The sequence below is a fragment of the Dipteris shenzhenensis genome, chromosome 7, assembly GCF_047967505.1.
Source record: "Dipteris shenzhenensis isolate YYH24624 ecotype China chromosome 7, Dip_SZ_1.0, whole genome shotgun sequence".
Lineage (NCBI taxonomy): Eukaryota > Viridiplantae > Streptophyta > Polypodiopsida > Gleicheniales > Dipteridaceae > Dipteris > Dipteris shenzhenensis.
In genome coordinates, this window is record NC_141602.1 from 44,649,158 (window position 1) to 44,721,246 (window position 72,089).

Consider the following 72,089-nt stretch of genomic DNA (forward strand, 5'->3'; position numbering starts at 1 on the left):
GCTCCTCGCAATTGGCAACACAGCATAGGATAACATATTGTATGCCTTGTTCCAAATAAATGGCGTATATTATGTGATCACATAAGAAACATGATGTATCTTATGCGGCATCCACATAAAAGTCATGTGCATCTACAGTATATTATGCAATCAAATGGTGTATCTATACACCACTTACATGTTTAATTCAACAAACACTTTCCAATCAAATCATATATCTATACACCACCTATTAGGCCATATTTATGTGGAGGTAACCATTTTGTTGAAAATGTACCCATCATGATGTATTGAGTGGGGGTCACCACTTACAACTTTGGGGAATTTTCAGCTTTATTAGGCCATATTTGTGTCGAAGTGACCCATTTAGTGCTCCAAAAAACCTGATTTCAGAGTTCACCAAGTGATACTGAGTCATGGAAATTGCTTTTAACAAAAAAGTCCAAACGAAGAGATAAATCCAAAATTTTTAAATAGTGTATTAATAGGAAAAAAGACAAGAAAAGGAGAGAAAAGGAGAAGGAAAAAAAGAAGAGGGAATGAATAAAAGAGAAGGGAAAAGAGAGGAAATGAGAAGAGAAATGTAGGAAAAGGGAGGGAACGAGGGAGGAAGGAAAGGGGAAATTCTATGCCCATCTCATTTGCATATGCTTAAGGCATTGCAAATGCCCAATATAAAATAGAACATGAACAAAAGATAGACAAAGACAAGATTTCCTTACCTAGAGCTTGGATGCCGAGAAAAAAAGAGAGATTAGGGTTTTCAATGGATGCCTACATAAGTCTAAGATCTTTCATTTAGAACTCTGCAACAAATAAGTCTTGTTTTAGCTTTTTTATGAAGTTATCATTACTTTCGATCACAATCAGATCATCTATGTACAAAAGTGCAATAGTAATGTCTTCCCCTTGAACTTTATAGTAGAGAGTATGATCTGCATTGGACTTTATGTATCCCAGATTAGCAAAATATTTGTTGATTTTGCTATACCAACTTTTGGGTGCTTGCTTTAAGCCATAGAGACTTTTCTTGAGATGGCAAACCTGATTCTTTTTCCCTGGTTTAACATAACATGCTAGTTGTTGCATGTAGACTTCCTCATCTAGGTAACCATTGAGAAATGCATTCTTGACATCTAGCTGGTACACATTCCATTTGCTGAGTGTCGCTAGCGATATCAAGAACCATATAGAATCCATCTTTGCTACTAGAGCATAAGTCTCATCATAGTTCTAACCATATTGCTGTGCAAATCCTTTTGCAACTTGTATGTTTCGATGCTTCCATCTGGATTGTACTTCACTTTGTAAACCCATTTGTTTGCTATAGCCTTCTTTCTTGGTGGAAGGTCACATAATTCCCAAGTATTATTATTGTACAAAGCTTCCATTTCTTCATTCATAGTAGTCTGCCATTTTGGCTTGCCAACTGCATCTTTGAAGCACACTAGCTCTTATGTAGCCATGATGGTAGTCATAAGAGCATAGTTGGTGGTTTCAACGTGAATCGCTTTGCCTTTCTGAGCGTATGTCAATCTGGCTAGTGGTCTACTTTCCCTAGTTGACCATTGGAGTTGCTGTCGCTCTCCTTGGGGTGTCTCTGGCAATTCTTGCTCTTCTTCATCAACCAAGTGATTGAGTAATCGGTGTCTCTATCTCCTGCGTATTTGAGGTTTTCTATTCTGATTCCTCATCAAAGATTACATTTCTAGAGATAATGACCTTGTAGTTGATGGGATCATATAGCTTGTATGCTTTGCTTTCTTCACTATACCAACCATGATGCATTTATGTGACTTCGCATCCGATTTTCCACAATGATCATCATATATATGGGCATACGCTATGCAACTAAATATGCAAAGATGTCCAATGTGTGGCTTGTGTCCAGTAAATGCTTCATAAGGTGTCATACCTTGAATCGGTTTGGTTGGAAGCTAATTAAGCAAATAGTTTGCAGTGGTGGCTATTGCTTCTTCCCAATACTAATTCAAAAGATGCTTCTCACTAAGCATTGCTCTAGCACTATCTACTAAAGTGCCATTCTTCCTTTCAGCTCTTGCATTCTGCAGAGGAGTATCTGCACATATTAATTGTCTTTGAATGCAATTACTTCTGCAAATGTTCATGAATGTTGAAGACATGTATTTACCTCCTCTGTTTGATCTCATGACTTCGATCTTTCTACCTATTTGTTCTTGACCATGACTTTGAATTCTTGAAACCTGGAAAATACTTTAGATTTCTCTTTCAAAAACTAGACCCAACAATATCTACTGTAGTCATCGATGAAAGTCAAGTAGTAAAGTGAACCATTGATGCTGTGGGTTTGGGCATAACCCCATACATCTGTATGAATCAAATCAAGAATACCTCTTGCTCGAGAGGTGCTTCTGCCAAAATTGGTTCGCTTTTGTTTACCAAAGCAGCATGCTTCACAAACTTTTCCAAGAAATTGAAGCTTAGGAATTCCAATTCCCATATTCTAATTTCTGAGCTTTATCAAGCTTTTGAAATTGACATGTCCATATCTCTTGTGCCATTTTGTGAAAAGTGGCATTTGTTACGGTTGAGCTAACATGGCATGCAAATCAGGTACTAAATCTGGCATTTTGAACAAGCATCCTTCCTTGACTGATTTTCCTACTAGTTGATATCCTTTAGATTTGTCTCTGATCATGTATTCATCTCCATAGAAGATGACTCAATAGTTGTGTTCCATTATTTGCCCAACTGACAAGAGATTCTTGCTAAGTTTTGAAACATAGAGTACATCTTGCACCAATCCTTTCATACTAGTGAAATTGTTTGTAGGGACAATGCCTTTCCCTTGAACTGGATTTAGTGTATTATCTACCGTGATGACATTCTTCTGTCCCTCGAATGGTTTCATCTTTGTGAACCATTCTTGATGCTTTGTCATATGAGATGATGCACTGCTATCGGTGTACCAAGAATCCTGATCTGCTCGATTGACTCGATAATTGCATTTCCCTTTTGAATTACAATCTATGTCAATATACATTGTTTCAGTCTTTTGCATGTCCTCGCTTGCAAGAAACATGTTCTTAGGTTCATTTACATAATGACTATGACTTGAATGTCCACCGCAATGATTTCCTCTTCCTAGGAAATTCCTTCCATTGTTGCTGGATTGACCGCCTTGGTCGTACTACTTCTTGCGCCGATCTCTTTCATAGTGTCCAAATTTATGACAGTAGTTGCACTAAATATTTAACACATTGGTGGATGCATTCCCTGGTCCTTGGAATCTTCCTTAATTGGAATGATTTCCTCTTTGCTAATGCTAATGTTGATGCTGATTCTGACTTTGATGCTAGCTTTGTTGATGATGATGGCCACTTCCCTGGAATGATCTACCTCTACCCCTACCTCTGAATCTACTTCTATATGAAGTGGTGAATGCTCATTGGAATGACCTTTGCATGCATGAATCGCTTGAGTCCTAAGTTCTTCGCCAAGTAAAGCTGACTATTGTTCTTGAAGTGCTGAAATTTGCCATTGAATGGAGATACTCTGGACTAGATTCTCGTATCCCTCTCTTAGTCCATTCAAGATTACTTGAATCATGGGTTTAACATATCCATTGGTTCAGTTAGTCCAAGCTTACCCACCATCATGTTGGAAAAGGCTTCCCTTAATCTACCTACTATAGAAGGGATAGGAGAATGGGGATCATTAAAGCTGGAGTTTAGAGCTAGTGCGGCCCTAACATTGGAGGGTTCTCCCATGTCTCCATTTACTCTTCTAAGCCATACAAGTCACCTTTTGGTGGTTCGTGCAAGGTGCAAGAACTGACTTTTGAGCTTGTTGACCTAGGTGTGTAGGTTGACAAGAGGGTATTTGAGGCACTATCCTTTGGCTCAGGGTCAACTCCTAGGACTCTTCCTAATCTCAAGTGCATGTGTTGGTTGACATAGTTAAGGACTCAATTCTAGGTTGATTCTTCCTCGATGCAAGATCAAGGGCGGCAGCCCCTTGGGGTTTATTTCAATGCAATTTGCATGCAAATTGTATCATTTTTGTCTAAGTCTTCAGCTGGCCAACTTCCAATTCAAAGGCTATGTCAGCATGGCATTGAACTAAGGCTAAATCAATGCTTTTAGACTAATTCAACGTTTTGGCTAATTTAGCACTTTGGCTAAGTCAGCATTTTGGCTAATTTTATGCTTTGGCTAATTCAACATTGACTTTTATCCAAGGGTAGACTTTTACATCAACTATTTCAATGCACTAAATGAAAGCTATCCCTATGTGTTTACTTAAGGGTTGACTTTTACTAATTCAGTGTTGACCAAGTGCTGACATGCCAGCTATTAGCATTTGGTGTCCAACTGGTAGTTAGGTTAAACTTATCAAAGTTAGGTGGGGTTGGTTAATTTAGCACACTAAAATGTAATTAAGCATTTTTTTAAAAACCCAGCATTGACTTTCATTGATTTGGTATTGACTTTTGAACTCGGCATGACTTTTGCAAAATCAGCGCACTAAATTAGGAGTTAATCCTATGTGGTGGTGTCTTCATAGTCTATCGATAGTTTTGATGGATTCTGTGTAGGGTTTTTAGGGGCTAGGGGGATGCTACACTACTTATTCTACCTAGGAAAGCAAAGAAACAACTAAAAAGAACAAGATTTCAACACAAATGAAGACTTTCAAAATTTAGACTGCACTTGCCTTGACAAACCACTTCAAAATTTTCTCAAAATTTATCATTTTCTACTAATTATCTTGTGATCTGACAACACTAAGGCCTTAGCAATCACAACACCTATCTACATCAATATCAACTCATTCTGCTTCAAAAACACACCAAATCACTAAAAAATGCCTCACAACTTTTCATTTTGCTCACAAACCACCTATACCTCCAAAAACAATAGCTTTTCATTATTGTCATTAGCATGGGGCAATGGGAAGATGAGGGGAGAGACAATGCAAGCAAAAGTGTACCTGGTTCCCTCCCTAGTAGCGGTGCTAAAAATGTATGATCTCTGGCAGTCACTCATGTGTCGTGGAGATTTGGCCAATACACATATGAGGTACTCCTTCCAAGCAACCCTGGGTGAAGAATAATGTATGCAAATCTCTTTTGATAGTGTCACTCTAGCGAGTCCCAAGTTGTTGCAATCATGAACCATACAAGAAGAAAGGGAGAGGGGAGAGGGGAGGGGAGAAGGGAGAGGAAGTGTGCAAGGTGAGAGGACCCTACCTATTCTCTCTCTACCACTCTCTTAATCTTCCACATGTCGCACCTCCAATGATCAAAATTCACTTTGTATCTTGTTTCATATATCGTATCTTCAATTGAATAGGAAAGGAATGAAGAGGTACATTTTGCTTGACAATATTTTAAACAAATCCATTTGGTCATGCCATGTGCTTGTTTACTAATGCCATTCTAAGGATATACTATGATATTAGTGATCAAATTTGAGCGAATAGGAGTCGTGATATTGCTCAAGCCTATAAAATTTTGTGTCCTTACTTATAATTTGCATATCTCTACACCCTTTCTAGAGATTCTTTTCAAAATATAAGAGCTATTACTAGGAAGGATTTGGTATATATTTACTTGTTATTGGCAAATGGAGTACTTTTAGAAGATCAAGAAGTTACCATGTTCATCATACAATAATGATTATGCTATGGCATACAAGACATTGGATATGTTCTATTAGATTTATTTTTGCATTCCTATAGAGGTTAAGGGACATGGATATAATAAAATTTGCTAAGAATGGAAAAGTCTATAGAAGACTATTGGTTATCATGTTGGGTAAAAGTGCTTTTGATATGTGAAATCTTCATGGAGGGAATTCCAAAAGGATATGGTGGTGGGGTAAGGAATGCCTTTCATGATTGCCATTACCTAAAATGTTGAGACTCTAACAAAGTTATGGGTCTTATTTGGATGATCAAATAAGAGACTATGATGTACCCCAAAAATTAAGGTTTTTATTTGGGATGATTGAACAAAGAAATACATAGATATGCCCGTGTGTGTGTGTGTGTGTGTAGAAGATGCGGGACTTAATTCAGCCATTCCTCCCAATTCCTCGTCTTCAAGTGCTAGTGTCACTTGAGGATCGAAAACTTGAAAGAAGAGAAACTAGTTGCTGAAACCTTCTGATGATGAAATTGACTACTGCGAGAGCTTATCGGCGGCTACTACTGATCCCTCTACCATGGATACAACATCATGCCAATGAGCTTTCGCGATTGAATAAACATCTCAAGTGATGGACAAGATGCATGTGTACCATATAGAAGAATGGGCTTCCTCTCAAGCAAAAGGTTTTCATGTGGTGGTGTCTATTGGGGGTTCTACTAGTGGGGACCACACTGGCACACCACCGCATTGCACTTGCACATTGTTTGCATTGCTCTTCTCTTAGAGAAACACCCCCATATCTTTTGGATGTGTTCAAGATTTCCTCGCGAGACTATCCAATGGCCTTCAGATCCACTTCCCCTCACATAATTTTTCCAAGTAGTCTTGGATTTTTGGGAGATTCCATTCCTCTCTAGCTGACTAGAGCCTTTTCTTCTTGTGGGTTGGATTTATTGCCTGTTGGACCATCTGGCATATAGAAATGCATTCTTCTGATGCTCTTGCATACATCCCTATATGATGCTTATCATATTGGTGGCATTTCTATGCATCTTTTAGACCACTGCTTCACACCTAGTGGTGGTGATTCCTAAATTCCATTAACTAATTGAATAATTGGTTTGACCAAATAAAAAAGTGAGAGAGAGAGAGAGAGAGAGAGAGAGAGAGAGAGAGAGAGAGAGAGAGAGAGGAGGGAGGGAGGGAGGGAGGGAGGGAGAGAGTCCTTTAGTAAAAGTGTCTTCCTTCTTCTTTTCTCTTAAAGCATGAGAGGGGGTCCACTTCATAAAAATGCATTCCTTCTTCCTATCGTTCAAAGTGTGGTGGGCATCCTTTGGTTAAAATATCACATCCTTTAAAAGTGACCTATGCCTCTAGTTGACAAGGGTGCATCAATTGGTGAGAAGCTAAATCTGCAAACTCATACACTTATCAAATCAAATTACTGATAGGCTCCACATTTTGTTGGCACATTAAGATGCTTTTTAACTTGCATTCCATGTCTTAAGCTAACATAAACTATTAAACAATTCATATTTTATTAAGGAAGCCATACATGCATTAGGGACAACAATGCTCTTGACTAGGAACTACAATTCATTCTTTGAATAATAAGCTCTCCTAAGGAATGATAAAAGCCAATGACTCAAAGACTTAGAGCACCACTAATGGGTTGAAAAAGGGACTTGTGGTTAAGGACATAGATTAGAACGAATCCTTGTACGTGGTGATGCATGAAGAAATGCTATTTAATGTGTAGATATATGGGCATAGAAAGTGAGAAAAACCAAGCTAAGCTTTAGTTGAGCCCGTAAGGATGAGTGTTGCATGTTCAAGAGTGGTGGAACTTAGAATAGTTCTATTGAAATTCCATGTAAGCAAGGATCTTCTCTTGAATGTGTGTGGGAAATGCTGATGTGACAAGCAAATGGTCACGAAAAGTGACTCAAGAACACTCGTGATAGGACACATTTAAGGGTAGAAAGAGGTGGGGCCAGGCTTTATATAAAAAGAACAATAAAAGGTCTTTGTGCATGCCAACTTGAATGGAGTGGCTGGTCCTCGTGCCTTGTGCGTGATATTGGTTTTAATGAAAGAATAACAATAGTATATACTTTAAATATTCAAGCTAAAGATACACTTTTTGAAACTCTATGATTTGGTGGGACATACGTCACCACAATATGGCCTTGGAAATACACTTAAGTGTAATGAAAAGTGCAACAAGTTATATGTTTCTTTTGTGAGGGGATCTAAAAGAGTAGCTTGTCACACAAAATAGCTAGGGAAATACAAGTAAATGGTGATATCATCTACGAGCAAGAACAATTATTTGTTTCATGTGTGAGGTGATGTAAAAGAGCAACTTGTCAAATGTTTCTTGTGTGAGTAAAGTTTGGCATTTAAAACGGGGAGAGGGGAATCTTGCCTTGCAACTTGTGGAAGAACTCGATGTGTTGAAAATGAAAGTCATCAAGAGGTTGAGATTCTATGCGCGGAGTGAGTGGTTTGCTTTGGTCAAGGCACCAACCTTTTGTGCACGTGGGGTGGAGAGGATGAAGAGAGGAGGGGTTGAGGATGTGTGTTGAGATTCTATGGATGGAGCTTCCTTGTCTCTCGTTAAGGCACCTACCTTTAGTGATGTGGGGTGGACGGTGCACATTTGGGATGGGGAGAGGAGGGGAGGAGGATGTGTGTTATCTATGAGAGAAACCAAGTTGGCTCGATGGATAATGGGCTGTTTCTAGCGAGAAGGGTCAGGGGAGGGTAAGCGAGGATTTATTGGAGGGTCCATATGTTTCGACTTCCACATATTTTTGAATAAAATAGTCATTTTTGGAAAATAAGCAAAGGTTTTGTTCTCATCATCTGAGGCGAACTAATTTTAATGTATTTCATAATTAGTAAGGTATGATAGGTTATAGATGTACACTAACAAACTTAATTATGACTTTGGGTACTCCATTCTCCCTAGTTCTTGGAGTCATTGTAGTGGGGTTTCAAACACATGGGCTTCATTTCTTCACGTTCTCATTACGAAAGTTGTTGTTAGCATCTTTGTGAGTACTTCCGAAGGTAATTCTTGAAGGGATTGGTGGACGAGGAGTCAAAGAGGGTGTAAAGCGGGATAAGGACAAAGGGTTGGAAAGGGGTGGGAGGACGAAGGGGGTTACTACACAAAAGAGGAAAGGCAAGTATAAGGGGCCCAAGAAGGGGGCGGGTTCTATGGAGAGCGGGAGGGGAGGACACCCGCGGGCGAAAAGGGCAAAGCGGCCAAAGCGACGAGGGGGCGCCACGTAGGCGCCAACGAGGCGAGCGATGTGGGAGCGGCGATTAATACGGAGCCACTGGTGGGCTGCCAAGTGGACGGTGCCTGGGGCAAGCGGCCGCGAATAACGGGAGCGGGACCCACAAAAGGGGGTCTAGGGAAGAGCGAAAGCCACGGTACCGCACAGTCTGAGCTGACGGTCAGCGGTTGTCCATGTGGCAGGCCACGGTGTCACGTTAGCATTTAATATTTAAATTCTGAGGGTGTATAATACTAAATGCTTGGACAGTCTGTAACATTTACTGTTTTGGCATGTGGCTAATGAAGGCTTTTTTCCTGCTGCTTCGTTGTGCCCTGTTTCTACAGAGCTAGCCGTAAGCTACCAAGCTTTTCCCATCGCCATAGCCCAGCCCTGAAATTTGAAGGCAAGCCCTCACCTTCACTAAGAAGGTGGACAAATTCTGCTGTGGCCTTCTATGAGCTTCCATTATAGCCAAAATACATATATTTATATGTAAATTTTGAAGCCCAAATTTTCTTTATGCCTTATATTGAAGGTTTGAAGGCCTCTGAAGCCTATGTAGCCATAGCCTTAATTGCATCAAATTTCTAATGATTTATAATATTAAATGCTTGGACTGTCCGTAGCATTTCCGGTTCGCAGGGGCCATGGCATGTGGCGGATGACAAGCATTGAATGCTGGGGGGTTCCTTCTTCTTTTTAAGACCATCAGGTCTGCAATGAATGCTTTTCCCTTCTTCCCCTGCTATTGCATTTCTGAAGCATTGCTCTGTTTCCTCAGAGCTGTAAGCCATAGCCATAACCATAGCCTTAAGCTTCCAAGCTTTCTCCTTCCTGCTCCCCTGCCATAGCCATTGCCATAGCCATAGCTCCCAAGCTTTCTCCTTCTCCTCCCCACTTTTCTCCTACCGTTTTGCCCTTCCCCCTTCCACCTCTCCACCTTCCTCTCTCCAAATTCTGCCCAAACCTTCTGCATCCCCCTCTTCTTTTTTCTCAAAATCCCCAATTTTGGGTTCCCTCTTCTTTCTCAAATCCCCACCTGCCTCTTGGGTTTCTTCTGTTTTGCCAAAACCTTCTCATTCTCCTCTTGGGTGCCTTCCCGTTTGGCCATCGGGTGCCTTCTTGTTTTGCCTTTGCTTTCCCCAATTCTTCCCCTCCTGATTTGATATCTCTCTTTCTGTTTCTTCCTTGCCTGCTTTCAAGCTCTCCCATCATCGACTTCCAATTAGCCAATTAGGTGACGGGCGAGGCCTTGCCCACAGCTCAGCCGAACGTTCGTGTGCATGCTGCATTTTCTTTTTTGTTACTCAACCGAGTGACCCAAGTTTGGTAGCAACTGTTTGAGCTTCCAACCACCTCGCTAAATACTATCAGTCCCCTGCGAACGATCATTGTATTCGACTCTGTCTTGTTTGCATGAATCGAGCGAGGCTTTCAAGGATCAACCTCAGGTTGAAGACTGTGGCGCTCGATATCCGGGAATGTAGTGCATCTGGTGCTTTCTTTTGCTAGGAAGGATTTAAAGGGTAGGGACGTTAGTGCTTGCACTGCATGCAGCGAACGGTTTCTACTGCAAGTACTTAAGAAGTTCAATACGTGCACTTTTTTTTGGGATATCCGACGATATAATTGCTGTCCGAAACAAGGGCCGCATTACTGTGAGATCCATAATTGTAGGGAATTAGCGGCAGTGAACCCACAGCGTCTATCGAGCGTGAGCTTTGATAGACATGCCTTCTGGCCTGCGTACTCTCAGATCATCCTCCGAGGGACCTATGGAATCAATTTTGACGTACGCAGATTCCAATGGAACTGAAAACGGGACTTTGGAAGCCTCAAAAATCGTCGAGGCAAAGCCAAGGCCTCTACATCTTAACACGCTCAAATCCTGTGAAGAGAGGAGTCTCAACGATCTTATTGCAACCGTCTTGTCTCCTCGTCTCCGAACAATGGAGACCGTCAGAAGTTCGGATTGTTTGGAGGGTATGGTGCCGGGGACTATTTCTCCGAATTTTAAATCGGCAGCAAACACCCCGAGGTCATTCCACCAGTCCAGCTTTGAACATCATCCAATGTTGGCGGATGCCTGGGAAGCTCTAAGGCGATCTTTGGTTTATTTTCGAGGGAGACCTGTCGGAACTATTGCTGCATTGGATCCAACTGAGGATTCTCTCAACTATAATCAGGTCAGCTGCTAAGTGATCTAATTTTTGCAGTGCAGATCATACTGTCAGAAGAGGGGGATAGAAGTCCTTACGTCGTATATTTAACTTGGTTGTGGAGGTAGTAATATACCCAGCACCCAATTTGCTGTGTTGTTTGATGTTAAAGGAATGTTCGATTCAGAAGATGCACCTTGGAAGCGATAAAGAGGACTCTTTCATTAGTTCACCTTTGTTTTGATCTGCTGCGCATCCGTAGCAATTTTTACGCATTCATACAGTTTTTAATCTGTTGTCTTTGTATGAACTAAGCGACTCTGAAGCTTACTGTTTACTTCTTGGATCCATTGTTTTTCTTTTTTACAAGATACTACTCGTTGGTATTCTAGGTCACTCGGACTTGCTTAATATCCTATTTTTTGAGGGTGTGCTTTCATAATTTTTATGTGGATTAGCCTTTGCCTTAAGTGCTAGCCTTTATCTCCCCTTCATGTTCAGAGAACTCTGTTTGAAGACCTATGTATAACTAGATGCGCATATATGTGTATGCATACGTGTGCGTGTGTAGATATGTTTATGCACTTGTGAGACCGTTGGTTAGGCAAGTATATTATAGCGTTTATGGGTGCAAGCTACTAGGTGAGGATCATGAGGTAAACCCTTGCTTGTTCGTTCTGCTTTTGGATGATGAGCTTGGGCGTGTTCCTGAATTCCTTTGGTTAGATATTAAGCTGCAGGAGTTTGTCCCTTTAAACCGTCATGCTTCCTGGTTTTGTGAAGCATGGCCCAATTGCGATTCCCTACGGTGGTAGATAGATTTACAGACCCAAGGAGTGTGGTGATATTTTTTCCAGCTGCAAATTCCTCCCTTCTTTGTGTTTCCGAGGCTTTCTTTAGGAAAAAGATGGGAGAGCATATGCCCTTCAACTCCGGAATGCCAACAGAAATTCAGTACAAAAACTTTATATAAATGGATGCTCTAGTATGTGTGGGTGTGTGGATTTGTGTGTGTGAGAGCATATGTTTATACTATGGTCTACACCCGCTGTTGGGCGCTGATGATGTCAGTGGGGATATCGTAGTAGCTAGTCCTTGCTATGCTTGATGGAGTTTATGGTTTCAACCTTATGAGTGACTATCATGAGATTGAAACTGCACCATGTGTTGTGTTTTTAGAGGATGAGTTTGGGCATATTAATGGTATTTGATTCCTGAGTGCCTCGCTACCTCTGGATATTTTGAAGCCAGGGTATCTAGTTAGTGGCCACGATCTGGCTCTTCTTGTATTGTCATGTTGCTTTAAGCTCTGATGGTATGAAATGTTTATGCTTTGTTGCAGGTGTTTGTGAGGGATTTCGTCCCGAGTGCATTGGCCTTCCTCATGAATGGAGAGCCTGAGATTGTAAAGAACTTCTTGATGAAGACCCTCCGTCTCCAGGCCTTAACAAAACGGATTGATAATTACACACTTGGAGAAGGAGTTATGCCAGCTAGCTTCAAAGTCCTTCATGATGCAAATCGCAAAACTGACACTATGATGGCTGATTTTGGGGAGAGCGCAATTGGAAGAGTTGCGCCAGTTGACTCAGGATTTTGGTGGATCATTCTGCTCCGTGCTTACACCAAATCGACCGGGGATCATTCCCTTGCAGATATGCCAGACTTTCAGCGTGGGATGCGTCTCATACTAACTTTGTGCCTTTCGGAGGGTTTTGACACATTCCCAACTCTACTTTGTGCGGATGGTTGCTGTATGGTTGATCGCAGAATGGTAAGGACCTTGAATTATCTATTCCCAAAGTATGACGTTGCAGAAGCTCTACTCTTGTGGTCTCAGATCTGTTCACGGGCTAGTGCCTGAATTCTCATGGACAATTGATTTAAAATACGAGATGTGTTTTAATGCAGGGAATCTATGGTTATCCAATTGAAATACAAGCTCTCTTTTTTATGGCACTTAGATGTGCTAGGGTTCTTTTGAAACCAGAAGGGGGAGGAAAAGAGTTTATAGAGCGGATTGATAAACGCTTGCATGCCTTGAGCTATCATATGCGGGAATATTTTTGGCTTGATTTTGAGCAACTTAATAACATCTACAGATACAAGACAGAGGAGTACTCTCATACTGCTGTAAACAAGTTCAATGTTATCCCTGATTCCATTCCCGATTGGGTTTTTGACTTTATGCCTATGAAGGGTGGTTATTTTATTGGAAATGTCAGCCCAGCCCGTATGGACTTCAGGTGGTTTTGCATTGGTAATTGCATAGCTATATTATCATCTTTGGCAACCCCAGAGCAAGAGGCTGCAATTATGGACCTCATTGAGGAACGCTGGCAGGATCTGATTGGAGATATGCCAATAAAGGTCGCCTACCCAGCATTGGAAAATCATGAATGGCGAATTGTAACAGGTTCTGATCCAAAAAATACCAGATGGAGTTATCATAATGGAGGGTCTTGGCCAGGTGAGATGGTGACATATTTAAGATGGGTTAAAATCATGCAATGTGTGTGTGTGTGTGTGTGTGTTTTCGAGTGGTGTAAGTCTTGTTTACTCTCTCTCTCTCTCTCTCTCTCTCTCTCTCTCTCTTTCTCTCTCTCCACAGGCACATGCACATGCACAATATATGTATTTAGGGGAACATACATACCCAAATATAGATACAATATTTCTCTCTATTTCCCTTGTTCTGTCCCTCACTTCTAAGAGCCACATGCATGACGGTATAGAGGTTGAACAGCGAACGAATGTTGGAAGGCACAACCACATGCAGGGTCTCAACAGTGGTAGCTCCGCATTTCCCCTCTCCGTAAGCCACTTTGTGCTCTCGGGCATTGGCACATCATCTGACAAGCTTCCACTCGTTCGGCTGCAAGTTCCTTTGTTCCAGATACATGAGCCTCATCCAGGAGGTCCCTATTCAAAGTTGCACTCTCGATGTCCAATTGTGAATATGCCATCCATAAAATGCAGCCATGGCAACCACACCTCTAATGGTAGTCATATGAGAAGTGGGAGCAAAGGTCTCATCATAATCTATACCCTTTTTCTAGCATGGGCCTTGTAACAACATTGGATTTGTTCCTATGAATAGATTGAAGGGCCTGAAGGGGGAAGAAGAGAAAGAGGGAGAGAGTGTGAGAGAGAGAAGACACAAGTGTGCGGATGTGAAGTGATGAGCCACACCACAAACTCATTAGTTTTATTAGGATTAGGTTTTACCCTATGACTGTCTTAAGACAGTCATAGATGTCTTATCTTTAATAAAGGGGTGGCAATGTGCCTTTACCCCAACAACCTCCCACCTAAAGGCCAATGTGCCTAAAGGGGAGAAAAGAATAAAAATTACAGCAATATACAGTTACTGTATACAAGACCATAAAATAAGAATGGTCTCATCCTAATCCCATGATGTGGCGGCAATGTGCAAACCGCTCAGTAGGCAAGCTCTTAGTGAGCAAATCTGCAGGATTATCATCAGTATGCACCTTCACAAGCTCAAGTCGCTTGTCTTCCAGTACCTCCCTGATGAAATGATATTTCACATCTATGTGCTTGGTCTTTTGATGAAAGACCGGATTCTTTGCCAACATGATAGCACTCTGACTATCACAATGCAAAACTGGCATATCTCCTGTAATGCCCAAGTCTCCCACCAGCCGAGTAAGCCATATTGCTTCCTTGCAAGCCTCAGTGGCTGCAACATATTCAGCTTCAGTAGTTGACAGTGCAATGCATTTCTGCAACCGAGACACCCATGATATAGCACCTCCTGCAAATGTGAAAATATAACCGGTAGTAGACTTCCGGTTATCTGCATTCCCTGCATAGTCTGAATCTGTAAAACCATGCACCAATGCATCCTGCCTACCATAGCAGATGCACAAGTCTTTGGTACCCTTGAGATACCTCAAGACACCTTTCACTGCTTCCCAGTGCCGCTTGCCTGGATTTGCCATATACCTGCTGATGACTCCCACCGCAAAAGCAATATCCGGACGAGTGGCAACCATGGCATACATCAAAGAACCAACTGCAGATGCATACGGAACCTTGGCCATTTCAGCTTTATCATCATCTGATCTGGGGCTGTCCTTACTGCTGAGTTTTAGATGTGGAGGCAACGGGGTACTAATAGACTTCCCCCCCTCCATTTTAAAGCGTTGCAGTACTTTGTCAATGTACTCTTTCTGTGACAGAAACAAAAGTCCCTTGGACCTGTCACGAGTAATCCGCATGCCAAGAATATGATTTGCATCACCCAAGTCTTTCATGTCAAAAGACTTATGCAGTTGTTTCTTCAAAGCACTAATCTCATGCTGAGATTTACTGGCAATAAGCATGTCATCCACATATAGAATGAGTAGCATCAAATTGCCATCCTTTGCCCGTTTGGTGTACAAGCAATGATCGGCGGTCTCACACCTATGATACCCTAGGGACTGCATGAAGGCATCAAACTTCTTGTACCATTCTCTTGGCGCCTGCTTGAGTCCATACAAGCTCCTTTTGAGCTTACACACAAGCTGCTCTTTCCCTTTAACAGCATATCCTCTGGCTGATTCATATAGATCTCATCATGGAGATCTCCGTGAAGAAAAGCTGTCTTCACATCCATCTGACATAAATCCATGTCGTCATGAGCAACAAGAGCTAACACTGCTCTCAAAGTAGTCAGCTTGACTACAGGGGAAAAGATCTCATCAAAGTCAATGCCCTTCTCCTGCTTAAATCCCTTGGCAACCAATCTGGCTTTATACCTCGGTAAAGCATTTGAATCCACTTTGACTTTGTAAACCCACTTGCATGGCAAAACCTTTCTGCCTGCAGGTAGCTGCACCAAGTCCCATGTATCATTTTGAAGTAGGGAGTCCATTTCTGACTGCATGGCTTTCTCCCACTTCTTTTTCTCTGTTCTTCCCATAGCTTCCTTGAAGCTGGAAGGCTCACCACAATCTGTCAGCATGATAAAATCAGCCACATTATTGGCTCCTGGAACAAACCTGGCAGGAGGCCGTTGTACACGGGTGCTCCTACTAACAAAATGTTCCGGATTAGGCTGCTGTTCAGCCTGTTCGTCATGCATGACGGGTGGCTGTACCACCATATCTGGCTGTTCTACAGCCCCATCTGCTGGCATATCCAGTGGTGCATCATTGGCAAAATTATCTGGCTGATTTTCAGCCTGTATACCCTCTTGAACAGGGTTATCTGCAGCAGCCTGCTGCTGCATATAAATGGGCATTCTTTGCTGTCCAACATCATCATAAATAACCCTCCTGTATTCCACAGGTTGCACGGGTTCCTTGTGTACACTATCCTCTTTAAAGATGACATCATTGCTGCGTATAATCTTCCGTTTAACGGGATCCCATAACCTGTACCCCATTTCACCTTCGTCACCATAACCCATAAAGATGCATCTGATAGACTTTGGATCCAGTTTGGTGCGCAGTTCTTTGCGTACATGAGCAAAGCACTCGCAGCCAAATACACGTAAGTGCTTATATGAAGGTGGCTTGCCAGACCACACCTCCTCTGGCACTTTCAACTCCAAAGTCTTGTTTGGCGACCTGTTAATAATGTGAACTGCTGTTTGCACGGCTTCTGCCCAAAAGCCATGGGGTAATGCAGCATAAGACAACATACATCGAACCTTCTCCTGAATAGTTCGATTCATACGCTCACTTGCACCATTTTGAGATGCATTATGAGGGGCTGTGAGTTCCTGTTTGATGCCCTTAGCTTGGCAAAACTGCACAAAAGCATGTGACACATACTTCACCCCCATTATCGGATCTGAGGCATTTCAGCCTGCGACCTGTCCGATTCTCAACCTGAGCGACAAACTTCTTGAAAGCATCTAAGGCATCGCCCTTATGCTTCAAGAAATAGACCCACACTTTGCGTGTGGCATCATCAATGAAAGTAATAAAATATTTTGCACCCCCTAGTGATAACTGTGGCATCTCACACAAATCAGTGTGCACTAGATCAAGTGGTGCTCTATTCTGGGGAGTTCTCCTCTTATGAGGAGTCGCAGAATGCTTGCCAAATATACAATGATCACAAGTAGGCAAATCTGAAAAAGAAAGAGACGGCAGATAACCCAAACGTGACAGTTCTTGCATTCCTTTAACAGACATGTGTCCCAACCGGCTATGCCACAATGAAACCTTTGGCAGCTCGGTTATGGCAACAACATGATTACCCACACTGGAAACATAAAGAGGGTCTCTACATCAGCATAAATAAGAGTGACATTCGAATTTGACAGGGTGGTCTTGAAAGTGTCCCAACTCTCAGGGAGGGTACACAGCAAGAAAGTAGCCTTGAACTCCTCATCAAGATTCAATCCCTGTGCAATCAGCTGTGTAAAGATGGCATTGAACTCACTCAAGTGTGAGGTCATAGCTGTGCCTTCCTTCATGCGAAGATCAACCAGCTTCTTCAACCAATAAACCTTACTGGCTGAGCTCTTTTGGGCATACAATTCTTCTAGCCTTTGCCATAGACCATAAGAGGTCTTTTCAGCCTGAACATTGAACACAAGAGTGTCAGAAATAGTGAGCATGATAGCTGCCCTTGCGGACAAATCAAGCTCTTCCCAGTCATCAGCTGCCATGTCAGATGGCTTGACACCCTTCACCCTTATGGGCTTAGAAATCTTCTTTAACAGAAGTACATTCAAGCACTGTTCTGCCCATAATGCATAATTGTGTGCTCCTTCCAGTTTCTTTATGTTCAGAATTGAAGATTCACTTCCCCCTGATGCCATATCAGATAAGGAAAGTATCTGATTCCCTGGAAGTAAAAAAGACTGAATAAAAAATTCTGATTTCTCAGAAAAAACCTGCTCTATCAAGAGCCAGGAGCACTCACAATAGTGCTGTTTTTTTTACTGTCAGGAAATCTGCAGCAAAACAGAAAATTCTCCCAGTTACTGTACCTTCTGAAACACTGTACCGTGCTCAAATAGGCATAAAAACAGTAATTTCAGACTGCTGCAGCTGCTCAACAAGTGCTTAACAGTGCATAATCAGCTGACAAAGCACAAACACTGCTGTAAACACTGCTGTACTGGCTGTACTGATCACTTCTCCCACCTCAGATGAGGTATTGTACTGAGTTAATATGCATAAACCACTTGGCAAACACCCAAAAAAAAATGACAGTTCAGCCTGTCACAAAACCTGCAACAGAAAATGGGATAAATCCCAAGCAATCACCCTTCTGCCAAGGGGATAAAATGCATCTGAAGATCTCTGTCGGTAACCCAAGTGCTGTCAAACAAAATCTGGGCAAAAGCCCCTTGATCTGACACCTGAACCAAGTGAAGAACACCTCAACACTGAGGTAGCATGCAATGTGAAAATCTCTCTGACAAAATCAACCAACAGTGTAATGCATATACTGTCCTGTGTAGGAATGACATACACAGATCCCAACGTACAAACACTCAATGAGGAACCTTTTGAGCACTGTCAACGATGGACAGTTAGGGACCGAGTAAACTCGATGCGCCCTGGCCAAGCGTGGCTCAACTGAGGTTCTCTGAGTGTTGCACAAGAAATGTGACCTGCAAGAAAATGTCACCTCGACACTGCGGAAATCGAGGCAAATGTGTGCTCTGTGGCACCACACTACCTCAAGGCATACAAAGCATCAACTGCCAGGCAAAAGCCCTATGATCTGCTCACCCGGAAACTGAGATTCAAGCCCAGTAAAAGCATAAAAGTCCTCTGCAAAATCAAGGCATTTCCTTCACGAAAATAGATAACTGTGCAATCAACCACACACTGTGGTTCTCTTCACCTCAAGCACGAGGTAAATGAAGGTACTTGCTGTACTTTCAAGAAAAACACAGTTTTGTGAACTGAAAGATGATCTTGAATCAAGAGCAGAGAGCTCTTTCTCCTTCTTTTTCTTCCCAAAGAAAAATTCTGCCTGCTGTACTTGATGTACCTGCGCACGTGTGCAGAATCCCAGAAGAGAGAAGAAAAAAAAAAATTTTCGACGGTCTCCCTGATGCAGCTCCCTGTACCTGCGGAGTGTAGATCCGTACGGATGTACGGCTCCTGTACGGAGTCCGTACAGCAGGTACGGATGTCCGTACCTGAGCGCGCGCTCCGTACCTGAGCGCGCGCTGCGCGCTCTGGCTCTCTGCGCGGCCTAGTGCTGTGCACTGGCTGCCCCTGCGCAGGATAGCAGCTAGCAGCTGCTGCTGTAGCCCGTGCCCTGCTCTACGCCCGCGACCGCGCTGCGCCCGCGCCCTGATCTGTGCCCGCGCCCGTGCTGCCGATGCGCCCCGCGCTGCGATGCCTTCGCTGCCTGCAGATCTGCGACGTACGTCCGTACGGATGTACGGACGACGCACGTCTGTACGGCGCTGTCACCTACTGACCTGCGCTGACGCCTGCTGGCCCATTGGCCCTTGCAGAGGCTAGGTAGAGGTCGAGGGGTGTGGGTAGGCAAGGGTAGAGGGAGAAGTGGCTCTGATACCAGTTGAAGGGCCTGAAGGGGGAAGAAGAGAAAGAGGGAGAGAGTGTGAGAGAGAGAAGACACAAGTGTGCGGATGTGAAGTGATGAGCCACACCACAAACTCATTAGTTTTATTAGGATTAGGTTTTACCCTATGACTGTCTTAAGACAGTCATAGATGTCTTATCTTTAATAAAGGGGTGGCAATGTGCCTTTACCCCAACATAGATCCATCTGATCAGCGCCGCAGCTTATATACCCACTTTGTATGTAATACTTTCTGCCCACAGGCAAGTCCACCAAATCCCAATTGTGGTTTTTTTTGCATGGAGTTTATCTGCTTGCATAGCTTGCATCCAATGCACATTATCATGTGCATCTTCAAGACAATCAGGTTCATCCTTTTCCAACAAAATGTTGGCCCAAGCTGAATCAAAACAATTAGCATCCTCAATGTCTCTAGCGTCATGACGTGTGCAGCCAGGAAGTGGTGCAGAGAGCTCCTGGAGAGTACAGAGCAGCCAGCGATTGGACTGTCCTAGCTTCCTACATTGCTAAACTGTCTTGTGCCACAATAGCTTCAACTCCTTGCTGAGTGGCGGGACCAGCCATAGGCTGAACTGAGGCATCAACAATTTGTGAATCCCACTCCAAATTCTGATTTTCAACAGGCATTATCAGCTCTAGCGTCAAAAGAAATGGCAGCAGACCTTCAAATGCGTCCAATGAACCTTGATTTGTGTCAAATGCAGCAGCACAAATAACATCTCTATTAGTGAAGATCTTCTTGCTAGCCAAATTTGTAGAGTTTGTAACCCTTGCAATGCTGTAGCCCACAAATATGCACTTCTCAGCTTTATCATAAAGCTTTCCTCTCAATTCTTGAGGTACATGTGCATATGCGATGCATCCATTTGTATGGAATTAACAGACATTTTGTCTTCTTTCATATCAAGCCTGATACGGTGTCATAACCTCAAGTGCTTTTGTTGGACAGCTATTCAAAACATGATCATAGCACATTATTGCTTCCATCCAAAGCTTGTGAGGCAGTCCTTTGGCCTTAATCATGCACCTTGCCATTTTCATTAATGATCTGTTCTTTTGTTTCGTCACTCCATTATGCTGAGGAGTATAGCGTACTGTGCGTTGATTTGTTTTGCTAACTGCTTGGACATGTACTCCCTCCCTTTGTCCGAATGTAGCGCATGTATCCTTGATTCTCTACCAAAGCAATGAAATGCTTAAACACAATGAACACTTCGAATTTTTTCTTGACTGCAAAGAGGCATGTGAATTTTGAGAAGTCTTCTATAAAAGTAACAAAATGGAAATGACCTCCAAGAGACCAAGTCCTCATAGGACCGCAAACATCACTGTGAATTAATCTTTGCAGTGTGGACTGCACCATCTTTAGGGAATGAGAACCTATGCATTTTTCCAAGAATACACCCCTCACATGGGAGCTTCCAAGGCATCTACCATCTGAAAATTTTGCAAAAGCATAAGATTATCAAAGTTTACATTCCCAAACTTGGCATGCCACAACTTTGCATCCTGCATGGCAAAAATAGATGTAGTTATTGTTGGAGATAAGTGCACACTAAGTGTACTATTTCCTAGTCTAAGTCTAAGTCTAGTCTTTATGTCTTGAGTGTGTGCCATGTGGCACTTCTACAATTATCCCATAAACACTCTTGCATTATGTCTTGTACTTTGGCCCATATATTCAATGGGTCACATCATTCTAATCTATCTGTCTAGCTTGTGTCTTGTCTACACTCTTCTCAAGGTATTTCTTATCTTTCAGTCTTGTCATCTCATTTCCATTTCCAGTTTCTAGTTCTAGTTCTTTTTCCATATTCCAACATGGTATCAGAGCTAGGTTGATCCCTCTTCTCCCTCTTCTCTTCCCTCAAGTCTGCCTTCTCTCAGAACTCTCCCCCGCTGCAGTCTGCCTTTTCTCAGATCTGTGTGTTTCTACTCCAGATCTGCGCCAGATCTGCGCTCCAGATCTGCGCATCATTTCTGCCAGATCTGAGCGCCAGATCTGCGCAGAACCTGCTGTCATCGACAGATCTGCGCACCGCCCCTCTTCTCCACGCTGCTGACCCTGCTGCCGCTGTAGATCTGCTCGCCATCCCTCTTCCAGATCTGCGCACCATTGCGCTGCAGATCTGCGCACCATTGCGCTGTAGATCTGCGCGCCAGATCTGTTGCGCAGTTCCACTCTCTACCAGCTCTGCTCTCCGTACGACCGCCGTACGCCGTCTTCGTCAGCGTCCGTACAGTCCGTACGACTGTACGGAATCTGTACCTGCACCCGTTGTCCCAGTTCAGGTGGCCTCTACTGCTGCAGATCTGTCTGCCATTTCTGCCCTGATTTCGTGAGCTGAAGGAGCTGCCCACGACTTTCTGAAGCTGCTGCCCGTACCTTTTCTGTTCGAAATAAAGGAGGAGCTGAAGTTTTTATCTCTGCCCAACCTGCATTCAGTTCTGCATTCAGTTCTTGCTAAGGTACTGTACATTGTCTCTTTCAGTTTGCTGAGCAGTCTTTGTTAATCCTCATATCTGCAAACTGCTGGTTCCTCCTGCTTCGATGGGCTGTCATATGCTATGGCCCTGACAAAGTGGTGAGAGAACTGGCTTCTAGGATCTCTTCTTCTCATTTATTTCTACAATATTGTAAGGGAATAGACACTGCCCTTGCATCCTAGCAAGAGGTAAGACCTTCCCACATGGCATCCTCCTCTCATTCTCTCATGTCTATCGACAAATTCAATGGGTCCAATTTTCATACTTGGCAGATCAAACTCAAGTGCCATCTTATGAAAGAAGGCCTTTGGGACATTGTTCACCGTGATGCCCCCGAAGGTCCATCTGAGCAAATTGTTACTGCCAAGAACGACAAAGCCTATGCTATCATATTGCTTGGCCTTGGAGATGATTACATTCATCACATCTCCGACATACAGTCTGCTCCTCAAGCATGGATCACTCTGGATACTCTTTTTGGAGCCCGATCTAAAAACTCTAAAATTGCACTTATGATCTCATTCTTTGATCTACATATGCAGGAAGGAGCTACTATAGCCTCTCATGTTAATTATCTTCGCAGTCTTATGGTTCAGCTTGCGTCAGTCAAGTCTCCCATCTCCGAAGATATTGCTATTGCCGTGCTTCTCAAAAGCTTACCTGACTCCTATGCTACTCTTGTCACTACCTTCAAGTATCATAATAATCCTTCTCTTGAGGGTATCATCAATGCTCTCCAAGAGGAAGAAAGAACTCAACAACGCAAGGTAACTGACACTGCCTTTTTAGCAAAGAAAGGCAGTTCTAAGGTAAGAAAGCCTTGCACCCATTGTGGCAAGACTAATCATGTGGAGAAGGACTGTTTCAAGGCTCATCCATGCACCATTTGTGGCCGTGATAATCACCGGGAGAGGGACTGCTACTCCAAAACCTCTACATCAGCTCCTGGATCTACCTCAGCCCATGTTGCTGCAACATCTCCATCAGCTGATCCTGCTGTTCCTTCCTTACATGATGAAAAATGGGCTTTCTGATTACTTCTATGTTTTGTCTACCACCTTGACCACCGATGATGTAGGTCAAGGGGTTCTAGTGTCTTGGTCTTTCTATTTGTCTACAGTCAGTCTTCTGTCTATCTAGTCTTGTCTGTCTGTCTATTTGTCTATCAATCTGACTATGTTTTAGATCCATCTTGTCCCTACCCTTGTGGACCCATATGAGGATATCACTTGAGGAGGGGTGTCTCAGGATCTTTTGTCTGCCATGTCTTCTATCCTGTCTATCAGTCTTTATGTCTGTCCTCTAGTCTTGTCTTTCTGTCTTACTCCTAGTGTCCACTTAAGGAGGGTGTTGGAGATAAGTGCACACTAAGTGTACTATTTCCTAGTCTAAGTCTAAGTCTAGTCTTTATGTCTTGAGTGTGTGCCATGTGGCACTTCTACAATTATCCCATAAACACTCTTGCATTATGTCTTGTACTTTGGCCCATATATTCAATGGGTCACATCATTCTAATCTATCTGTCTAGCTTGTGTCTTGTCTACACTCTTCTCAAGGTATTTCTTATCTTTCAGTCTTGTCATCTCATTTCCATTTCCAGTTTCTAGTTCTAGTTCTTTTTCCATATTCCAACAGTTATTGAATATATAGGTTGCTTCTGCCATATTAGCGGACATGCAAATTTCACCTTGTGAAGTTTTCGTCCAAGTTGCGGCCTGCTGGTATTGCGATAATTCTTTCTATCTTATATGGTGTGTTGCCCTATTAGCTAGATTTAGATTTAGATGCTCGTTTGGGAGAGACTAAAATGAAATCGTTTAGACTTCACAAGCAGTTGTAGCTTGAATGAAGAGATTTGGACTACTTTTTGATTAGCCTTCTCCTTTAGTGCTAGCCTTCGTCATGGCTGAGTTTGCCCTTCACCTCCGGAGTGCCGACAGAAACTCAGTACAAAGACTTTGTCTAAATGGATGCTCAAGTATGTGTGGATTTGTATGTGTGAGAGCATACTTATATACTATGGTCTACACCCACTGTTGGGCGCTGATGACGTCAGTGGGGATGTCATAGTAGCTAGTCCCTGCTATGCGTGATGGAGTTTATGGTTTTCAATCTTATGAGTGACTCTCGTGAGATTGAAACTGCACAATGTTGTGTTTTTAGAGGATGAGTTTGGGAATGTTCCTGGATGCATCTAGGTATATGTCCTCTTTTCTCACATGCATCTAGTTGAAGAAGACCACGACACAGTGTGCCTGTTAAATATCAATGCATAATTATTATCCCTGCCACGAATCGTACATGTCATCTTGAAAGATGACCTCAAGGCTGAAATCCTCTTCTAGTGAGTGAGGAAACTGAAAGCAAAATCTTATTTATCCTTAGGACATACAAAGCATCATGGATGCAGAGATAAGAGCCATCAATGATTGTAAGAAAAATATCTACCAAGTTCTCTAACTGGATAAGAAAAGTTTTTGGCACAAGATAACTTCTTGCCAACAGAAGTAGATGACAACATATCAAATAAGTTCTTCTTGGACGTGATGTGTCTAGCTGCACCGCAAGCAAAATACCACGTATTTGCAATTTCATGACATTGAATGTGCATGAATCTCAAGAGCCATCATAACTGCATGTGAAGAAGCCCAATCATGGTCTACAAGATTGTTGTGGCATCATTCCTTCTTGCATTTGTGGCCGGAGCGCTTGCAACTGCCATACGAGACTCTTTTGCAATCCTCTTTTGGCATTCATGATTGAAATGACCTAGCTTTTTATAGTAGTAGCATCTCCTTTCCTCTTAGATTTTTCAGCATCCTTTCTATCCTTACCAAAGGTATGATCTAATCATGTTTCAGCTGATATTTGCTTGTGCCCTTATCTTTTGCAGCAAAAGCTTGCTCTCCACGGTGTGCACACTGACATATTCTTTCTAGTTTGCTCTTCTTGCAAGAAAAGTTTCATCAACTCCTAAAAGGTGAGAGGGTTGGGATTCCCCCTCATGGACAAATTGAGCAACATATGAAAAGAAAGATAATATTCCGATAGGAAGTTCAATGTAGTAGAGACAAGTTGTGTCTCTGTTATGACTTCACCAATATGCAAAAGATGCTCATGCAAGTCTTGAATCTTTTGACATGGTTTGCTAGTGAATCCCCTTCATTCATATGTAGCAAATCAAGCTCTCTTTTAAAAAATGAGACTCTTGCCTCATTATGAGTCTGATACATTGCTTCTAAGATATCCCAAGCAGTTTTCAGTCTAGCAGAATTGAATGTGAGGTATAAATTGACCTCTTCATTGAAAGTGAATTCAAAGACAAAGCTTGTGCACCATGTTCTGCTATGGTGTGATAGCAATGGGTGCTTGTGCTTGTGCTTGTGATGGAGCGTGTTGCCCACCTTCGGCACCACGATCCTCCCCTTGCTGCGAAGGAGTGTTTGGGACGATAGGACCAGGATGGACATCATCGCTAGTGACTAAGTCACAAAGCACCTTGGCAGATGTAATGAAGGGGGAAAAAGGGCTATTTTAGTGGCCCTTTAAGTAGGGAATGTGGAGGGACTATATAAGTCCCCATCCACCACTCATTGTGTACTTATCTAATCCTATCTACGCTCCTCCTTCCCTCCTGCAAGTGGCGGTATATGAGGGATTCACCTCAAGAGCCACCACATGGAAGGGATTCAAATAACTCATGGTCATTACCTTTGTATCCTCGCTCATATTAGAGCAGTCCTTGGCTGAGTTGTATGCCTTATCACAGACCGGAATGGTCCAAGAGTATCTATAGCCTTTTTGGAGGCTCTATTTGTTTGTGCAGGAAAATGGCAAATTGCTGCATTTTATACAAAGAATGGACCCTCCTTTGGTTGCAGATGTGAGGGCACGTAACCCTTGCACCATTGAGCGAGCTGCCTAACTTGCAGACGTCTTTGAGCCTAAGTATGCCAACAAATATAAGAATGCAATAGGAAGCACTCATGGGACCGCGTATGAGGCTGCAAAGAAGACTAAATGGGCTGATTGGCATGATAAGAAATCTACAGCAGCACCATTCCCCAGATTTGCTAATGTAACATGCGGCCAGATGCTGTATGCCAAACCCTATCTTGATGCCAAGCCAGGGGGCAAGACAAATATTGGGAACGAAAAATCAGAGATCAAACAACATACAAGGGCTATTATGGACAGCAGGAAGAAGGCAAATTTATGCTTTAAGTGTGGGGAGAAGTGGACCCCTAAGCATCGAGATGTTTGCAAGATGCGCAACACTGGTGTAGCTAAACTTAGCATGATGATTGAGATATCTGACGATGAAGAATTGGTAGATGCAGCAGAGTCCTTGGATGCCTCTCATGATGAGATGGAGGGAGCACTAGAAGAAGCTCCAGACATTGGAGCCACGAAGAGTGTTGAATTTCCTTTTGATCCTGGTGGTGCTACTAAGTCTAACATGCATGCTAGTGACACATTTGACATTCAGCCCTTCCATGGTAGACAACACTTTTGTGGAGCATCATGTTGCCATACCATTCCATGCATGGGATGATGCGGATGGGAATGCTCCTGAGGAGTCTTATTGGGATGCTCAGCCAGCACTATATGCTATCTCTCCTGATACATTGATGGGTGCTAGGAGTGCTGAGAAAATCAGATTAAAGGGTGAGATTAAGAGCTGGACTGTTCACATGCTTGTGGACAGTGGCAGAACTCATAGCTTCATCAACACCAAGACCTTGCAGAAGGTGGGACTGATTGCTACAGTGATAGACCATGGTATGAGAGTGGAAGTGGCCAATGGACATATGATCAATAGACTGTGTTGCCAGGGTGCGACGATCAGGCTCTCTGATGACTATGATTTTGCAAGAGATCCTTTTGCAGTGGACATGGGTCTGATTGATGTTGCCTTGGGCTGCGACTGGATGAAATCTCTGGGAGTATTCAGCATGGATTTGAATGCCTTGACACTCTGCTTTGCACACAAGGGTAAGCAAGTGGTATTACATGGCATGACAGCCTAAAAAATGCAGGTCATTTCAGCAAGACAGTTGGCTAGAGAGCTCAAGAAGGGGATTGCCATCTATGCCCTGAATGTGTCTGTAGCTCAGAAGGGAAGGATTCCCCATGTGGATGACTTGGATATGCAGAAATTGCTCTTTGAATTTGCTGATGTATTTGCTGATATGCCATTGTTTTGGAGCTTGGCAGTAAGCCAATAAATAAAGCCCCATACCATCTTTCTAAAGTTGAGCGGGAGGAAGTGGCAGTACAGGTGCGGGAGTTGCTTGAGAAGAACCTTTTCTCTTGTAGCACTTCTCCTATTTCCTCCCTAGTGCTTTTGGTGAAGGAGAAAGATGGATTGTACCGCATGTGCATTAGTTACAGGGATCCCAACAACGTCACTATCAAGAACAAGTTTCCAATCCTCAAGATTGATGACCTGTTGGATGAACTGAAGGGTGCTCAGTTTTTCACGAAGGTAGATTTGAGGTCTGCCTACCATCAAATTTGGGTGAAAGGAGATGAGCACAAGATGGCCTTGCACACTGAACGGGACTTGTATGAATTCAAGGTGATGCCTTTTGGATTGAGTAATACAACGGCCACCTTCCAGGCGTTGATGAACAAGATATTGCTGCTGCTACTTTTCAGATGCGTGCTGGTTTTCTTTGATGATATCCTCATTTATAGTAAGGATAGGCAGGAGCACATTAAGCATGTGAAGCAAGTGCTAGAGAATGCATTAACTTTATGCAAAGGCCAGCAAAGGCACTTTTATGGCAAAGGAGGTTGAGTACCTGGGGCATATTGTGAGTAGACAAGGCATTGGCCACAGCCACAAAATCCCACCCAATTGAGAGGATTTTTAGGTCTTGCTTTCTTCTACATGCGCTTTATTTACAAATTTGCCAAGAGGGCAGCTCCTCTTACTGACCTCTTGGAGAAGGATGCTTTTATATGGTCAAAGGAAGCCAGTATTGAAGCCCTGAAATTTGCTCTCATTCATGCGCCTGCCTTGGTATGACCTGATTTTTCACGTCCTTTCATTGTGGAGGCAGATGCTAATGGCAAAGGATTGGGGGCTGTTCTAAGGTAGGAACACGGGGTAATAGCCGTTGACATGTGCATGCATGTATGGAAAGAACACTTCAGGTGCTAGAAAACATCTAGGTATATACTTCAGGTGCTAGAAAACAAAGGTGGAGGTTGCTTGCTACGGCCAACGTTCTTTGTAGTGGAAGATAAACAAAGAGTCGGTGATATGCCCTAGCAGCCTCTTTCCTTATTGTGTACTAGTGGAGAGAGAGAGAGAGAGAGAGAGAGAGAGAGAGAGAGAGAGTAAATGAACTGTGCTCAAGGGAGAGCGTAGAAACACTTTTATATGTATTGTGCCAAACATGGACCAAAAAAATACAAATGTGTATGTTGTATGCCACACTATCTCGTAGCAGGGTGCTGCCTAGATATGGAGCCCTGTGACTCTAGAACTGTTCTCTTACCTCCTCGTGGCATCTTAAAAGCACTCTCAGCATGGTGCTGCATAGTGATGCCCTGTAGACACCCGTTCCTGCTGCTCCAGTGGACAGCTAAAGGTAAAAAATTTTTTAATCCTTTCAACCTCTCTGACCCTGCAGTGTACTTCTCTTCACCCTTCAGATGATCTGCAGGCTGGATGGCATGTTGTGTGGACTTCCTTGCTGCCCCAGACTGCTGCGCATTCTTTGGCCCACCAACAATGGATGTTGACCTTGGTGCTCTCCAAGACAGCCTATTGTGAGGCGCAACAGATGGATACAAATGAGAAGGCTTTGTGCCCTTTATATAGGACGGGAGAGCTGGAAACTGCCCAACACAGTCTGAAGACTGGCTGCTGATCCGACCTGGTCCTGCAGACAAAGTACTTTCTAAGTCATTGCACCTTCTGCCACATGGCAGCCCTGCAATAGGCGCCTGGCTGTTGCACCTTTCTGCCTTGCCCCGACCTGCAGAACACCTCTAAACTTCTCTTGCTTGCTGTGCAGGTTTGTTGCTCTGTCTGTAGCCTTCTGCCTTGGACCAGACAACCCGGCCATGCTGTACTTGCAGGTTCTCCTCTGCTCCAAGCTGATGCAAGCTCAGTCACAGTTAACCGACCGCTATCCTTGCTGTCTTTGCTGAACATGGCAGCTGGCATTCTTCCCATGTGGCACCTGTGCCAATGCCTTCAGATTTACCCTTGTGGCTGCCCATGTGGCTGCCCATATGGCCTCTCTGAGTCACTGCTGGTACACCTCCTCCATGCTCTCCTCATTTGGGGGTTCATAGGTGGGGTGTCACGAATTGTACTTCTCCAATGAAAGAAAGATAATTTTGTTTCATTATTGGTTTTGGTCAAAGAAAGTTGACTTTGGTTAGCTAGAGCAAGTGTATTTCCTTTGTTTTACATTGGTTAGTAAGCATTATGGGGATGCCCACAAGGGACTAGGATTAGTCCAAGAACTAGAATACATGCATTAGCTAACCTTTGATGGGTTAAATTGTGTTGGATATTGTAAAAGGCCCTCATTTTAAGGGAAAAAGCACAAAAAGCATGTTCCACAAGAGACAAGCAGGTATGGAGTGTCCAATTTTGCTTAGAAGGCACACGGAAGGGGGCGAGCATTCTAAAAGAGGGCCCACAGGGTTAAAAGCTGCCTATTTGGATAAGAAAGCTATTGCTTTCTAGGAAAAAGCTGGCCTGTTTCGGCTAAAAGCAAGCCTCAACTTTTGAAGAATCCTAGCTTTTTGGCTGCATGCCATGTTTATAAATTTGAGAGCAATCTTGCTCTTTGTATGGATGGAGAATTCTACTTGTATCGGATTTATGCTCCCTTGTGAGCAGGCTTTGTAATTTTCTATAGACCTTCCGCGGGGGGGGGGGGGGGGGGAGGGTGGGGTGGGGTGTAGCCTCTTCAGGGATAGTTATGGGATTTTAGCCCGCTTCCTCTCCTACCCAGACAGGCGGTGTTTGGCAGGTTTCATTCATGAGACACCGCGAGAGGATACTCCAAGCACGGAGACAGGAGCAGACTTCTTCCTTGGTTGATCCCTCTCAGAGCTCTATCACAGAGTTCTTTTAGCTACATCACATGGACCCCAACGAGACGAGGCCTCGACATGACCGTGACCCGGAGCCCGTGACCCGACAGCTCAGACAGAGGGTCGACACACAGATCACACTTGGAGACATCCCTCCTTGTTTAGAGTCGGAGCCTGATTGACGGGGGTCACAGTAGCCCTGGTTAGACGCAGAGCCACGATCAAGAGACGTGCCAGGACCGCATCTCTGAGTGGCCGACAGCACTCTATTGCCGACTTCATGCCTCCATTGCCTCATCCATCTGATATCTTGCTGTTGCTAGGGATGATGATGATATTGATGATGATGCTGAGATTGATATATAGTCGACCATCGACATGACTATGTTGTACTTAGGACTTAGTACTGCCATTCTGCATTTTTGCATTTTTTGCATTTTGCATTTTGCATTGAGATGGATGCTCGTTTAGTAGCTCCACTACCACAGCTCATTGTATCAGGATTTTCACAGTCTCATAGACCCATCGGTCTTTTGAAGACTTTAATAAACTTTCTTTCTTTCTTTCTTTCTTCTTCTATTGCGATTCAAAGTTCCAGACAAAGGTTTCATGGGGAGCTGACCTAGATAAACCCAACTTAAGATTTGGAGAGAGAATACTCAAATGTACAACTAAAAGCATATGTATTGATATAGAGAACCAAGTACAAAACCTGCCAATACATGTACCAACACCTACAACATATATTGTTGTTGAGGTAAGGTACCAAAGCCGATTCCGTACGCTGTACCTACTGAGGTAGGGTCCTCTTATCTGCCATGTGCCTTCTTGTAGGCTTCAATAGCTACAAGGTGAGTTCTCCTCCTCCTTTGCAACACAACATGCTTTTCTATTGCTGGGTAGATCTGTCCCTTTGTGTGCTTCATTGAAGATCCAAAACAACTAAAGCCTAACTTTTTTTTTTTGCCGAAAAAACAGTGCTGATTATATTACTTCGAAAACAAGATACATGAGGTCAGCTTTGCAACTGACGGGGCTGCGTTCACAAATTGGACGCAGCCCTAAAAGGAAACAAAAATGTAAAGCTCTCTCTCACGGAGGGATCAGGCGAGTGTGAATGAACAGCCAGAGAGGTGGTGAATAGAGCCACTGAAGGCCCTGCGAAGTATGCTCGAAGAAGAGGCCCTACGTATCCCAATCACGGAGGAAGCGTCTCCGCTTCTCCCGGCCAGCCCGGGAATCTCTCTGTATCTGGTCCCACTGGCCTCTGAGTGTGTGTATAATCTCACTCCAGATGTCGGTCATGACCTGGGCAGTCGAAAGAGAGGTGCCACCGAGGATCTGCGCGCAGTGCGAGGTCCAAATGTGCCATCCTGCGATGCTGCTAATAATCTCCCAGACTGGCTGCCTCTCCTGAGATCCTGTGTCAGCCTCTGCCAGGTGCGGCGGAATGCCCTCGAGCGGCCCCCAAGTCCCCTGTGTGATAAGGAATGTGGGGTCCTGCGGGCCTGCCTCGAAAGCCAGGTGCGGTGCTGCACCAGCAGAACGCGTCCCAAGTGATCAAACCTAGCTCCGGTGCTGCGCGAGTAAGGATCTCGAAGGTCCACCTCCACACTTCCTGGGCGCGAGTGCAGCTCCACAGGCAATGTTTTGGTGACTCCTCGTCCTCATGACAGATCTGACAACGTCCATCCTGACCAACCTGCCGCAACCAGCTCCCCATTGGAAGACCATTGTGGGCGAGTAGCCAAAGGAAGTAGGAGATCTTCCGCGGCCGCCAGCTCTCCCACAAGGCCTTCCAGAAGGCCTGCAAAAATAGCTTGGAGATACCCTGAGCATACCAATTGGGCTGCTGGGTGGGCGGCCGGCTCTGCATCCTCCCGAGAACTCTCCTGCCCAATGTCGTGCTGTAGGCGAAGAAAGAGGTCGGCCCCTGGCCTGTCACAACCTCTGGCCATCTCCACTCTCCTGGGTCCCAATCAAGCTCTGACAAGGCCCGCCCCTCCCAGAGCCAGAGTCGCCATAACTGCAGCTGATCCTGCTCTATACTAGGATCGGTCCGCCAAACCTTCCCCACGAGGCCTACGACCCGAACCCTCTACCACGGGAGGAGGGGGTCGATGAGCACATCCTCTCTCCTGAGTCGGCCGTCCCCCAAAACCGCGAAGAAGGGAACAGAGGTGTCGTCCATCCAACCTGCAACCACCAGTGGGATGCCACGGGGGGTGAACTGTCCTAGCCAACGGTCATCACCAGGCATGAGGATCTGAATCTCGGGTGGAACCAACCAACCGGCTGGAATCGCTCTGTCTATCTCTGTGCGTCTTGCCTGAGCTCCACGGGCACCTTTAGCTACGGCTGCTAGAGCAACGGTCTCCAAGTGTCTGTACGTGTCCCTCCAAACTCGAAGGGACCGGGCTGGCCCCCGCATCCAACCGTCCCACATGATATGTGATCTCTCCCCCAGCTGAAGGCCCAAGGCATCTCTGACCTGATCGTTCCAGATGAGTGGCTAGCGGTCGATCTCCTCCTGACAGCTAGGAGGGGACTGTATGAGACTGAGGCGGAGCCGCCTCCAAACCATGAGAAGGCTACGAATGAGCGGGGAGCGGGAGTGAGTGAGCGGTGCAGAAGTGAAGATCCACCTGAGGGACGGTAGCCACTCTCCACCGTGGCGCGGGACGCAATAACCGATCCCCTGCTGAAGTAACATCTTCCACGTTTGCCCCCCCCGGGGTCAAACCGCGGATAACCAACTTGCCCAGTAGGGCCTGACTTTGAAGCTCAGGATCGATGACCCCCAAGCCACCCTCAGCCTGCGGAAGAATGACTGTCTGCCAAGCTACCCTGGCTCTGGTATCTGTGAGACCGTCCCCCCCAGACCACAGGAAATTCCGGACCAACCTCCTAAGCTATGCCATGCTGGATCTCGAGAAACACCAACAAGAGGCCACATACCATGCCGTGGCCAGGAGAACCTGGTTGACTACAAGAGCACGACCTGCAAGAGAGAGCTTAGCAGTGCTCCAGAAAGCCAGCTTCCGTCGAATGGAATCTAGCACCGGGAGAAACTGCTGAGCTGGCGTGATGTCCAGGCCGACCTGAAAGCCGAGATATCTAGCTGTCTGTCCCCGCGGGATCCATCTGAAACCCAAAAACCTCCCCCACTGTGAGCACGCCCCGGGGTTTGTGAGAAAGCCAACTGATTTGTTCCAGTTGATTTTTGCACCGGCTGCCGAACAGAAGACCTCTGGGGCCAGCCTCACCCTCTTCAGCATCATCTCATCATCCTGAACGTACAGTGCTGTGTCATCTGCATACTCTGAGTCCAGGAGCTCCGTGTCCTCCCTGATGGGAAGGCGAACACCCCGGATCCCGGTCGACCTCGCCTGAAGGTAGTATGTCATGGCCTCGGCGAAGAAGAGAAACAGGTAAGGAGCGAGGGGGCAACCCTGACGCACTGATCTCTCCAAACGAAATTGCTCTCCCATTCTGCCGCCGATGATGACCCTGCTGGAAGCTGTCCTGTATAACGCCGAAATACCCTGAATCCATCCTACTGGGAACCCTAGTCGCTCCAGAGTACCCTCCAGGAAGGACCAGTCCACTCGATCGTAGGCCTTCTCAAATTCGAGAAGTAGGATGGCTAAATGTGACCCACTGTGCTGAGCCCACTCCGTCGCCTCTGAGAAGGTGAAGACATTATCCAGGATACTGCGATCTTGGACAAAGCCTGTCTGAGTGTCATGAATGAGGTTAGGAAGTAGAGGCCGAACTCTGGCGCTGATCATCTTGGCAAGGATTTTGTAGGCAGTGGTGAGGAGAGTGATCGGGCGCCACTGACGGATCTCCTGTCGATCTCCTCCCTTCGGGATGAGGCAAATCAGTCCCGAGGAGAGGCTCTCTGGCATATATCTGCTGCTGAAAATCCTCTGAAGGGCTGCTAGGAGGGGCTGATGGATCTGATCCCAGAAGGAGGTGAAGAAAGCGCGAGAGAGCCTATCCTCGCCAAGGCATTTCTGCCCATCGATGGCCATCAAGGCCTCCAGCATCTCGTCAGTAGTGAACGGTGCCATCGACGTCGCCTGCATGCTGGGTTGAACAAGGGCTGGAATGTGCCTCCACACCTCCTCGCGGGAACGTCGAGTACGAGGGGCAAGCTGCTCCCGCTGGAAAAGGGTCCTGTAGAAGTCGGTAGCCAACCCCAAGACCTCACCCGGATCAGTAACGATATGCCCCTCCGCTGTCCTAAGACTCCGTAGCTGATCACCTGCTGCTCTCTGGCCATGCGTCCTGAAGAACTCCCTGCTCATCCGGTCGCCCTTCCGAGCCCAGTATGAGAGGGAGGCATGATAGGAAAACTCTGAGCGGCGCTGGAGAGTCTCCCCAAGAAGGGCTCTGGCTCGAAGGGCCTGGATCCGAAGCTCCTCCGAGCCCGGGACTGCCTGCTGGAGTCGCTGAATGGAGGCGAGGTCCCTACGAAGAGCTCTCTCTCTGCCCCACCACTCCTGGCGAACCTAAAGGGCTGCGAGCTGGCATATCTGGTTGGACTCCTGCAAAGCCTACGCCACCGAATCTACCAGATCCACGCACTCGCCCCAATCTCTGTCCCAAAGGCTACCGATAATACTGCGCACCTCCTCCCTCGAGAAGATGGAATCGGGAATTCGGCACGAACGGGGAGGAAGGGACTGAGCTGCCGAGTCTAATGATAAGAGCACAGGCGCGTGGTCAGAGAGTGTCGTCCCTGGCACTATCCCGCCTAACCACCTCTACTGATGGCCCAATCATTGACATAAAATCTATCCAGTCTCTCCAGGAGTCTGCCTCCTTCCCTGCGGAAGCCCCACGAGAAGTCCAAGCTCTCGTGCCAACGGTATAAGGACGGGTCTCTCCAGCTGTCCCTACCTCCTGTCGCGAAGATAAAGGAGTCCCAAGCGGACTGCTCTGCCTGAGCCATACCTGTAAACTCTGGTCCTCTGCCCTGCTGGTCCTCCAAGGTCTCCAGATTGTTGAAGTCACCTCCAACAATCCTGGAATCCATGTCTGGGAGAATCCCTGTGAGTGTCCTCCAGAAAGTGGCTCTGCATCGGAGGTCTGTGGGAGCATAGATGTTGAGGATTCCTATTTTGGAACCCTCCAACTCTAGGCCAACCCAAAGTGCACGGCCTGGAATCAACGTACCATGACCAAAAACTCCCTGGGCAAACAGCTCGCCCACGGAAGTACAGACATTGCCACTCCTCCCCTGTGCGCCAATCGAGGGCTCCCAATAAGTGTGAGCGTCCAGGGAGGATCTTCCCGCAGCTACGGGAATGAGCCACTGAAAGCTTATGCTCCTGGAGCAGAAGTATATCCAAGCGACCAATCACTGCTGGTTGAAGTTCCTGTCTCAAGATGAGCTTCCTAGGACCACGGGTGCCAGAAGAATGAAACCCGTTCACGTTCCAGGAGACAAGGTGTAAGCTCATGGTGAGGACTGGTAGGTTGCGAACAACTGTCTGCTCGCGGCTGATGTCGATGAAGAAGCTGACATTTCGGAATGGATGCGCTGACGCTTTTGAGAGGGTTTGGAGGGGGAGGCGGGGTCGTCTTGCCCGTTCTTCAACACTTTTAGCAAAGGCGTGAGGCCTTAGTGCCATGGACAAACGCTTTCTCGAGCCAACTCGAGATCTCTGAGGTAGTCATCCCGTAGAAGGCTCGGAGTTTCTGAGGAGTCCAGGCTCTGACATCCTGGGGAAGGGGCCACGACATAGGGGGCCTGAGGATCACAATCAATCTGAAGCGCTTGGCGGCGCAGCGCCACTGCAGGCGCACGTCTCCCTCGGACCACTGAGTCTCGAGAAGCTGTCCACCCGACGGGCCTATCCAGGGCAAACCTGAGCGTGCGTCTGCTCTCTGAGAGCCTCCCAGACCAAGTCGTCTGTCCAAGTCTCGGTGCTATCGTTGAGAAATGTGAAAGCAAAGCTAGGGCCATTCCTCGGGGCCAAGGCTGCGATCTTCCCATCCGCCCCTTTACGGAGCAGGAAGATACTGATGTCGAGACAAGCAGGGAAGGTCCCAAGGTCGGCCACATCCAAGTAGTCCCAGGGGCCAGATCTGTAGAAGTCGCGAGGAAGCTCTCTCTCCTGAAGCTGAGTCCCGCCAGAGTCTGCAACTGAGGGGGTCGGGCTAGCAGACAGGGAAGACTGCTCCAGGGGTGGTGTAGACTCGGGGTGTCCTGCCTGGGGTGGGGAAGGGGGAGGAGGCTGAGGGGTAGGCAACTCAGACTCCACGGAAGCGACTAGCGGGGGGGCGGAGGAGGGGGAGTGGGGGCTGCCCGCGGCTGAGGAATCATTGGTGCAGCTGACACTACAGGAGAGCTGAGAGGGGCGGGGGGAGGGGGATGGGGCTGAAACTGGGACTGGGGCTGAGTAGGAAGAGGAGGGGGCTGAAGAGGAAGAGGCGGGGGCTGATGCTGCGGTTCGGGAAGAGGGGGGTGCGACTGGGGAAGGGGCTGGGACTGAGTGGAAGGGGGCTAGGGAGCGGAAGAGAGGGGGACCTGAGGCTGCGGAGGGCGGGCTACAGTCGAAGAAGCAGCTCTCCCAGGACCCTGGTGCGGCTGCCTGTCAGGTCTCTAAGGCGCTGTTGTAGGTTGGGTAACCTCTGCCTCCTTGCCTTTTTTAGAAATCTTCTTATTCTTTCCTCTTTTCCTTCTGACCTCGGTCCAGCCGCCAGCCATCTCTGGACCGGACTCGGGCTGCCTCTGCTCCTCCTGACGTGGCTGCCCGGAGGGGGGGGGAGGGGGCGGAGGGGGCTGAGAGGAATTGGAGAATCGTGGACAAATAGCAGCCAGGTGCCCAAAGCCGTGACACCTCAGGCACTGGCCTGGCTGTCCTGTGACTACCATGCTCTGGGTAATGCTGCCAGCGTCTGTCATGATCTCAATCACTACAGGGAGAGTCGTAGGGTCTGCCACAGCCACACGGACTCGGGGGGCTCCTGCCGCAGTAACCGTGTCGACGAAAGTGTCATGCATTACCCAGCCAAAGTGGGAGCCCAGGTCCCTGACTATCGGCCGCAACTCAGCAGCAAGGCCTGGAAAAACTAGCGTCACTGGGTGGCGAGGTATGCGGAAACGAACATCAAAATCCGCTGCGCTGAATCCACGGTACCAAGGGACTATCATGATGATCTTTCCATCCACAGATGTGGGGGAACCAGCAATCAGGTTGCTCGCAGCTTTCGCAGTGGAGAGTTTAAGCCAGAAGATCCCATAAGGGCCACCTTCTCGATGTGGCTGTCCTCTAGCATGAGAGTGGACTGGAGCCAGTCCCTGATGGCTGATCTGGAGGGGGAGTGTCCAATGACTGCCATAGACGGAAGTAAGGGCAAAGTCATTGGCAACCTCTTGTACCCGAGACGACTGTTGCTCTGTCAAGATAACGCGGTAGGCATCTGGAGAGGGAGGGTCCGACTGGGCCTCCGGTTCCGGGCAGGGAGCCGCCATACCGCCAAGACAAACTACGAGACCTCCGATGAAGAAGAGGCTGCCACCCAAAAAGGGGGGAGATAGACGAGGGGGTGGAGCCTGGGTGTGACGAAGAAGGGTGAGGCGATACGAAACGAAACGAGGCGCGAAACGAAACGAGGCGGTGGGGGAAGCGGAGGCAAAGGCGAGGGCGGAGGCGGAAGGCGGAAAGGGTGGAGGCCGGATGGCGGAGGCGAGAGCGGAGGCGGAGGTCGAAGGCGAGGGGGAGGGACGGCGGTGGAAGCGAGGGCGGGAGGCGGAGGGGGAGGGGGGGGGAGAGCGAGGGTGGGGGCGGAGGTCGGAGGGGCGGAGGGGGGTGAAGGGCGAGGGCGGGGGCGGGTGGGGGTGGAAGGCGAGGGGCGGGGCGGAAGGGCGGAGGGGCGAGGGGCGGGCGGAGCGAGGCGAGGGGGTGGGGGCGTAGCGAGGGACGAGGTGAGGCGGAGGGGCGAGGCAGGGGCAGGCGGAGGGCGCGGCGAGGGGCGAGACGAGAGGCGGGGGGTAAGGCGAGGGGCGGGGCGGGGCGAGAGGAGAGGCGAGGGTCGAGGGGCGAGGGGGTGAGGGCGTGGAGGCGGGCTGAGGCGGGGGTGTGCGGCGAGGGCGAGGGGGGTAGGACTGCTTACTTACTGCTGGTCGCCATGTCACCTACATTACGAACAAGCCGAAGCTGTCCTCGAACTTTGGTCCAGGATACTTTTGCCTTTGGCATTGTGCCATAAGAAGTCATGTATTTTAACACCTAGGTGTGTAGCAAAGCAGATTTTATATCTTCAAGCTGACATGTACTTCATTTGACTAACATTTACTTCATTTGACTACAAGCATCACTTTTGAAGGTGTTTTGTGATAGGGGCTGACCTTTTGGAAAATGCTGAATTTCTATACAATGAGGCAAGGCCCAAGATACTTGTTAGCTGAGTGGTGTCATGTGACTAACATTTCACCTTGAGGGCTCCACTCAGTGTTCTTGTTTGCTCTTGCTGTAAATGAGTTTGCCATAGAAGAAAAATCCATTGAAAACTGGAGAGGAAGCATGTGTCATATTTTACACTTCTTATTGACATAAAAGTCAGTTGGGACATTAGTCAATTCAAAAGGCATCCATTGAACTCATATAAGGCTCAATTTGTGCGAAAAGGGTCCTATGTTGGTGATTTGACATGATAGTATTATTGTGCAGAAGTTTGTATTAGGCTCCTACATCTAATGATTGTGCCTTGCGGGACTTCAGAATCATGCGAGGAAGGATGAATGCACTCACCACAACGTCACAAATGACCATTGAAAACATTGGGGGTGAGGAAGCATGACTTTTTAACGAGTTTGCACACAACCCCTGCCATTGTATAGATGATGATATTGGTCCTCAAGCTGTGTTGGCTCATGACTTCTCTCTCTTGCACATGATACAACAAACTTAGCTTGCCAGAGGGCATCACATGAGAAAACCTATCCGAATCACATAGAGATTGGTTGAAACATGAAGAGCATTGAATCAAATTCCTTATGCCATTGGGAGACAACAAGGACTACATCAAAGACAATTTGCCGAGCCGACCTCGAAGGTTAGCTCCAACTAGGGGACGTAGTTCTATATCATGGCCAAAATGGAGCAGCCAGGCTCTTCGAAAATGCCTCCATTGAACAAAACCTCCTATGCTACAGTTGTACACCCCCACTCCATACACGAGGGTGTATCAAAGCTAAATCGACTCGTTAGCAGACCTAGGGACCATATTTTTCAGCTACAACCAGATGTTTGGTAGCAATAGAATCACGATTTCAAGATCTGGAATGGCCTGAGAAGCAAATAGTGATGGATGATGTAATTCAAACATGCAAAGTGTCTCCCCTTACCCCTCAATTGGTTTCTACATGATTAATCTAGAAATGCAGTCCATAAAGACAGAGCTTAATGTAGAGCTGGATACAAAGGTCAATAAATGTAGAAAAGGGGTTAGGGTAGATTTGGAGGGAGGGGGATAGAATAGCAGGAGGGAGAGAGATGGGGGAGAAAGAGAGGGGAAGGGGACAGGAGAGAGAGAAGGATGCGGGGTAGAGAGAGATAGTGAGAGAATAGGGAGGAGTGAAGGTGAGAGAGCGTAGGGAGCAGGTAGTAGGAAGGAGGTGGGAGAGTAGATAGGATTAGATGTCACATCAAAAAGTGTACAAATAGGGGTGGATGGGGACTTATATAGTCCCTCCACATCTCCCATCTAAGAGGCCTCTTAAGGTCCTCTAAATTGCCCCTTTTCCCCCTTCATTACAGCCATCCCTTCCCATAGAATTTTGCCCTCAAAATTTCACAACTCAAAAGTGAATGAATGTGTCCAGAGCCTTTGACTTAAGGTTGTTGTGATAAAACTCGGGCCTATAGGAAAGGCCATACATATGCTAGATATACATATGCCTATAGGAAAGGCCATACATATGCAAATTTCACCTTGTGAAGTTTTCGTCCAAGTTGCGGCCTGCTGGTATTGCAATAATTCTTTCTATCTTAAATGGTGCGTTGCCCTATCAGCTAGATTTAGATTTAGATGCTCGTTTGGGAGAGACTAAAATGAAATTGTTTAGACTTCACAAGCAATTGTAGCTTGAATGAAGAGATTTGGGCTACTTTTCGACTAGCCTTCTCCTTTAGTGCTAGCCTTCGTCATGGCTGAGTTTGCCCTTCACCTCCGGAGTGCCAACAGAAACTCAGTACGAAGACTTTGTATAAATGGATGCTCAAGTATGTGTGGGTGTGTGGATTTATATGCGTGAGAGCATACTTTTATACTATGGTCTGCATCCACTGTGGGGCGCTGATGGCGTCAGTGGGGATGTCATAGTAGCTAGTCCTTGCTATGCGTGATGGAGTTTATGGTTTTCAATCTTATGAGCGACTATCGTGAGATTGAAACTGCACTATGTTGTGTTTTTAGAGGATGAGTTTGGGAATGTTCCTGGATTCATCTAGGTATATGCTTATGCCGTATTAGCAGACATGCAAGTTTCACCTTGTGAAGTTTTCGTCCAAGTTGCGGCCTGTTGGGATTGCGATAATTCTTTCTATCTTAAATAGTGCGTTGCCCTATCAGTTAGATTTAGATTTAGATGCTCGTTTGGGAGAGGCTAAAATGAAATCGTTTAGACTTCACAAGCAGCTGTATCTTGAATGAAGAGATTTGGACAACCTTTTGATTAGCCTTCTCCTTTAGTGCTAGCCTTCGTCATGGCTGAGTTTGCCCTTCACCTCCGGAGTGCCAACAGAAACTCAGTACGAAGATTTTGTATAAATGGATGTTCAAGTATGTGTGGGTGTGTGGATTTGTAGGTGTGAGAGCATACTTTTATACTATGGTCTACACCCACTGCTGGGCGTTGATGACATCAGTGGGGATGTCATAGTAGCTAGTCCTTGCTATGCGTGATGGAGTTTATGGTTTTCAATCTTATGAGCGACTATCGTGAGATTGAAACTGCACTATGTTGTGTTTTTAGAGGATGAGTTTGGGAATGTTCCTGGATTCATCTAGGTATATAGATATACCTTTGATGATGGTATGCTTAAAAGAAATTGCAAGGTAGTAGTACCTAATTGAAATGATTTTTAGTAGATCATCCATCAGTGCCATGATAGCTCATGTGTGGGACATCCAAGTGTTAAAAAGACATACGCTCGCAAAGCGTGGTTTCTTTTTGCCAAAGATGAAAAAGCATGCTCGTGAATGTCACATGCTGTTTTCTGTGTGAGTGAGGCAAGACGGGTGAAGGCACATGGCCTTCTATCGCCATTGGAAATCCCATCACGCAGACGGGAGAGCATTTCCATGGACTTTATAGTTAATCCACCATAGACACAAGGAGGGTATGACTCTATCCTTGTGGTACTTGACCGCTTCACCAAGATGGCTCACTTCATTCCAATTAGAGAGTCAGTAAATGCTCTGTAAGGCTGTAAGTAGCGGATTTATTTTTAAATAATATATTTTGTTTGCATGGATTACCGAAAACATAATATCAAACATGGATATGAGATTTACCAGTTGATTTTGGACGGCTGTATTTGATACGCTTAGGAATGAGTATTGGGGATCATCCTGAAATGGATGGTTATATAGAAAGAGTCAACCAAACTTTGGAAGATATGTTGAGAGCATGTATTTCATCAAGGCAAAGCTCTTGGAATTGGTGGTTGCCGTCATGGAATTTGCTATAATGATAGAAAGCATTCATCCATAAGGATGAGTCCTTTTGAATTGCATTATGGAATTAGACCAGTTAATCCAATTACAGTTGGAGTTCCACAAAAGTACCTACTACTACAGCCACGGATTATATAGTCTAGACCAGTTAATCCAATGATAGTTGGAGTTCCACAAAAGTACCTACTACTACAGCCACGGATTATATAGTCTAGATGCAGAGGATGCTGGAACTAGATAAGTCAGGCATCGGCCAAGCCCTGGATAGGGCTAAGACTTATGTGGTAGGGAATTTGAAGGAGAGAGTTTTTCTCAAGATTCCTTCACATGTTAAGTCCTCAGCTACGGGGCAATGCATTAAGCTATCACCCTGATATTGTGGGCTGTGGTTAATCCTAAAGAGAAAAAGGAAGGTCTCCTACAGAATATTATGTTACAAGAACTAGTGAAAAATGCAGCATGCAAGCCAGCCTTAGCCTTTCATCCTCCGGTTCCCCTAACATATGAAGATACTCATGCTTGGCATGGCCTTCGTCTATCTGAGGCTACATGGGAATACGTTTACCAGATATGGAGAACATTTTTGGGTTTATCATCAAAAGGTTGATGCTTGAAGAGGGAAGGAATATTATGTTCCACATGGGATGTAGCAGGAATTCGGATGGAGCAGGGACATAAAGTCCTTAGAGAGACCAATGGTAATGTACAAAAATATAAATAGTTTTTGTTGTGTCGCGTTGTGTTAAAGGGTGCGATCAAGGATTTAGCTGTCAAGGTCTTTGATGAGGGGGTCTTAGATGATCAAAAGGCTCTGGAAACCTCCATGCACATTAATATTGGTTAATTTGTAGGCATGCATCTAGGGGTAAGTACCTACCGGCAACATGTGTTAAGTGAAAATACCAAACCAAATGGGGCTAAAGTTTAATAAATGCAAGGGGGGATGGGGTTTTTGTCCCCACTTTACCTGCATCCTTCACTTTAGTGAGTTTTGTTTGAGCTGGGTCCGAGGGAGCTCCTCAGATATCCGTACCCTTCAGCTTATTTTTCTGTAAGAGAATCTTAACCCTTCCTGCCTGCACTTGTGTTCCCTTCTGAGTGATACAGCTGATGTCATTTTCATCCCATTCAATGTCTGGTATTCCCTTCTTGAGGCATACGATTTTTTTGTCTTCTGTGTATCCCTCTTCACCATTAAGGCAGCCAAGGCAGTTTATGATTTAATGTTTTATTCTGCCAGTTTCACAACAAATATAAAGATGATTCGTAATAATTTTCGTGGCTTTAACTTACAAAAGCAATTTATGCTTGCATAATGCAGTGCAGAAAGGGTTGTGCTGCAGACAGATGCTTATTCCTGGTTGTTTGTGCCTCTGTTGCAGTCCTTCTTTGGTTGTTTACAGCAGCTTGCATCAAGACGGGAAGGCCACAGATGGCTAGAAGAGCGATCGAACTTGTTGAACAGAGACTGTCAAAGGATCATTGGCCTGAGTATTATGATGGGAAACTAGGTCGCTACATAGGAAAACAGGCTCGAAGGTTCCAGACTTGGTCAATTGCTGGTTATCTTGTGGCTAAGATGATGCTTGAGGATCCGTCTCACTTGGGTATGATTGCATTGGAAGAGGACAGGAAAATGAAACCTACCCTCACCAGGTCTGCATCGTGGACATTCTGAAGGGAAGGATACCTGAGATTGATGTGAGCTCTCTAGTCTAATCCAAAGTCTGAGCTGTTAGGATTAACCAAAGGGCAGCCTTTCTCTCTTGTAATATTACCATCAAAACTCATCATTATAATAGATAATCAATAAGATAGACCAAGGGCAAGCATTTGCTCTTGCAAGCCTGCCAGTGGGATCTCTTTAGGTAGGCTGGTATTCTGGTGTTTCTGGAGTTTTAATACAACTTGTCTTCTGGTGTCTTCTGGCTACGTGAGTAATCGTGTATCCGTGTAATATGCATGTTTGCTTGTGCATGGAAGGATCAGAGTTCAGTTTTGAATTGCATTCTTGGTCTTGTAACTGTATAATTTTGTGCCAGCATACTACATTGCAAGGATAGGAAGTGTTTGCTGGTGGCTTAATCCATGAAAGAACAGGGAAGAAACATCTATGTGTTATTTTTCTTCTCATTCATCTGCCTTTCCAGCTGGTGATACCTCCTTAGCTCTGAAGTCCCATTAATGGATTTTCTTTAGTCCCTCATGTAAGGCTGCTTATTTGACGTGGGGGTAGCTCCCTTGTATCTACACAGAGAAAACACGAAGGAAGCTCTCCTCTCTCTCTGTGCCCTTAACACTCATCCATATAGTTCCATGGCCAATTTCTGATAAAGCTTTTCCTTTGGAGGAGACCTCCTTTCATTTAAGAGAAAGGAAAAGAGGGTAGAGGGGATTAGCACCTTAATTTTTTTTGCTAAACATCTCATTTGCAATGGAAGGGGATATAGACTTGTGTCTCTTATAACAAGCTAAAGAACAATAAGAAGACACTCACACACACTTTGGACAGGTAGGACACAATGGCACATTAGCGAGTGCAATAAGGATATATCAAAAGCTCCCAGAGCTAAGTTGGGACACATGGCACCCCCACACTGTCATTGCTTTTTGCCATTTTACTCACGGAGATGGACTACCCATGGACAAGCCAGCATTGAGCCTCACATTTGAAAACAATTCCTCCCCTCCCCCCCCCCCCTTTATATCCTAGAGGAGATCCATGATCCGTGCTATTTTGGTTGCATTGTATGTGGATGTGCATGTCTGTTCTGCCTCTTCCACACCTTTTGCTCCTCTTCCACCACCTTTGTTCAGTGTTGTTGCCTCTTGTTTTGCTCGCCATTGCTTCGTCTGCACTATGGATAATTAGTGTGATTAAGGTAGAGATGTAGCATAAATGATATGCTCTTGTACTACCTAGGCACAAAAGCTCATCTCATGCAACCTTGACATCTTTGCCCTCATTTGTTGAGAATGGTATAAGTTGCACTGTTTAGAGAGCTACATAGAGTTCATGGAACAAGCCCTAATCCTAACCCTAACCCTAATCCTAAGTGGTGAACATATATATATTACCATTTTCTTTCATTTCAATGTAGTGTATAGTCTCTCCTTAACATGGTATCAAAGTTTGCACCTCTTCTTAGTTCTTGCATAAGCATATGCTTGACATAATTTCAAAAGATGGGGTATCTTTGGTGACCATTACTATACAAATTAATCAAAGTCTTTGCCTAGTGTAATCTATATGAGTCTTGTAGTCTTTGTCTTTTGACCAATTTGATGTGAGTTGATATGCTTTGTTCTTTTAGTCTATCTAGATAATTGTTTGCATTGTTCAATTGATTCTACGGCATGATGATTCTTTGTGGCATTGAAGTGATCCTCTAGAGCTTACATCTACCATTGACTTTTGTCTCTGATGGTTGGAATCATGGCATCTTTGACATTGAAGTTGATATGATTGAATGCTAATTGTACCTTTTCATCCCATTCATTTTGTTGTTTAGTGAGTTCTTCCAGGCAAGAATCCTACGAAAGAGTGGATTGTGAGCCATCCCATTATTTAATCATAGAGATCTTCATCCAAATAATCCAAGTCGACTTGACCTATAGGATCACAATTTTGACTCTGTACTACAATTGTTTGTCTAATATGTGGGCTTTGATTCTCCTAGGTTCTTTGTGTTTCTTCTTTCAACAGGATTATTATGGTTCTTTTCTTCCTTGCTTTTGGTCTCTTTTAAAGGATTTGACTTCGGAGGTAAACCATGAATGGATTTTTTGGCGCTTTTAGAGCTAGGATTATGAGATTTATGGAGAAAGGGGTGTGAAAGAATTCTTGTTTGGAGGATTGAGAGAAAAGGATGTCCCCCATTTTTTTTTTTTGCCGAAAAAACAGTGCTAATTATATTACTTCGAGAACAAAATACAAGAGGTCAGCTTATAGCTGACGGGCTGCGTTCACAAACCGGACGCAGCCCTAAAAGGTAGCATAATAAATCATACTCTCACGGAGGGATATGCTGAGTGTGAATGAACAGCCATCGGGGTGGTGAGTAGTGCCACCGAAGGCCCTGCGTAGTCTGCTCGAAGAAGAGGCTCTGTGTGTCCCAAGCCTGGAGGAAGCGTCTCCGCTTCTCCTGACCAGCCCGGGAGTCTCCCTGAATCTGGTCCCACTGGCCTCTGAGGGTATGAATAATCTCACTCCATATCTCCGCCATGATCTGGGCAGTCGATAAGGAGGTGCCATCGAGGATCTGCACGCAGCGCGAGGTCCAGATGTGCCATCCTGTAATGCTGCTGATAATCTCCCAGACTGGCTGCCTCTCCCGAACTCCTGTATCAGCCTCTGCTAGGTGCTGTGGGATACCCTCGAGCGGCCCCCACGTCCCCTGTGTGATAAGGAAGGTGGGTCCTGCTGGCATGCCTCGAACAAGTGATGAAGACCAGGTGCGGTGCTGCACCAACAGAACGCGCCCCAAGTGATCACTCCTAGCTCTGGTGCTCCGCGGGTAAGAAGCCCGAAGGTCCACCTCCACACTTCCTGGGCGCGCGTGCAGCTCCACAGGCAGTGTTTTGGTGACTCCTCATCCGCATGGCAAATCTGACAGCAACCGTCCTGGCCTATCTGCCTCAACCAGCTCCCCACTGGAAGACCTTTGTGGGCAAGAAGCCACAGGAAGTATGAGATCTTCCGTGGCCGCCAGCTCTCCCACAAGGCCTTCCAGAATGCCTGGCAAAAGAACCTGGAAATACCCTGTGCGTACCAGCTAGGTCGCTGGGTGGGGGGGCGGCTCTGCATCCTCCCGAGAACTCGCCTGCCCAGAGTCGTGCTGTAAGCGAAGAAGGAAGTCGGCCCCTGTCCTGTCACAATCTCTGGCCACCACCACTCTCCTGGGTCCCACTCAAGCTCTGACAAGGCCCGCCCCTCCCATAGCCAAAGACGCCAAAGCTGCAACTGGTCCTGCTCGATACTAGGGTCGGTACGCCAGACCTTCCCCAGAAGGCCTACGACCCTAACCCTCTGCCACGGGAGTAGGGGGTCGATGAGCGCATCCTCTCTCCTGAGTCGTCCATCCCCTGAAACCGCGAAGAAGGCGATAGAGGAGTCATCCAAACGTCCTGCGACCACCAGTGGGATGCCACGGGGGGTGAACTGCCCCAGCCAACGGGTGTCTCCAGGCATGAGGACCTGAGGCTCAGGTGGAGCCAACCAAGCGGCTGGGATCGCTCCGTCAATCTCCGTGCGTCTCGCCTGGACTCCACGTGCACCTCCAGCTGCGACTGCAAGATCGGTCATCTCCAGATGTCTGTACGTATCCCTCCAAACTCGAAGGGACCGGGCTGGCCCCCTCATCCAGCCGTCCCACCTGATATGTGATCTCTCCCCCAACTGAAGGCCCTCGGCGTCTCTGACCTGCCCATTCCAGACGAGCGGCTGGCGATCGATCTCCTCCTGACAGCTGGGCTGGGACTGTATGAGACTGAGACGGAGCCGCCTCCAAACCATGAGGAGGCTACGAACGAGTGGAGAACGGGGCTGAGTGAGCGGGGCAGAAGTGAAGATCCACCTGAGGGACGGTGGCCACTCTCCACCTCGGCGCGGGACACAAGAGCCTACTCCCTGCTGAAGTAACATCTTCCACGTCTGCCCCCCCGGGGTCAAACCGCGGATGACAAGCTTGCCTAACAAGGCCTGACTCTGAAGCTCTGGATCGATAACCCCCAAGCCACCCTCAGCCTGCGGAAGAATGACTGTCTGCCAAGCAACCCTGGCTCTGGTATCTCTAAGACCATCCTCCCCAGACCAAAGGAAGTTCCGAACCAACCTCCTGAGTTGTGCCACGCTGGATCTCGAGAAGCACCAGCATGAAGCCACATACCAAGCCGTGGCTAGAAGGACCTGGTTAACTACCAGGGCACGACCTGCAAGAGACAGCTTAGCAGTACTCCAGAAAGCCAGCTTCCGTCGGATGGAGTCTAGCACCGTGAGAAACTGCTGAGCTGGCGTGATGTCTAGGCCAACCTGGAAGCCAAGGTATCTAGCTGTCTGTCCTCGTGGAATCCATCGGAAACCCAGAAATCGCCCCCACTGAGAACACGCCCCAGGGTCTGTGAGAAAACCAACTGACTTGTTCCAGTTGATTTTCGCACCAGCGGCCGAGCAGAAGACCTCCAAGGCCATCCGCACCCTCTCTAGCATCCTCTCATCGTCCTGGACATAAAGGGCTGTATCATCTGCGTACTCCGAGTCTAGAAGCTCCGTGTCCTCCCGAAGTGGAAGGCGAACCCCCCGGATCCCGGTAGACCTCGCTCGAAGGTAGTAAGTCATGGCCTCGGCGAAGAAAAGAAACAGGTAAGGAGCAAGGGGGCAACCCTGACGCACTGATCTCTCCAAGCTGAAGCGCTCACCCATCCTGCCTCCAATGATGACCCTGCTAGACGCTGTCCTGTACAAAGCTGAGATACCCTGAATCCATCCTGCCGGGAAACCTAGCCGCTCCAGAGTCCCCTCCAAAAAGGCCCAGTCCACGCGATCGTAGGCCTTCTCAAAGTCGAGAAGTAGAATGGCGAGGTGTGATCCACTGTGCTGAGCCCACTCCGCCGCCTCTGAAAAGGTGAAGACATTATCCAAGATACTGCGATCCTGGACAAAGCCTGTCTGAGTGTCATGAATGAGGTCTGGGAGTAGAGGCCGAACTCTGGCATTGATCATCTTGGCGAGGATTTTGTAGGCGGTAGTAAGGAGAGTGATCGGACGCCACTGGCGGATCTCCTGTCTATCTCCTCCCTTCGGGATGAGGCAAATCAGTCCCGAAGAGAGGCTCTCTGGCATCAAACCGCTGCTGAAAATCCCCTGCAGAGCTGCAAGGAGGGGCTGATGGATCTGGTCCCAGAAGGAAGTGAAGAAAGCTCGGGGAAGCCCATCCTCTCCTGGGCATTTCTGTCCGTCGTTAGCCATCAAGGCCTCCAGCATCTCATCCGAGGTAAACGGCGCCAACAACAACGCCTGCATGCTAGGCTGGACCAGGGATGGAATGTGCCTCCACACCTCCTCACGGGCACGACTAGCACGAGGGGCAAGCGGCTCCTGCTGGAAGAGGGTCCTGTAGAAGTCAGTGGCCAACCCCAGGACCTCCCCCGAATCCGTAACGATGTGACCATCCGCTGTCCTGAGACTCCGAAGCTGATCACCTGCAGCTCTCTGGCCATGCGTCCTGAAGAACTCCCTGCACATCCGATCACCCTTCCGGGCCCAGAAGGAGAGAGAGGCGTGATAGGAAAACTCTGAGCGGCGCTGGAGTGTCTCCTCCAGGAGGGCTCTGGCTCGAAGGGCCTGGATCCGAAGCTCCTCCGAGCCCGGGGAAGCCTGCTGGAGTCGCTGAATGGATGCGAGGTCCCTCCGAAGAGCTCTCTCTCTACTCCACCACTCCTGTCGAACCTGTAGGGCTGCAAGCTGGCAGATCTGGCTGGACTCCTGCAGAGCCTGCGCAACTGAGTCCACCAAATCCGTGCACTCCCCCCAATCTCTGTCCCAAAGACTGCAAATACTGCTACGCACGTCCTCCCTCGAGAAAATAGAATCGGGAATCCTGCATGACCGGGGGGGAACGGTCTGGGCTGCCGAATCTAAAGAGAGGAGTACCGGCGCATGGTCGGAAAGTGTCGTCCCTGGAACTATACCCGCCTGACCGCCTCTACTGATGGCCCAATCACTGACATAGAATCTATCAAGCCTCTCCAGGAGTCTGCCTCCTTCCCTGCGGAAGCCCCAAGAGAAGTCCAGGCTCCCGTGCCAACGCCGGAAGGACGGGTCTCTCCAACTGTCCCTACCTCCTGTCGCGAAGATGAAGGAGTCCCAAGCTGACTGCTCTGCCTGAGCCATACCTGTGAACTCCGGACCTCTGCCCTGCTGGTCCTCCAATGTCTCCAGATTGTTGAAGTCACCTCCAACAATCCAGGAATCCATGACTGGAAGAATCCCTGTAAGTGTCCTCCAGAAAGTGGCTCTGCATCGGAGGTCTGTAGGAGCGTAAATGTTGAGTATTCCAATTTTGGATCCCTCCAAATCCAGGCCTACCCAAAGGGCTCGGCCTGGGATCAACGTGCCATGATCGAAAACTCCCTGGGCTAACTGCTCGCACACGGAGGTACAGACACCCCCACTCCTCCCCTGTGCGCCGATCGAGGGCTCCCAGTAAGTGTAGGAATGTCCAGGGAGAACCTTCCCGCAGCTACGGGAATGAGCCGCAGAGAGCTTGTGCTCCTGGAGCAGAAGTACATCCAAACGACCAATCACTGCAGGCTGAAGTTCCTGTCGCAAAATGAGCTTCCTGGGACCACGGGTGCCAGAAGAGTGAAACCCGTTCACATTCCAGGATACGAGGTGTAGGCTCATGGCGAGGGATGGGGAGCTGCGAACAACTGTCTGCTCGCGGTCGAAGTCGATGAAGAATCAGGCATGTCGGAATGGAGGCGCTGCCGCTTATGAGAAGGTTTGGAGGGGGAGACGGGATCGTCCTGCCCGTCCTTCAACACCTTCAACAAAGGCGAGAGGCCTTTGGTGCCATGAACAAATGCTTTCTCGAGCCAGCTCGAGATCTCTGAAGTGGTCATCCCATAGAAGGTGCGGAGTTTCTGATGGGACCAAGCTCTGACATCCTGGGGGAGAGGCCATGATAGGGTAGGTCTGAGGATCACAATCAGTCGGAAGCGTTTGGCGGCGCAGCGCCACCGCAAGCGCACATCGCCCTCGGACCACTGAGTCTCGAGAAGCTGCCCACCGGACGGGCCTATCCAGGAACAGACCTGGGCGTGTGTCTGCTCTCTGAGCGCCTCCCAAACCGAGTCGTCTGTCCAGGTCTCGGTGCCATCGCTGAGGAACGTGAAGGCGAAGCTAGGGCCATCCCTAGGGGCCAAGGCGACAATCTTCCCATCCGCCCCTTTGCGGAGCAGGAAGATGCTGATGTCGAGATAAGCCGGGAAGGTCCCAAGGTCGGCCACGTCCAAGTAGTCCCAGGGGCCTGATCTGTAAAAGTCTCGAGGAAGCGCTCTCTCCTGAGGCTGAGACCCATCAGAGTCTGCCACTGAGGGGCTAGCGGCCATGGAAGCCTGCTCCGGTGGTGGTGTAGACTCCGGGTGTCCTGCCAGCGGGGGGGGAGGGGGAGGAGGCTGAGGGGTAGGCGACTCGAGCTCCACGGAGGCGATTGGCGGAGCAAGTGGAGGAGGTGGAGCGGGGGCTGCCCTCGACTGGGAAGCCGAGGGTGCAGCTAACACTGTAGAGGAGTCGAGGGGAGCGGAGGGAGGGGGGGGATGGGGACGCCTCTGGAGCTGGGGCTGAGAGGGAGGAGGAGGAGACTGAGGAGGAAGAGACGGAGGCTGAGGCTGCGGGTCGGGCGAAGGGAGGGGAAACTGGGGAAGGGACTGGGACTGGGTGGAAAGGGGCGGGGGAGCGGGAGAGAGGGGGATCTGAGGCTGTGAAGGGCGGCCTGCCGTCGACGAAGAAGCTCTCCCAGGTCCCTGGGGCGGCTGCCTGTCAGGTCTCTGGGGTGCTGCTGCCGGAAGGGTAACCTCTGCCTCCTTGCCTTTATCCGAGATCTTCTTGTTCTTTCCTCTTTTCCTTCTAACCTCGGTCCAGCCACCCACTAACTCTGGACCGGGCTCCGCCTGCCTCGGCTCCTCCTGACGTGACTGTCCGGGGGGGGGGCGGGGGCGGAGGAGGCGGGGACGGGGGGGGTCGAGATGAGCTGGCGAAGCGTGGGCACGCAGCCGCCAAGTGCCCAAAGCCGTGGCACCTCAGGCACTGACCTGGCTGTCCGGTGACTATCATGCTCTGGGTGATGCTGCCGGCATCTGTCACAATCTCGATCACTGCGGGGAGGGTCGCAGGGTCTGCCACAGCCACTCGGACACGGGGGGCTCCTGCCGTGGTCACCGCATCGGCGAAAGTGTCGTGCATAACCCATCCAAAATGGGAGCCCAAGTCCCTGACAATCGGCCGCAGCTCAGCAGCAAGCCCTGGAAAAACTAGTGTCACTGGGTGGCGAGGTATACGGAACCGAACATCAAAATCTGCTGCGCTAAATCCACGGTACCACGGGACTATCATGATAATCTTTCCATCCACCGATGTGGGGGAACCGGCAATCAGGTTGCTCGCAGCTTTCTCATTGGAGAGTTTGAGCCAGAAGATGCCCCTTCCCATAAGGGCCACCTCCTCAATATGGCCATCCTCTAGCAGGAGAGTGGATTGGAGCCAGTCCCTGATGGTTGCTCTAGAGGGAGAGTGTCCAATGACTCTACCGTAAACAGAGGTACGGGCAAAGTCAGTGGCAACCTCCTGCACACGAGATGATTGTTGCTCTGTCAGGATAACGCGGTAGGCATCTGGAGAGGGAGGGTCCGACTGGGCCTCCGGATCCGGGCAGGGGGCCGCCATACCGCCAAGACTAACTGCAAGCTTCCGATGAAGAACAGGCTGCCACCCCAAAAGGGGAGACGAAGCGGGAGGGTGGCGCCTGGGTGTGGAAGGGATGGTGGCGGAGGCGGAGGGTGGAGGCGGGGTGGGGAAGTGAAGCAGAGGGGCGGGCGAAGCGAGGTGGGTGAGCGGGGGGGGGGTCGAGTGAGGCGGGGTGAAGGGTACGGGGCAGGCGGGTGGCACGGGAGGGCGGGGGGGGGGCGGGGGTGATGTGGCGGGGGCGGAGGGGTGAATCGGAGGGCGGGGGAGCGGAGTGGAGGCGGGGGGGGGGGCGAAAAGGGCGAGTGGAGCGGAAGGAAGCGGGGGGGAGCGGAATGGAGGCGAGGGGGGGCGGAAGGCGGAGAGGCGGAGAGGCGGGTGAGGGCGCGGGGGACGAGGGGGAGCGGGATGGAGGCGGGAGAGCGAGGGGGTCGGGTGGGGTGAGCGAGGGGCGGGTCGGGTGAGCGAGGGGGGCGGGTGAGCGAGGGCGGGCGGGGGGGCGAGGGCGGAGAGGCAGGGGGCGGGGGATGGGAGGCGGCGAGCGAGGCGGAGGGATGGGGGGCGGGTGAGCGAGGCAGCGGGTGAGGGGGATAGCGAGCGGGAGGCGAGGGCGGAGAGACAGGGGGCGGGGGGTGGTCGCGGCGGGGGGGGGGGGGGGGCTAGGGAGTGGAGGTAGCTTAGCGATGGGGAGAGGGAAGCTCGCAGGAGCAGGACCACGCGAGTCCAACAATCTCCAGGGACTAACTAGGATGTCCCCCATTGACATGCTATCAATCTAAGTTGATTTTATTAAGTCATCATAGAGGTGCTTGTCCAAGAGTTATCCCAAGCTAAAATTAGTCAACAAACAAGAGTCCCTCCCTTGATGAGCACAAAGGACTTGGTGTTTTGTCTCAGTTTACCACATCTGTCTTTAGGACCCCTGTCTTTCCCATCAACTTTGTCATGTCCATCTATTATGGAAGCCATATTTAATCCAAGGTATTGGATTGGTAATTCTTCTCCCTTTGTTAGTCCTTGTCATGGCAAAGAAAGAAGCAACCAACAATAGCTTATCATCCATAGAATACCAATGTTGCCTTTGAAAGAATTTGGTTTGCAAGGTTACTCTCCAAACTTGAGATTTTATCAATTATTTTTATGACACTACACCAAAAGCATGAGTAGTATTTAGTTGGCAAAGAATCTAGTGTTTGATGCCAGAACAAAGCATATTGAAGTGCGCTATCACTTTATCTATGAGAAAGTCCTGAGTGTTGAAATTGATCTTATTATGTTTCAACATGAAAACAAGTTATAGATATCTTCACCATGCCACTATCCCTCAACAAATTCAGGTACTTTTGACAAGCTTGGTATCCTTCAAAATCAGCTACAACTTAAGAGAGGGAAGTGAAGGTTAAGTTGTATGGAGATGTACATACTTTTTTCGCTATATTCTACGCACAATGCACATATCTTTAGATTTTTATGCTTTGTCTTATTGTTGGCATAATGCAACTTTTTATTTTCAAAAAATCCAAAAATATCTTTGTAAAGCATCCTCTGCTTATCTAGTGCAATCAGGGCATTAAGAATGGTGTAAGTTGTGCAATCTAGAGATACTATAAAGCACTGGACAAACCCTAAACTAAGGGGTGAACATCTAAATATTCTTTATTTTAGTGTAGTGTACAGGTGAACTACATGTGTGTGCACTCCTTGCTTTTTCTTTCCCACTCTCTCCTTCTACGTTAATGTGCCTAATGCTAACCATGTACTTGAGATTTCTTTTGGCAAAATTTGCCTCTGTGCACAAAGAAAATGTAAAACTAATAGGGCTAATTAGGTGCATAGGATTGTTGCTTATGTGTATCACTATTGACTTCTTGACATGGTATTCTTTAATAAGCCCTTTCTCTTTTAAAAATGATGCTTTAAGTATTCTATTAGCTAATCCCTTCACTTGCTACTCACTCATTCTTCAATAAGCCCTTTCTCTTTTAAGAATCCTCCATTAAATAATCTATATGAGCTAATCCCTTCCACTTGCTACTGACTCATTCTTTCTTGCACCTTAAGTAGTTAGGAAGCAACCCCTTGTAAGACTGGCATCAAAACAATAATCTATTCTAAAAAGTAATCTATATTCATAGACCCTATATGATGTTGATACATGCCAATGGTAGCTATGCACATATTATAGCATTTATCCAAGTAGAAATAAGAAGATGAAAGGTAATTGAAATCAACAAGGCAAAGTAGACCTGTTAGAATTCAACTTCTTATGTAAATTGAATCCATCATGTGTAAGGAAAGAATTGGACATATCCATCAATTTTGATTTTTCCCTTCAGGAAAATGTGCAAGCTTAATAATGTCAATGGGAAGAGTGAGGAACATAGGAGACATAGAAGCCCATAACTAGTCGGGAGAATCCCAAGGTAGCTAGTATTGGAGATGGAATTCCAACCCTTGTAAACCTGAGGATTTGAGAGGGTGACGTGAAATAGTTGAATGAGGGACAAAGTGCAACAATCGAAAGAGTAATGTAGGATATACATTAACTATCTTGGCATGTGTCCATAGCAACACAAGGCAAAATAACTTAGAATCAAATCAATCCTTGAAGTAGGAGAAATTTTTAGTGGGGCCTAATGTCATCCCATTAGCTTCATTTTTTCCATCCCATCAAGAGAGAGATGTTATCCACTTGAGATTCAAATGGAGAAAGAAAGCTCTAGAACAAGGGAGAGCATAGAGGTACACCTCAAATGGTGCGCCAACAACTTGAGCGCTTAAGCCTATATGGCGAAGGCAAAAGAGAGAGTACATAAATTAAACACCTTTAACCTCTTGGAGGCCAAAAGATACACCAAGTTGTAGCTAGAAGGTGGAAGAAGATTGACCAGCAAACGATGTAGATAGGGTGCATAGTATGGAGGGGTGATAGAAAACACCACATAGTATGTACCCTAGCCTAGCTAGGGTATATGAAGAGGAGAACACAATAGTGGATACAATCTCCATTGGTGCTTGCTTTGAGGAGATTCTCCTAATCTCAATCTGCCTATCCATGGCAAAGTATGTGAACCACTACTATAGGACACTACAAGTCCACTAATATTTTGTGATTGCTGCTGTGAATTCTGTGCAACATTACCATTTTGTGCATCTACATCATCAATCACATTTACTGGTTTATACCAGCTACTCATCTCATCAAAAACATCTGTCCTCACTGTAAACTTACGAGTAGAAGGGTTATAGCATCTATACCCTTTCTGCTGTAGAGAATAACCAATAAAGATGCACTTCTCGGCTTTTGGATCCAACTTGGATCGCAACTCATCTGGCACATGAACATAGGCAATGCAACCAAAAGCTTTCAAATGAGAAATATTTGGTTTTCTACCAGTATACCTCTCCTCTAGCATCATGCCATGTATTGCTGCAGTGGGAGTCGTGTTCATTATGTAGACTGCTGTAGCAACTGCTTTAGCCCAAGAATAATTTGGCAGGACTTTTTCGTTGAGCATGGCACGAGATACCTCTCCAATATGCTTGTTTTTCCTTTCTGCAAGTCCATTTTGCTGTGGGGTATGATTGCCTAAATATTGCTGCTTTATGCCATGCTCTTGTAGGAACCTTGCAAACTCATTTGAGAGGTACTCTCCCCCTCCATCTGACCTTAGGAATTTTATTTGCAGGCCTGTTTCTTTCTCATGTTCTTACTCTCTAAAGATTCCTTTTTTTTGGGCATTGTTGATCCCTTCACAGATGTTGTGAAAGTTCACACATCATCAAAGGACTTACAACCTTTGCAAGTATTTAGCAACATATGCATGAAGTATTGCTCTCCAGTGGATGGTGAAACGTTGTACATTTGGCCAATATTGTTACCTAAAGTATTGCTCTTCATTGGATGGTGAAATATTGTACATTTGGCCAATATTGTTACCTGATTTTGTTTTGGTCCTATATATTGGGTAACTCCATATGTGCCATAGGATACATGATTGTTAAGCTTCTCCCTTTTCATTTTCATTAGGGATTAAAAGTCCTTAATATCATGAACTTTTTAAGTTGAAATATAATAACCTGGCCAACTTACATCTTATCCTTCTACATACCCCCTCCCTCTTAAATTACATACTTCTCCAAAGGTAAGAAATCTCGAATTGGGATTAAAAGAGAGATTAGAGACTACCATTGTTTGCCTCAATATCCCACTCAATGGTATTGATCAACTCCTATAACTTCTTGTTAAGGTATTTGATCAAAGACAAGGGATGTTTTAAGAGCACCTGGTAGTGAGCCTATTTTGCGCAGGTCTACCAGAGTTAAGTATCCTGTGGATAGGCTGAAATATGATGGATTTACAGCCAGACAACAAGGTGGAGAGGATCATTCTAGACTGAAAGTTTACTTACGCTCGAGGTGGCTTTGTTCATGTGTTATCGTAGGATATATTCATGGCCCCAAGCCACCTACACTTTTCCTGGAAGGATGGTCCGTAATTTCTGGTTGCACAAAGGTCTGGTTGTCACAACCATTTATTTCCTCAAAAATGGTTATATCGTCTTCATTTTTGAAAAGACGGAGATGGCGACAAAAGTAGTTCAAAAAGGGACGTGGACTATCAAGAATCAGCCTCTATCATTCTAGCTCTGGGAGCCTTCCTTTTGCCCAGATTCCCCGCCTCCATGCAAGGCCCCTATTTGGTTTGAATTCCCTAACTTACGACAGTTATCTCTCTTTCCCCAGATTGAGACTCTCTGTGACAAAATATGAAGAGGGGAGAGGAGAAGAGTGGAGATGAGGAGAGAGGGCACAATGAGAGAGCACACCACAAATGACTAACTGTACAGTAGATTTAGTTGAAAATGTAGGATATATACAAACCCATTTAGGGTTAGGGTTAGGGTTAGGGGATCTAACCCTTTCCTTTATAGCACTCTATTGGGTTAGTGCTGTACACATATGATCATGCTATGCACACATGATCACATGATGTTGAGTGTGAACTCTCAACACCTTCCCTCAAGATCAACATCATGAAGTAGGCCTTCCCTCAAGACGATGATTCTGGGGAATCGAAGAAGGACTAAGCATTACATTCCATCACACCCCTTTGATGGGAATGTTCTTCCTCTGCGTCACACCAAGAGCTAGTCGGTGTTTCTTGAATAGCTCTTTACTAAGTGGTTTGGTAAAGATGCTTGCAACATTCTCTTTGCTATCACAATGCTGCAGTGTGATGTCATGGAGTAACACTCTTTCTCTGATGAATTTCTCTCTAACATCAATGTGCTTTGTCCTAGAGTGATATACTAGATTCTTGGCCAATGCTTGAGCCGATTGATTATCACATTATATTGTTGTTGGCTTTGACTCATCAAAGTAATATGTTTCTGACAATAGTCTTCTGAGCCATATATCCTCACATGCACCTGTAGTGACTACCCTATATTCTGCTTCAGTTGAAGACAAAGGAACAGTTGGCTATTTGTTTCACAACCATGATATAGCACCTTGACCAAGGAAAAATGCATATCCCTATGTCGATCTCTTGGTCTCATGATCTCCGGCATAATCTCCGGCATAGTTACTATCATAGTATCCATGCAACCTTGGATGACTTCCTCTGTATTCTATCCCAAACTGTCTTGTACCTTTGATGTATCTCAAGACTCTTTTGGCTGCATTCCAATGAGATTGTTTTGGATGTGCCATAAACTTTGCAAGTGAACTTACTACATAACAAATATCTAGCCGAGTGATAGTCAGATATATAAGAGATCCGATGAGCTGCCTGTAGTACCTATCATTGACTGTAGGCTTTTCTAAATCTTTAGTAAGTTTCAAACTCTATTCCATGGGAGTGGCTGCAATCTTGCAATCTGCCATATGAAACTTCTTCAGGAGACTGTCAACATACTTAAGCTGTCTCATGAATGTGCTATCTGAATCTCTCCAGAACTCAATACCAAGACAATAGTGCATAAGTCCAAGATCTTTCATTCGAACTTTGCAAATAAGTCTTGTTTTAGTTTTTTGATGAAGCTATCCTTGCTTTCGGTCACAATTCGATCATCTATGTACAAAAGTGCAATAGTAATGTCTTCCCCTTGAACTTTGTAGTAAAGAGTATGATCTACATTGGATGTCATGTATCCCAGATCAGCAAAATACTTACCGATTCTGCTGTCTCACAAAGGATTCTCACAAACTCAAAAGAAATGAACTCTCAACCCTCACAACGGAAATCTTTCTCTCTTTCTCTTGAAGAAGAAGAATAGTAGATATCTCTCTCTTGGATTCTCTCAATGGAAGAGATGTCTCTCAGATGTAGATAGAAATCTCTCAAAAAAGTCTCAAGGAAATGAATGGACGGAAAGTCCTCTTACATGGATGGAATTTTTTTACAAAAACTTCTCTTTCATCAATGGAATGAAAGGACACTCAATCTTTGAATCTCTCTTGCACTCTCAGGAATCACAATGCCTCAACAGAAGGCAAGGGAGCTCTAATGCCATGACAAAATATGAAGAGGGGAGAGGAGAAGAGTGGAGATGAGGAGAGAGGGCATAGCTAGAGAGCACACCACAAATGACTAACTATACACTAGATTTAGATGAAAATGTAGAATATATACAAACCCATTTAGGGTTAGGTTAGGGGATCTAACCTTTTCCTTTATAGCACTCTATTGGGTTAGTGCTATGCACATATGATCACATGATGGTGCTATGCACACATGATCACATGATGTTGAGCGTGAACTCTCAACACTCCGTGCCCCACTTGGCCAATTTCTCGGTGTGGAAACAAAGAAGTTTATAAGCCCTCGAGGCAATCCTCAAGCCTGTGTCCTAATGGACCTTGCCTTTGACCCTCCTAGTGCCATCCGTATCCTCAACGAGGACGGATCTGAGGTGATCCAAAAAAATTTCTTCAAGAACATTCCTAACTCCTGCTTCCTCTGTGGCATGGGAGGTCACTTCATCAAGGACTGCCCTTCTAGAAAAAACCAGGAAAAAGAAAAACCGAAACCACCCCAATAGGTCCCTCAGGAAGCCAAGGGCACATAGACCCCTTCTAAGCAACCAATCCCTTCTCCTATCATAGAACGGATGGAGGCTCAAAGCAAGGTAACCTTTGAGAGCTCAAGGGGGGAGGCAAAAGGGAAAGGTAAAGAGGTCACTACTGCAAGGGAAGAACATATGGAAGACACTTCCGGTGAGGAAGAATTTGTGGTCGCCACCTAAGATTTTAAGGCACAGTTGGAGTAGGTAGAACACGAGTCACTTGACAAAGAGGGTCCTCCCTTCATAGTCGTCAAAGGCAAAAATGCCACCGGGTTAGGAAAGGAAAAGGCACAAGCTGATGAGGTAAACGATAGAGGAAAGGAGCTGAGTTCAATCGAAAGAGAGAAAAGAAGGATGTCAAGAGGCTTCACTCTTTCTCCCTAGAACAGCCTAGTAAGTTTCGGTAAGAAGAGAAACAAAAACACTCCTCAATGATGCAAGACAACTTCTCCTTTCTTAGCATCAATGTCCAAGGCTTAACAAATGGCCTCAAACCCGCCATCCTTAGAGGGTGGCTAAAAACGTCAAGCCTTAGAGCTAATTTCTTAACACTTCAAGAGGTCAAAGTTTCTAGGGATAAGTCATGTTGGCAGCTCAACCAAATTGATAATAAAAGATAGTGGTTTTGCACCAACCATGAAGAAGGGAGAGGTGGTGCTGTCTTGGGAGTAGCTACTCACCTTACCAAGGCAATCATGCGCCCACTATCCCTTTTTGAGTCCGCCAGGATTGGTGTTGACTTTTCTCATCCTCAACTTCGGTGTCAGATTTTCTCCATCTACACCCCTAATACCACGAGGGAACGACCTCTTCTTTGGGAGGGAAAGATCCTTCAAAATAATGCTTTCTTACTAGGTGACTTTAACATGGTAGAACCCCACAAAGACAGATGGAACGGCATAGGGAACATGCTAAGAGGTAGGGGGCTTTCTTCCTAGACTGTCCTCAAAGATTTCATGGTTCTCATTAACATCTCTAAAGGCACTTCCTTCATCTAGACTAACAACCAATCGGGGGCCCTCCACAGGAAAGCAAGGATAGATAGAATGTATTGCTCAAGAGACATCGTTGATTCAACCCCTTGTTTCAAGAGCACAGCCCTTGCTTCCCTTCCCTTCTCAGACCACAAACCAATCCTAATTACTCTGGATAAAATTCAAGGAAAGAGAAGAAATTCATGGTTCAAGGCTAACCCCTTCTTCTTTTGTCTTCCCTATGTCCAATAGAAGTAATCAAGATATGGGAAAAAGCTTTTGATGGCACAGCCAACATAACTAAAAAGTGGGTTAGGGCTATAGAAAGAATAGGTGCTTTCCTTAAAGCTATCAAGAAGTGAGAGGATATCGCTAGAGCTGGTAGACGAACAAAAATTGAAGAACAAATCAAACTTCTGGAGGAGGACGAAACAATCCAGGGATAGGAAGACTCAAAGCCTTCAGAGACAGAACCAAGGTAGAAGCCACCATCGAGGCAGCACAATCCAAAGTTTACACGAGAGAATGGTGGGTAGGGAAAGGTGATAGGCCAAATGATGACATGTTTAGAAGCCTTAGGAAAAAACAAGCTCAGGAATCAATAGATACTCTATTACACGACGGCCACCTAATCCACGATCCGAAAGAGATTGGTCAAATTGTCGTGGAGCACGTCCAGAGGATTCTTGGGGAACCGAAAATCCTATCCACGGATAAACTCAGAGTAAGAGAAAAATGTCGAATGGTTAGGAGGAGCACTATCCAAAGATTTGACTCCATCTTTTTAGATAAGGAACTCTCCTGTGAAGAGTTAAAAGGTGCAATCATCACCATGGCAAGTGGAAAAACTCCTAGTGAAGATGGACTTCCAATCGAATTTTACCAAGTTTTTGGGAACATAGTGGGCCCGTGCCTTCTCCTCCTTTGGTAGGAGTCCAAAACAAAAGGATTCCTTGACTCACGGATAAACACAGGTATGATTAAATTGATCCCCAAAGGGGGTCCCAAGGAAGTTCTTAAGAATTAGAGACCTCTCACCATGCTCAATACTAGCTATAAAATCTTTGCTAAAGCCCTAGCCATTAGGCTTAAATTCAAAATGAAAGACTGGATAAGGGAAGAGCAAAAAGGGTTCATCCAAGACAGACACACCCTAGAGACCATACTAACCCCTCTGGGAAGGACTTGAGCATGCAGATGAGACAAACCAGGACATCTATTTTCTAAAAATAGATTTTGACAAAGCCTATGATAGAATGGAGTGGGGATTTGTTTTGTCCACCCTTCAAGAGATGGGAGCAGGTCCTGGTTTTATCTCATCCATTGATACTCTGCTGAACTAGTCCAGAGCCAAGGTGGAAGTGAACGGTTCAATCTCCCCCTCATTTTCTCTTAAAAGGTCTATTAGATAGGGGTGCCCTTTAGCGCCACTCCTCTTCGCCATTGTCGCGGATGCTCTTAGTTGGCTCATCAAGGAGGAAGAAGACATTGGAAACATCAGAGGTATCCAGGTCGGAAATGGGGTATAGATAATCTGTCAACAGTTTGTAGACGACACGAACCTTACACCGAGCAATGACGTCAAATCAGCTGAGCGCATTCTTAGATGTTTGGACACCTTTTGCATAGCTTCGGGTTCTAAAATCAATCATGAGAAAAAAGGGTCTCCAAAACTGAGGCGGCTCCTCCCCAAATCCTCATAGATAAAGGATGTAAGATTCTCAAGGAGGGTGAGACCTTTCGTCTCCTCGGGATTCCAGTGAGCTTCAGATGCACAAACAAAGACAGATGGGATTGGGTAATTGACAAGATCAGGGGGGAAATCAATAGATGGCAAGGTCTACAACCGTCATTAGCCAGGAGAAAGTTTTGTGTTGAACCACTACATTTACCCGTCCATTTTGTATTTTATAGCTTGTTGGTTCCCAAAAAGAAAACAATTTGGCCAACTCAACGGATTGTTCCAAACGTTCGTGTGGGGTGGCTCCTTAGAGCAGAACAAAAGTTCCAATGTTAGATGGAACTTTTGTACTCTGGTGAAGATAGAAGGGGGTCTAGGAGTGGTGGATATCAAAAAATCATCAGGAAGATTTATGGCTCAGTGGATTCTAAAAGCCTATCAAGATCCAAAAGGGCTACCCTGATGTTAAAAAATATGAGGAAAATCAAACCGAACCGCTGAAGGCACTGGAAAGAGATTCCTCTAGGCTCTCTCCTCTTTGGGCAGGAAAGGTGTGTCACAAAAGGTTTAGAGCTATAAAAGCAATGTGGAGAGCCTGGGAAAGTATGCGGCCTTTTTTAGAATGGAAGGGTTTTACAAGGAAAACCGGCACCTTCTGCAGTCAAGACTCAATCTGGTTCTCAATTTTGTTCAGCACTCAACCGCTAAGAGAGGACCAGCTTAAAGCGGCTCTCAGACTAAGCAAGAGAGGGATCAAAGTCTGGGGAGATCTCTAGGACCGTGGTCAAGGTAAGTGGCACAATGATAACTTCCTCCTGGTATCATACAGGCTAACTAGATTCTATCTTCTCCTAGTAAAGGAATAGCAGGCTCCCTAGACTAAAGAAAACCTCCCCTCGCTAGGCGGTCTACTACTCCCTTCTATGAGAGAATTCAGATGGGTGAGCCAAGGGAATCTTTCACCGGTCCCAATCTTCTATGACGGATAGGAGGATATGATAGCTGGACTCAACAAAACCTGGTACAGGTGAGACAACGCTAATAAGTGGTCTCTCAGATTCACCAAAGTTTGGGATAGAGTTGTTCCTGAGAAACACTCGTGCCTTCTTTGGCTTATCTTACACCAGGGACTTGGGACTACAATCCGAGCCCAAAAGATCGGTCATGGGAATGGAAGAGGATATTCCACACTTGTTTCTCAATTGCTCCTTCTCCAAGGAATTATGGGACCTTCTACACATACGTATTGCTCCCTTCCCTCTTAGTTACTCGGTCATACTACTCAAAGACTCTCCTAATAGGGCTCCACAAAATTGGAATGTCATCAGAGCTGCAGCGCTTTGGTCAATTTGGCTTCAAAGATGCAATAAGTCGTTTAATAATGTTCTAGTTGATACTAAAAGTGTTTTTGAATCATTATGCCTGACTATAGGAACGAAGAGCTAACGTCAAAAAACTCGGTCTTCTTCACACTCAAGCCCAAGACTGTTTCACTATTGAAGATAGACTTGCAAATGAAGAATCCATGCTGTCGGACCAAGCCACGGCGTTGGTAGAACTGGTGGAAGTAGAAAAAGAAGAGTTCATGTAGAACATATGGCCCCAGCCCTAGCCCCCTTTGTCTTGCCAATTCCTACTCCCCCCTTTTGTCAGCTCCCCCTTCGTCAACACCTCCTTCTTTTGTGGGTCCAAAAGTCGCCTCTGATGCAACAGTGGATCCCAACTCGGACCATTTCTCCTCCTGTGCGCCCCTTCAAGAGGCCAATTTCACTTGTGGATCCTTCTAGCGTCTCATATAAGGTTCATCGAGAAGTACTTATTGCAGATGAATTCAAGGAAAGAATGTGTAACCCATTGCCTCCTCGCCAGCTTTTATTGCTGCTCCACCAGTTCCTAACTCCTCTCCGTCAAATCCCGTTGACGTCAAAGAAGAACTAGCCTGGATTTTTATATTATGTTGAAAGCTCTCCGGATCAGTTGATGTTTTGTTACCTTCCTAATGTCTACATGTGCACAGTCACGTTTCCCTGTTGTGACAGTGTCTACGATGCCTATCAGAGAAAGTTTTTCTACTGATAATGCACAGATGTATATAAAGTTTTGATATTATAATATAACCCTCATTTTGGAAAAGTTTATTCTAGAGTTCAAGATTAAGTGGGAGCATAGGTCAAAGGAATACTTAATTTGGGTGTCAATTGCTAGTTTATAGAACAAATCCCCTAGATTTGGTTAGGAGTAAATGTTTGTTGAAGAGGGGATGATTGTTACATACTTGAAATGTTAATCTCAGACTAGTGGTATTAATCTGACAAGGTTAGGGGGCCTTTGAATTAAATTTGATAGACTTACATGGGGTTTCGATCCATGTACAATAGTTTAGGTCCAAGTGGCTATGTCTAGCCAGGGATGCTACTTATAGCATGATGCTCTTCCGCATGAAAGTGGTTTGCGGTATTGTGGATTCATTCAATTTAGCACTCCTTTTTTGAAGGTTTGGCTTGGATTGTGAGCCAAGACTCTTTTGCCTACATAGCAGTTGTGCAGGATGCTATGTTGTGGGGGGCCTTGTGGATGGACTCTCGTGGTATGGGATACCGGTATCTTTGGCATAGGCCTATGGATGAAGTATAGAATTTTTCCCATATGTTTGGGGTGGTCAAGAGGTGAGTTTTCTTGCCTCATAATTATTGTTACCAATAGAGGCTCCAAATGTGGTTAGGTTTGTATACCTAATGTCTCGACACCTAGCTTGAACTTCAATTGGGGCATAGATATTAAGGATCCTTACCTTGGTACCCTCCACATTGAGCATAAGGATTTGATTTGGAAATGCGTGGAAGTCCTAATACTTGGGTAATATCTAGAAATGCAAGGTTCCACGGTCCATAAAGAGGTCTCAAATTTTGAACTTTTTGTTTTGATTTTATTTGGACTTGGATGCTAGTCCAATGGTGCAAAGATGTGGTAGATCTCCAATCAGTTGTCACATGTTTGGGAGAAGGCATTCGAGGTGGTATTGTGGATTCATTCAATTTAGCACTCCTTTTTTGAAGGTGTGGCTTGGATTGTGAGCCAAGACTCTTTTGCCTACATAGCAGTTGTGCAGGATGCTATGTTGTGGGGGGCCTTGTGGATGGACTCTCGTGGTATGGAATATCGGTATCTTTGGCATAGGCCTATGGATAAAGTATAGAAATTTTCCCATATGTTTGGGGTGGTCAAGAGGTGAGTTTTCTTGCCTCATAATTATTGTTACCAATAGAGGCTCCAAATGTGGTTAGGTTTGTATACCTAATGTCTCGACACCTAGCTTGAACTTCAATTGGGGCATAGATATTAAGGATCCTTACCTTGGTACCCTCCACATTGAGCATAAGGATTTGATTTGGAAATGCGTGGAAGTCCTAATAGTTGGGTAATATCTAGAAATGCAAGGTTCCACGGTCCATAAAAAGGTCTCAAATTTTGAACTTTTTGTTTTGATTTTATTTGGATTTGGATGCTAGTCCAATGGTGCAAAGATGTGGTGGATCTCCAATCAGTTGTCACATGTTTGGGAGAAGGCATTCGAGGTGGTATTATTTAGAGGGTGGAGGAGGGGTGAGGGTGCATATTGCTGGTGTGGGCTATAAGGTTGCCATGTGGCCATTTGAGCAGTGCCTAATCTATGTGGCAAACTGGCCAATGAAGTGGCAAAGCTACCTAGCATAGTGGCGAGGTGAAGAGATGATGGGTAGCAACAAGTGCTAGCATGGCATCCTCATGTGAGCATGGCAGTACCACATGTCAGCAATGGTGCCCAGGTAATTAGTCTGTCTATATAGTCACTTTTACCCTAGCCCTACTTTGTGGGGGAAAGTGTTAAGCTCTTCCTGGCATTGTCTTCATATTGAAATAGGAAATAGATTTCAAAACATCATATGAATTGGTTTTAAGTACACATAAAGAAAGTTACAATGTGTTCATAGTCTCTCTCTTTTTGCCACAATGTGTCCGTAGCCTTGATGCCCATCCATGATAAATTCTCTACAACATGAAAATTACAAAACATGATGAAATCTAATTCTTGCATATTGCTAAATTGTATTTTGAAATTGGGGAAAAGGAGATCCCAAAGTGATGCATAGGGTAATTCACATTAAGAAAGTGTCTATGCCATTTCGTAAAGGAAAAGTGGACAAGCACTTGGTTGGTGACATGAAAGAGCTTCACAAAGGAAGAAGCTCCCTTCTTCCTTTGGATGCTACTCTTCACAAACATCATCACATGGCTAGAGGTGCTACTACTTTTCATTGATGCATGTGCATCTAGAAGATTCCTAAGCAGTGCCTTGAGATCTTTCAATCTAGCATTAGCCATATGAACCACGAGTTCGAGATCTCTCCCAACTGCCATCATTTGAGGTAGAGCACTATGTGAGAAGCTATTAGGCAATACACCTCATTCTTAGGGAAAGGATACGATTGGAAATACATCTCAACTTTGAGTTTTACACATGCTAGCAAGAATGCATACACAAGCATAAGTGCAAGTGCAAGCAAGAAATACATAAGAGCTTATGTAATGTTACACATCCTTAGTTTTAAAATAAGCACATACACCTAACAAAATGACATTGATGTATTTCTGCCCAAAAAAAAAAGACATTGATGTATTAGAATCACACAAACATTCTTGAGATACACTCATGCTTGGGTATGTGTCCATATTGTTGCACTAAATTTGGTTTCACAATTCATACTATGAGACTTCTGCCTAGATGTAAAAATGGTGTTGTTAGAGTACAATTGATAGTTGCCAATAATAGGGGTGAATGTATTTCATTTAAACCTTAAGGCTATGATGCTTGAAAAGATCTCCTTACTGCAAACTAAAATTGGCATCTTTTACATCTTATAAACACAACGCCCTTCTTTTTCTCATCTTGATCCTAGTTTAAGATAAGAGATGCTCCTTTCTTTTGTTTATTGATGTTAGATGCATTAGATTGGATAGCAATAAAGCTCTAGATTCTTAATGAAGAGATTGATGTTTGGTTCATTAGATTCTTTTGTTTGTTGATGTTGGATGCATTAGATTGGTTAGCACAATAAAGCTCTAGATTCTTAATCAAGAGATCAAAAGTTCAATTTCCACCAAAATGTTGAATCAGAATAGAGAAGTTCAATGGTTTAAGGTAAGAAAAAGAATACATAAACGCATAGAATAAACACATCACCTTAGGTGCATGAGTTGGCATAGAAGGTTCCCAAAGGAAAGACGTAGGCTTGAACATTACCTAGGTCCTTCCCATCCCTCCACCCCCTCACCACCCAATAAATAAATACATAAATAAACACATCACCTCTATTTTCTCATTTTGTTACTCCTATTTTGAAATATGAGATACCACTTTTTATTTATTGAAATTGGTTTTTAAGATTAAAAATGCCATCACCTTGTTAATGTTCACATATACACTTTGTTTTCAAGAGATGCAACTATCAATTTTGCAATACGTAGCAAGCCAAACCACATTATGATTCATGAGCAATGCCTCTATAATTAGTGTGATAAAGACTTCAATACATTTTGTATTAGAAATAAATGTCATAAAGGTCTCGCCATTAATTAAGAACTTCTTTGAATACATGCAAGGTAAGCCATGATTATGCTACTTGAGGGCCATGAAATGCTAATATGTAGTTTTAGTCATATTCTAGCTCATCATTTTTAGCCTCATCAAGATAAACTTACATTGTTCACAAAGCATGTGCTTTGGTCTCCCTATGCTCCCTGCATACCTACTTTTACTTGCATAAGACATTATACTACCTCCAAACATGCCCTCCTTCATTGCATCCTTGATTATCTACTAGGTTGCAGCATAATAGTACAAGCATAGCAGGAATTCTTTTTTGAGGCATTTCAAGGAGTAACAAAATGCCTTGTATAACTAATAAACGTGTACGATATGTCTTCGCTTAAAAAAAAACTTTTTTTGTGGTGTTTGTTTTTTTGTGGGGTTTTTGTTTGCTATGAGGAAGGCTTAGGGTCCATCCAATTAGTTCATCATGGAGCTTAACCTCTTATGATTATGAGACTGAGCACGTTTATTTCAAATTGGATTTATATTGGCAAGGTTGGTGCTACAACCATAGCCTATTTCATGTCCCAAACATATATAATATGCCTATAGGGATAGAGGATTTAGAGATGCCATAATATTTAGAGGATTTAGAGGATTTACAAGCTTATTATAGAGGCTTTAGAGGACTAAGAGGCTTTACAAGCTTTAGAATGCATTAGAGGATTTGAAGGATTTAGAGGCTTAGGATAGAGGCATAAGAGGACTTACAAGCTTATGATAGAGGCTTTAGAGGACAAAGAGGATTTTACAAGATTTAGAAGGCATTAGAGGGTTTAAAGGATTTAGAGGCTTAGGATAGAAGATATAAAGGCTTAGGATAAAGGCTTTAAAGGATTTAAGACGCTTAGATATAAAGGCTTAGGATAGAGGCTTTAAAGGATTTAAGACAATTAGAATGAAGGATTTAAAGGATTCAGATAGAGGTTTGAGAGGCTTAAGAGGATTTAATGTTAGGCTTTAGAAGATGGAGTCTTTAGAGGCCTAGGAAAGACTTTAGGGGAAATCTTTGTTTTTGTTTTCTTTTACTTCCTTTTGGGGGGGGGGTTGTATGTGTGTATGTATGTATACACACAGTTGTATGTATGTATGTATGTATGTATGTATGTATGAACATATGTGGACTTTGGTAAACCCAATGGAGTTATCCATGAAGCTCCAATCCATCATTATGTATGTATGAACATATGTGGACTTAGGTAGACCCAATGGAGTTATCCATGAAGCTCCAATCCATCATTATGATTTTCTCTCAGAGGATGGTTTCATTCAGCCTCCACACTCTAGGTCCGCATGTCGCATGCAATAAGGATAGCCATTGGCCAACTTCAAGTCTAACATAATGACTCCACATCCAAACAAAAGGCAATCGATATCCCCAGAGAACTAAGGTGGAGACAAGAGCACAACCCACTTAGATGCCTCAACATAAGGGAGATTTCATTACCTCTTGTGCAATAGATTTGGTCCTCTATCTCAAATTTCCCAATGTCTAGATTGAAGATGCCTCACTCTTTTCCTACTTGAGCTTTGTAACCATAGAGACTGCATGCTAGTTTTTGTAAGGTGATTCAAGCATAAACATGTATCACGCTTTTTTCATCAAGACACTAAGCACAATAGGAGGAAACCTAGAGAAGATTATGCAATCATCACTAAGATCAATGGATCAAAGCCTACATAGAGGCATGTAATTTGTCTATCTAATCATTCCTCATTGGCCTACCATTACAAGGGGTAATTGTCAGCATTATTAGGTAGGTGGCTGAGAACATGTGCCCTCTCCCCATAACAAGACAAGCCCAACTACTAGGTATAGGCAATCGAAGGACATGTTACACTAATACTTGGAAATGCCACAATGGTAGTCCACATGAAAATTTTGCATACATTGGTAAATCCTTAGCAATTAGCAAATTCCTCACCATGAAACTCCACAAGGAGTAGTTGCTTCCATCCCAACTTGTCCTCTAGTGTGAGAAGACCAAGCACATTGCCATCATTTGCATTCATCTAGGCCATAACTAAATATGCACAAAATCTTATCACAACCCTCTTGGGAAGCGTATTGCACACAAAAGAATCCCTTCCTAGGATGTAAGGCAACTTCACAAAGATCTCTACGCACAAGTGCTCCACAAACTAGCCAATCCTTGGCTCAAAGAGGCATAAAGCCAACTGAATTTTTTATTGTACTTAACCCCAGTGGAATAAGGGCCAACAAATGCGAGCAAAGGAGAAGATAAAGAACTCCAAATTCAAGTAATGACACAGATATTGTAGGGCTAGATGCATTGGCAGATGATGATTTGGTGTATGAAGATGAACGGCCCCTCGTGTGATGTTGTCAACATTTTAGTAGGGCTGATGCTAGAGTTGCTCTCAAGGGAATGCCAAATAGAATTGCATCACTTGGAAGGCCTACCATTAATGAGAAGAATGCGGGAATGAGCTCTTAGACTGCCATTTCAAAAGTTATCCTCCATTAGTCTTAGGCACCAATCTGTGCATTGTTGACCTTACTAAAGGTTTGTGGGGAGCAGCTTAATCTTCTACTAATGCATGCTAATAAGGGCCGATGGCTTCAGTTTCCTTGTTGGTTCAAGTTGACCTTGTTATTATGTGTTTTGATGGTTAATTCAGGTCGGTCTTACACATTCCTTATCTCCCACTCCCATGCTTCCAATGAACCCTTATGAGGGAGACAAGTTCTTCACCATGTAAACCCTGGAACCTCCTTTTGAACCCTTGAACTTCTTTCTAAAACTTGAACTTTTTTCTACCCTAAAAGTCCCAATGCATGTAAAAGCCTTCATTCCCCCATCTATGCTTATCAATGATTCTTTCATACAAGCGTGCACAACCTTTACTTTTCACACTAGAGCTTATGTCACTTATTGGACTACCACTTGAGGTTCTAAGCTACAAATATTGTACTACAATGATGACATCCACTATATATGTGGGTGACAAAAAAGCCTTGAGACCTCTCAAATGACATAGAGTAGTGGCAACATTTTGGCGACGTTGCTAGGTAGACTAGCATCTTAAGTAAAAGTAAACATGTGCAAGCATGCTTGAGGAGAACAAACTTCAAGAGAGCTATTTATTTCATACCACATTATTTCCAACTATAGGAACAAACAATCATCCCTGGCAGAAACCTTGGCTGACCCGCTTAAGATTTTATGTTTTTTTATCAAACAATCAATTAAAAACCAAATTAGGCCATGATATAGGTATCATGTCTAGAGCTTTAAGTTTTGAGGACTTTTTCTTTTTACATAAAATTAATCCAACATACCCATGAAAAGTCATGGGTAATGGAAGTTTAAAGGTTGTAGATGCACTTAACCCTATCCATAAGAGGGATCTTGAAATATCCATCCTATCCAAAGGTGGATGATTGTTGGGTGCATAAATGTTGACTAATTACACAACTTCCACCTCCTTCATAATCCCCACCCAAGTCAAGCTCTCTCCATCTTCATCAAACACCACTTCACTCCTATCCTCTTTAGTCGGCTTATGCTTTTTTGTCCCTCCAATTTCCACCAACCCTCCCCTTCTTTCCATTCAATGCTTGCCTATCTCCATAAACCGACCATTTGCCTGCCTTGCGTGCTTCCTTTACCTTGGTGAGTTCATTGTTTCTTGTTTGAGTTGGATCGGATGAGCTCCTCAGATATCCAAATGTTTGCACCCTTTAACTTATGTGTTTGTCTAAGAATTTTGACTATTGCTACCTTCCCTCTGCAATAGATCTATGATTGTGTGCTAGTTTGGCAGCTATCGCGGATATCATTTTCATCCCATTCAACTTGCGATACTTCCTCCTTGAGGCATATGGTTATATCCTCAATGCTTTTCTCCTCCTCATCACGAAGGCAGACTTCTTTCAATCCCCCAATACATAAGATCGTCTTGTTGCAGTAGCTTTCTGCTCTTTTACTTCCACATAAAGGTCCGCTCTATTAACTTTGTTACTGGCATCAACAACTATTTCTTGCATGATTGAGCTCACGTGAGTGGTGATCATACCCTTAATCATGGAGATAAGTATCAATGCCAATGGAGATGCATTACTTTATGTGCGACCTCTGCAATAATTCCTCCTTTCCACTACTCTCCAACGAAGTGCTCAAGCTTCACCTTTCCACTACTCTCCATATCTTGCACTTTTCTACGAAGTGCTGCAAGCTGAAGCTTGAGCTCTCTTATCTCTTGTTGTAGGTAATAGATTTGCTCCTGCGAGTCAATATTAACCATCCGTCTTTGATGTGTTTTTGCAAAAGGGGAAGGTGTCTTCGCAATGGTCGAATACGAAGGCTTGAAACAAGGAGCCATAGTTTCAAACCTTGACCTTGGGGAATTCCATGCTGACCTACACTTATGATAGCCCC

At 45.6% G+C, this 72,089-nt stretch overlaps 1 protein-coding gene across 1 annotated transcript; it reads left to right on the forward strand.

Moving 5' to 3' along the window:
• Positions 1–9,660: 9,660 nt before the first annotated feature.
• On the forward strand, positions 9,661–43,783 carry LOC147900402 (putative alkaline/neutral invertase F). Its single transcript, XM_087377297.1, has 4 exons — positions 9,661–11,111; positions 12,427–12,858; positions 12,996–13,554; positions 43,253–43,783. The coding sequence occupies exons 1-4, from the start codon at positions 10,656–10,658 to the stop codon at positions 43,546–43,548; spliced, it is 1,743 nt and encodes a 580-aa protein (XP_087233423.1). The 5' UTR covers positions 9,661–10,655; the 3' UTR covers positions 43,549–43,783.
• Positions 43,784–72,089: the final 28,306 nt, after the last annotated feature.

What these genes read in the sequence shown, in the direction of transcription:
- LOC147900402 (XM_087377297.1), top strand. Translation starts at nt 10,656, where the DNA reads ATGCCTTCTGGCCTGCGTACTCTCAGATCATCCTCCGAGGGACCTATG. An exon ending in ATTCTCTCAACTATAATCAG is followed by an intron (nt 11,112 to 12,426) that starts GTCAGCTGCTAA and finishes GCTTTGTTGCAG; the next exon opens with GTGTTTGTGAGGGATTTCGT. An exon ending in TAATGGAGGGTCTTGGCCAG is followed by an intron (nt 13,555 to 43,252) that starts GTGAGATGGTGA and finishes CCTCTGTTGCAG; the next exon opens with TCCTTCTTTGGTTGTTTACA.